At 38.5% G+C, this 63,412-nt stretch overlaps 7 protein-coding genes across 14 annotated transcripts; 2 read left to right on the forward strand and 5 right to left on the reverse strand.

Annotated features, from left to right (window-relative positions):
* Positions 1 to 20,436: 20,436 nt before the first annotated feature.
* Positions 20,437 to 23,109, reverse strand: LOC105697022 (zinc finger protein 25). 2 transcript variants are annotated; one of them, XM_012419957.2, is made up of 4 exons: positions 23,001 to 23,109; positions 22,556 to 22,819; positions 21,971 to 22,249; positions 20,437 to 21,888 (listed from the first exon to the last, which is right to left on the reverse strand). In XM_012419957.2, the coding sequence occupies exons 2-4, from the start codon at positions 22,709 to 22,711 to the stop codon at positions 20,638 to 20,640; spliced, it is 1,686 nt and encodes a 561-aa protein (XP_012275380.1). In that variant the 5' UTR covers positions 22,712 to 22,819; positions 23,001 to 23,109; the 3' UTR covers positions 20,437 to 20,637. The 2 variants fall into 2 exon arrangements, with proteins under 2 accessions (XP_012275380.1, XP_012275381.1); XM_012419958.2 differs by lacking the exon at positions 23,001 to 23,109 and adding an exon at positions 22,883 to 22,974.
* Positions 23,110 to 25,203: 2,094 nt separating this feature from the next.
* On the reverse strand, positions 25,204 to 28,167 carry LOC105697020 (plancitoxin-1). Its single transcript, XM_012419955.2, has 6 exons — positions 27,828 to 28,167; positions 27,576 to 27,753; positions 26,972 to 27,473; positions 26,799 to 26,901; positions 26,583 to 26,721; positions 25,204 to 25,762 (listed from the first exon to the last, which is right to left on the reverse strand). The coding sequence occupies exons 1-6, from the start codon at positions 27,932 to 27,934 to the stop codon at positions 25,607 to 25,609; spliced, it is 1,185 nt and encodes a 394-aa protein (XP_012275378.1). The 5' UTR covers positions 27,935 to 28,167; the 3' UTR covers positions 25,204 to 25,606.
* A 2,644-nt stretch (positions 28,168 to 30,811) lies between these two features.
* LOC105697052 (uncharacterized protein C1orf131 homolog) lies at positions 30,812 to 31,787 on the forward strand. The gene is made up of 2 exons (XM_012420022.1): positions 30,812 to 30,956; positions 31,094 to 31,787. Exon 2 carries the CDS (start codon positions 31,097 to 31,099, stop codon positions 31,649 to 31,651), a length of 555 nt encoding a protein of 184 aa, XP_012275445.1. The 5' UTR covers positions 30,812 to 30,956; positions 31,094 to 31,096; the 3' UTR covers positions 31,652 to 31,787.
* Positions 31,661 to 43,454, reverse strand: LOC105697051 (b(0,+)-type amino acid transporter 1). 2 transcript variants are annotated; one of them, XM_023431780.1, is made up of 5 exons: positions 43,057 to 43,454; positions 32,779 to 33,851; positions 32,466 to 32,679; positions 32,082 to 32,387; positions 31,661 to 32,005 (listed from the first exon to the last, which is right to left on the reverse strand). In XM_023431780.1, the coding sequence occupies exons 1-5, from the start codon at positions 43,079 to 43,081 to the stop codon at positions 31,941 to 31,943; spliced, it is 1,683 nt and encodes a 560-aa protein (XP_023287548.1). In that variant the 5' UTR covers positions 43,082 to 43,454; the 3' UTR covers positions 31,661 to 31,940. The 2 variants fall into 2 exon arrangements, with proteins under 2 accessions (XP_023287548.1, XP_012275444.1); XM_012420021.2 differs by lacking the exon at positions 43,057 to 43,454 and adding an exon at positions 34,648 to 35,906 and having other exon boundaries at positions 31,865 to 32,005.
* A 147-nt stretch (positions 43,455 to 43,601) lies between these two features.
* Positions 43,602 to 48,088, reverse strand: LOC105703388 (cytochrome b5). 5 transcript variants are annotated; one of them, XM_023431782.1, is made up of 5 exons: positions 47,909 to 48,088; positions 47,478 to 47,606; positions 47,322 to 47,395; positions 44,233 to 44,287; positions 43,602 to 43,741 (listed from the first exon to the last, which is right to left on the reverse strand). In XM_023431782.1, exons 1-5 carry the CDS (start codon positions 48,038 to 48,040, stop codon positions 43,736 to 43,738), a joined length of 396 nt encoding a protein of 131 aa, XP_023287550.1. In that variant the 5' UTR covers positions 48,041 to 48,088; the 3' UTR covers positions 43,602 to 43,735. The 5 variants fall into 5 exon arrangements, 4 of the variants coding, with proteins under 4 accessions (XP_023287550.1, XP_023287549.1, XP_012287173.1 ...); XR_001104354.2 differs by lacking the exons at positions 43,602 to 43,741; positions 44,233 to 44,287 and adding exons at positions 46,912 to 47,001; positions 47,079 to 47,189; XM_023431781.1 differs by lacking the exon at positions 43,602 to 43,741 and having other exon boundaries at positions 43,984 to 44,287.
* A 2,045-nt stretch (positions 48,089 to 50,133) lies between these two features.
* On the forward strand, positions 50,134 to 52,906 carry LOC105697059 (torsin-1A). Of its 2 annotated transcripts, none has more exons than XM_012420035.1 (3): positions 50,134 to 50,435; positions 50,798 to 51,063; positions 51,785 to 52,906. In XM_012420035.1, the coding sequence occupies exons 1-3, from the start codon at positions 50,267 to 50,269 to the stop codon at positions 52,355 to 52,357; spliced, it is 1,008 nt and encodes a 335-aa protein (XP_012275458.1). In that variant the 5' UTR covers positions 50,134 to 50,266; the 3' UTR covers positions 52,358 to 52,906. The 2 variants fall into 2 exon arrangements, with proteins under 2 accessions (XP_012275458.1, XP_012275459.1); XM_012420036.2 differs by lacking the exon at positions 50,134 to 50,435 and adding an exon at positions 50,519 to 50,581.
* Positions 52,422 to 59,707, reverse strand: LOC105697057 (protein vav). The gene is made up of 9 exons (XM_012420033.1): positions 59,429 to 59,707; positions 58,019 to 58,541; positions 57,881 to 57,949; positions 56,521 to 56,707; positions 55,270 to 55,632; positions 54,873 to 55,196; positions 54,393 to 54,797; positions 53,819 to 54,090; positions 52,422 to 53,270 (listed from the first exon to the last, which is right to left on the reverse strand). Exons 2-9 carry the CDS (start codon positions 58,426 to 58,428, stop codon positions 52,913 to 52,915), a joined length of 2,388 nt encoding a protein of 795 aa, XP_012275456.1. The 5' UTR covers positions 58,429 to 58,541; positions 59,429 to 59,707; the 3' UTR covers positions 52,422 to 52,912.
* Positions 59,708 to 63,412: the final 3,705 nt, after the last annotated feature.

The following is a 63,412-nucleotide window of genomic DNA, read 5'->3' on the forward strand; positions in this document are numbered from 1 at the left end:
TCAACGAAGACAGCTTGGCTTCCCAACAACAATAACAAAATCTGTCCCTCCTGCTAACTTCGGTGAAGCATATTACTTCCGAATCCGAAGTGCTGGTAAAAATTCAAAAGACCAAGTTACAAGGAAATTTATTCCAAAAGTACTCCCCTATCGATTTTAAAACCGACCAAGGTAAGAACGAAAGTTAATCTATTCATTTAGTAGTGAAATTACCTTTGTAACAAGCAAAGTGCGATGTAGAAGGCCTTAAACCGTTGGCCCTTTATTAGGAATATATTATATTTATAAGAAACAGTTCACCGTCAGAGGTTTGACAAAAACCATCAGGCTGGTAATTCTATTAAATTCTAGTTTGTTACCAGAATATTATTAATTCTTTCAGTCTCTCATTCTTTTAAGAATCCTGAATCAATTTTTCATTTCAACACGTTTATGCACAAAAAATGTAACGATAACGAGTCAAACAGATTTGGTGAAGATGAGCTTAAGTAAATGAAATATCGTTTGTAAATTGCCTTATTTTTATTCGATCTTATTTTTTAGATAGTAGCCAGTAAAGATCTGTTCGAGATTAGAATTTCGTTTTCTCTAGAAAATGATTTTACCTCTCAGGGTAAAGACTCGTGCCACTTATACGATCTCATCCAGTTTGGTCCTGTAATCTCATCTGTCGGACCGAACGTCAAGGAGTCTTCGGAGAATGAAACGAAGGGTGGAACGACGAATGGAACAGCAAATGAAACTACGAATAGATGGAGGAAACGGAGTACCGTGGGTCAAGAGACCGCTCGCTATCACGTCCAGAATGAGGTGTCAGGCAGTCTCGAGCTCGGTCGGCAAATGTGACTCTACTTTACGTTCCTATTTCCTTTTTTCCTTCCAGGTCCCTGACCACAACTCGCGGGAGGCGCAGGCCTTACGGCAAATTTCCACTCACGAAATCCGTAGAAAGATTACCCCAGGCTACACTTTTAAAGCCCTGAAATGACCTACATATTACACCGGCTGCTCCCCCTAACGAGCGGAGAAGCAAGAACTATTTACTTTCATTTTACTAATTACGAGTTGATGAAAGAAAATGCGAGGAGGAAACATCTGCTACGAGCGCATTGACTATCGCACGGCACGACGAGGTACCGAACTGTACGTATCTACGAGGACCTGAAACAAGTAAATTCTCCCCCGAAACATTAAGGTGAAGCGAAACACGTCGAGGAACTTGATCGACGTCGATAAAGAAGATTTTTCTAAATGCCTACGTTGTCGACGTTCGTTTTTATATTGACAGCTGTGTCGAATTATATGGGTATTGTCCCAAATGGCATACTCCACCTGTCGTTTCGTACAATAAATATCAAGAAATCGAAGTAAAACTCCAGAAATCCTCTGGATTCATGCTTTCTGAGGCCCTAATTGACTGCAGAGGGACCACCCTGCGCCATCTGAGATTTCGAGGTCAATTAAATTTTCACTCCGAGACCTCGTATTCCCATCGTTTCAGCATAGAAGCGCATACAACACTTTTTTTGCCTTTATCCCGTTCAAATGCGAGTTTATCGATTACCAGAGTGTTCTAGATTGTCGTAAAATTGTCTTGACCCTTTCGTTTCTTATATCAGAGCCTCCGATAATTGATCGAAATATGTGTGCTCGACGCCATTTCGGTTCTGGTCTGGGCTGTTAAAAAATTTTTTCCAAAAATCCAAATTTTGAATGTGTCAGGACAATTCTGAGATGATCAGGAGTGATGTGTCAAAGTTTCGGACAGTTTGGTCTAATACCCTTAAAAAAAAGTGTATTCGAATCGACTGCTTTGAAGGGAATTTCACTTCACCTTAAACGGTGCTTTTGCGATTGATCAACACACCTACCCAACTGTGCGTTGTACCGCGAATTGCGAGGTTCGCTTCAATTTAGCCAATATACATTCGAAAATCATGCTTATAAACTAGAATGTTAAACAAATTCGCATACCTCACCCCAGAAACATTAAGTGAACAGCTATTCAACGTACGGCATACATTCAGACAAACTGTACCAGATACCGCAATCTATATATTCCCCGTTTCTGTGAAATTCAATGCTTCCATGTCCTAGGAGTAAAATTGAATAACACGTTCATTCGTTACTTTTCCAGGATAATCCTGTCATATCTAATTCATCGAATTTTCTCACACCAAGAGATCGGGTCCACAAGCTGTCATCGCCAACACGATTCCAAAAAAGAACAGCACGTCGTTGTCAGCTTTCCCTGGCGAAACTCCCGAAGGCCGTGTGAAAATTACGAATACACGTGCATGGGCTAACGCGACAATAGGGTAAAGATCGTTCCTGACGCGCGAGAGCTTCCATATAGGGTCCCGCGCTTTTTATCGCGGGGAGTGTAACGCCACGTCATCTCCCCGCGATCACTAGACGCCGGGACAGGAAATATTGTTTTACCATTATCTCGGGAAATTGGCCCAGTCGCTCGGAAGACCCTGAGAAAATAATAAAATAATAACGCTCCCAGGCCATTTTAAGGGTCTGGAAAAACGGAGAAGCCTTTTGTCCCTCCTTGGAACGTCGAATTCCTCTCCGGCGAGAACAAGCTGAACGAACCGTCAGCCGTGAACGTCGCCTCGCCGGAAAAACGCGCGATGGTTTTCCATCAAATTCCTGGCTGCGTCGGAAGGCGAGGGAACTCGTAGGAGAGAAAGGAAGGGGCGCACGGTACCGCCACCGTCGTAAGAATAAATAGTGGAATACCACGGCCCTGTGCTCATACAAACATTCGATTCGGTCGCGTATGCGAGACTCGATGCCACAGAGGCCGCACCCCTACGTCCTCGTGGCCGTATTTGCCTGACTCGCTCGTTCGGAATAAAAGGATGTTGTGTTTCGTTGCCGGCTAGTGCGCGCCAGACGAGATAGCTCCAGGATAAGGGTAGTCAGTCTGGTCAAGCGAGCCGTGCGGAATGGACGGTCAATTCACCGTAATACCTCGCGATCCCTCGGTGCGTCCAAACGGACTCGCAAGGATCGCGCATCATTGTTCCCCCATCGTTTTCTATCGAATCTTCGCTCGTTTCCAAGATTGCTTGTACGAGAAGCCTTCGGAAGTACCGCGATACTCCATGATAGTGTAGTGCCCCGTCAAATTCTAATTTCTGTAAGGTGCCGAGTACGGCACTGCTTTAGCCAAACGGACGCCGTTTCCGCTCCTTATGGAAGAGTCGACCACCGGTCTACGGATTGTACACACCCCAAATAAAGTCTCCCTTCCGAACTAAAATCGTTGTTCACTGATGAAAGATACTACAATGGACGGCAGAACTCGACTCAACGACAGAGACCCTTTTTCCTTGATTACGAATTCTTCACATTTGCCTGTGAACAGGGAACAATGTTAGGTTAAATGAATTGATGTCATTTGTAATATAACTCGATCCAGGTTATTTATGTAAGAGTCATAAAATAATTGCAAACATTCTTGAAGTTAGGAAATGGTTCGTTAACCTTTTCGTTACCTTGGACGAGATATCTCGCGACCCAATACTGGCCGATTAACGCTTTTGCCGAGATATTTCGCGACCCGATACTGGCCGATTAACGCTTTTGACGAGATATCTCACGATCCAATACTGGCCGATTAACGCTTTTGACGAGATATTTCGCGACACGATACTGGCCGATCAACGCTTTTGACGAGATATCTCGCGATCCGGTAGTAACGGATTAACGCTTTTGACGATAATCTAGCTTCCTAGCACTAATTATCTACTAAGCACTAGATTATCGTCAAAAGCATTAATCCGCTACTACCGGATCGCGAGATATCTCGTCAAAAGCGTTGATCGGCCAGTATCGGGTCGCGAGATATCTCGTCAAAGGCGTTAATCGGCCAGTATTGGGTCGCGAGATATCTCGTCAAAAGCGTTAATCGGGCAGTATTGGGTCGCGAGATATCTCGTCCAAGGTAACGAAAGGGTTAAATTCCAGAGATTAAGAATGTGGTTATCGTTAAACGTTCTATACCCGCGCGTTATCCCTTTATTAGACCGATGAAACGTACGTAACCGTTTAGCTCAGAAATAGCGCTGGAATGGGAAAGTTAAATAGGTCGACAAAATTGACAACGTTATGTCTGCACGACAACGTTTAAAACGAAAAGTTTCAATGAAATGGTAATTCTAGGAAGAATGTCGGTACTTATTAAGTGGCGCAGGACTTTAAGAAATATGCATCTTGACTCATTGTTGCATAATTCATCGGTTTTATTTCAAAAATATATTATCTGACTGCGTAAATCGAAGGATTAGGATACATCGAGTTCATATTCGATGTAGGGTTTAAAAAAATTACAACGAAAAAAAACTGCGTTGGAGGAACGAAACGGCACCGGTAATAATAGATAATAAAACTAAGTGAAGCAATTTAAAAAATCACGGAACCTCGCTAGAGTTAGTACTACGAGGGTACCTACCTCGAAGCGTGCACATCGTACAGACTATTCATGAGGTCTTACGCCCTAACTGTAGGTGACGACCTAACCCAACCTAAAATTTGGGGTTTAGGTTACAGCCAGTATGCACGGACGTCACGTGTAAACATCGTAAATGCTCGTGGCACCCCGGCGCTATTAAAGCCGCAAGCACGGCGTTTAACGAGAAAGATTTATGGACGCATTCATCGGAATTGAACGGTTTCGTAATTTCTTCGAGCTTCAAGACCCTTGATGTCCGCCTCGATTATCCCCCGTCCGCGTTATGACCCTCTCCTCGATATCCGCTACGAAGGAACGCGAAATTAGAACACATAAAGAGCAAAGCAAAAGACCCCTCGTTGATTTATAATATAAATCCGTAAGACCCTGAAAGAAGTTTCTTTTTTGTTCGTTTTTGTTCAAAGCGTATCGCCGATTCCGATCTTCGGCTATTGTCAAGATGGAAACACGGAGACTACGCTAATGAAAGAAAGTAAATGCTCTTTGGCTCCGGAGAACGGAAACCGACCGGGGAAAGGGATCCCGTGGCACGATTCGGGTTATAAAATTGGGACGCCGCGAAGCGGTCGACCGCTTCGCGTCGAAACGGTGATTGCCCAGGCTTAAGCACCCAATTGGAGTCGCCATTAACCCCGCTATCTGTTTCAGCACCCTTAAACGATACCCGATTACCTGCACTCGCTCTCGGCGACGCCCGACATCGTTACCAGGGGGAAAAATATCCTCCCATGGCGGATCTCGTCTCTGCGCATAGCGGACCTTTTCGTGAGCATACGAAAGTAGCCAGAAGAAGAAGAAGGATGCTTAATATTGTTGTAGGATCAAATTTCAAGTGTCAGGATTAACATGAACGGTTGGTTTATTAATAAAAAAATTAATATAAAGAAATTGAATACATTGAAGAGTACGTCTTAAAGATCTCAAAAAAAGGGACTTGATTTCCCCTCCGACTTCGCTCGAGTTCTCCTCAGTCAGAACTAACTCCCATTCGATCGTTCTCATCCAGCCTCACTCTAATTTCTTTCTCTCTAAATTCATATTCCTCACTCTCTCATTCCCACACTCATCAGTACATTTATTTGTGCGTCAAGATTATCACTCACTGAGTCATACGGCCGCTCGCACTTCACGAACTCTCAACCACGCATAAACAGTATCGCCTATCGAGCTGTCATTTAATCTAAATACTTCTCACTTCACCCCACAATCATACAAACATTACATTTCACTCTAACTTCTATTTAGTCTAATTCTTAATCTTTATTGCCTTATTGGCGACACAACTATTCGTATAGCTAAACGCTTTTATTTTTTTTTTATTCTATTAACTTTATTGGATCGCACAGGACACTGACACTACATTGTTGGAATTCTAAATTGCTTCGAAATTGCTCGTAAATGTAATTCACTGGCGTTATTGCTCGTATTAATTGCCGATGAAGTATCGGTCTTGTGTGGTGCATTCTTACAGCAGGCGTCCAATAATTCACTAGACCAAACGTGCTGATGAAAATATTAGTGGAACTCCATTTAATTTTAGTGACGCAGCTCTACTTACCCTCCCTCCGAAATTTAAGTTCGGGGATGAGAGCTCGCTTTCGGCAGTAAATTTGAATTTGTGAATGTGTCGAAACGAAACGTATTGGATGGATTAATTGAATGGTGCACGCAGAAAAATATTTGGTTGAATCGATAAAATTATAGTTAGTTTAATACAGTATGATCATTATATGAACAACTAAATATTTGGCTGACGTGACTCAATTCTTTACTCAGTAATGTTTGGTTCATCACATCAATTATTGTGGTAGATCGCAAAGTGTAAAAGTGATTTAGTACACTCAAAACCATTTAAATCTCTCTGAATATTCTTCGAGAAAAATGTTCCTTTTACAAAAGTTATCCCCGTAAAAGAGAAACTTTGTTTCGTCAAAAATGTATTAGTATCATGGAAGTCAAGAACTTCCTCGAGGCCTCCATGTTCACGTGGTAAAATTACAAACGATTCGGGACACCCAGTGTTACGTTCGTAAGGAAAATGTTTGTAGTAAGTAGAGTATATACTTATAACTTCACGAGACCTCGTACCTTCCAGAGAATTTTTAACTCTCTCGGCATTCTCACGGTGTGCATTTGACCGCCAAATGTTGTTTTTGCCTTCGTGCGAAATAACCGAACTTCCGCGAAATTTCGGGTATACAGGATCATAAAAAATACCCTCGCACGGTACGTAATCTAACAATGGGATGGTCAGGTCGTCCTCGACCAGGCTACCCTTTCGCTTACCTTCGTTGCCAATGTCGTGAGGGGCGACATTTTTAGTAATCCCCGCCAACGAACCAATAACAAAGAAATTAAAAAATTGTTGTATCCCTTCCACGGCACACCAATACTTTTCGAGGCACTGCGAGTCTTTGCGTCGCTCCAAAAAACGACACTCTGCTTTATACAGCGACCGAAGGAAGTCCTCATTTATAACTTTGAACGAACTTAGCGCGAAGCTGCATCCCTCCGTACGCTTTATCCTAGTAGGCGTTTGTTTTAAAAACAATCAGAGGTACTAGGAGCTGTTCGCCCTCTAGCGCGCAGTGCAAAGAACACCCAGTTCGGAGAATATTTTCATGAACGATTGACCCCTCAAATATCATCTTTCATATCGCCTTAATGGGAACATAAATCGCCATCAAAATGAATTGAATGGCAAACAACGCCGCGATGTTTTCTGAAAAATGTACCTTATTAATTCAATTCTTCTTGACGCTGATTTACATCGAAACGGTAATAAAAATAAAAACGAAACCTCGAAACCCTAAAAATACAGACCATTTCTCAGTCCGCGATGTACGTTCCACTAACAAACGAAGCCAGTCGTGGATGCTGGGCAACAACGATCGAATCTGCGGCGGAAACGAGAAATGCCTCGGAATGAATTTACAGGAACTTCCTAACCCAAGGGACACCTAATGTTTACGAGGTGACTCGCAGAAGTTGGCCGTGGGAGGCAAAAAGTCCTCTCCCGGAAACGTATGTCTCGAAGGAGAATAAAAGGAGAGAACGCGCACGGCACCGACAACGGAGATGGGGAAGGTTTTCGAGGGCAACCTCGTGGAAAACGTCGAGGCAGCATCCCGAAATATCGCGATTCCGGTCACAGCTCGACTTCGTGGCCTGGCCGGGCGATGCGGTGAAAGATGAGAGTCGGAAAGGGCCGCGCGACTATGCCGCGCGGAAGGCCAAGGAAACTACTTCTCGCGACTTAACACGGCTGAAAGGTCCCTCGCTGGCACGTGTTACTTCTCCTGGGATGGCCATTTCGGTGCCGCTGGTAAACTTCCGCGCCAGGACCGCCGCACACCTCCACGTTATCCGACTTTGTACACGTCAAGGGCCCGCTCGATATTCCGTTCTCGGCTCCGAAAACGAACCCGAATCGAGACATGCCGATCGAGTTCGAGACCATCGCCCGGTGCTGCGGAAATAAACGCCACCGAGTAAACTCCTTATTGGTACCAAAGAACTAATCGTACAGGAGATATTCTGGCAGTTACAGTGGCGAAACATGTCAACCCTGTTAGTCTGATTTTTAGTGCAATCGGCTTCATAGAAAATCGAAATAGAATACGAAGTTGTAAAAACGATCTATAATGTATGCAATTCAATATTTGCGTGCGGTTATTTTTTTCTATCCGGCAATTCCTTGAAAAATATTAAATTCATATACTACTTGAAATGGTTTTCGCTTGCATAAATTATTTCATCTAAGTCCGCAATTTCATCTTCGACGCCAGGAGTGAACGTGCACATTTCCACCTTCCAGCGGTTCCTACACTTTTCGGAATGTTGCGTCTCCGGGATCCCCCTGTTATGTCGTGTTCACCACCGGAAACGGCTCGCGTCGAGGTACTAGCCATTGAAATTGGGCGGCACCGCGCGAAACCACAGAAATGCCGGTCCCGGAAATAAAAGCTGCACCGTGGGTAGGTATATGAACTACTCAGCTTGGAATTCCGTTGACGGATGAAATCCATTGCAACTCGGCGAGTAAGTATAATGGAGGTGAAGTTGGGTTTTGCAGTGCCTACTGTTACTGAATAGAAGCTTCGTTAGGCTTTGTCTGAGTCTAGTACGAGCTTCGCCCGTACCTACTTGAATTATCCTACGGTGCGGCTGTGGTGGCAGTGGCTCACTGGAGTTTCATCGTTATCACTGCCACTGATGGTAACCACAGCCACGTCGGAAGTCGTAACAATAACTAACAGCAGTAAAGCTCGGTAAAAACGGAAAGAAAAATTATTCGACAATGTATGATTATCCTGTTCGCTAGATACTCCAGGGAGTGTTCCTTACAATAAAACGGAATGTTGGTAGCGTGATAGCAGAACATTGCAAAAGGAGGCAGAAGGAGTATAACTATTGACCACTTGTTCCCGACTAAACTCTCCGATGCAGAAGTAAATATAGCGTCTGCAATTAACAGCCACCGCTTTATCTTTATAAAATGCTAACGATTCAACCAAATATGAAAATCGGCTTATACCGGCGTCTAAATCGTGAAATATGAATGCCTGAGTTAATTCGTTTCATTCTGCTCTCGGGGGATTTCGTGCACTCGTCGCCTTCCTAATTCAGACTTTCCATTTGGACCTCATTTCGACCGCGTCAACAATGAGATCTATAAAGAGCCTCGGCGTTGAAAACTACCGAAAAAGATCGCACAGTCGTTAGGCAAAATTCCACGGCAAATTCATCAGTGGTGAAAAACCGTCTCAATAAAGAGGGAATGAGAGAAGGAACCGAATAAAGCCTGCGAACCGCATAAAACCCCATTTTACGGGAAATTTCTAGGTTGGTGCCACGTCAGCTTGGAGGAAAGTTTCAGTACGCCAAACGAAGGGCGAGTCCAAAGCCAATTCGAAAGAAACGACGACACGAGAGAACAGTGAACTAACACCCTCCTGCAAGGAATACATGTGTCTGGAACCGTATTGTATCGGAAAACAAAATTTGCAGACTGCTAACTCAACTTAGATAGTGATCGCAAATGTGGTTAACCGTACACACGAACAACTCCATCGATGTTAAAGAAAGGAAAAGAAAAATCTTCTAACGCAGAAAAACAACTATAAAGCCTGCTTTTTTAAATGTTTATTTAAAGCTAACATTTTATTTGAAAGAAAGCAATTTCTTTTAAATAATAGATCCTAACGAAATTCAAGTTTTCTTGAAACTTCCATATTGGCAAATATCAAATAAGGAAATAGTTTCGATCAATCAAATGAAGAGCAATTTCGACCATATCCAAAATAATGACGGTTAAAAAAAAAGAAGGAACGAGCACACTCGACGGAAGAGTGGAATAAATAAGAGATGCCCGCAATCGGATTTGCGCCTCGCTAAAAACAGACGACTTGGAAAAGTTCGACCACTGATAGCGGCAAGTAACGTGAGCAGAAATGTAACCAAACGTAAATATAAGCGCCTTCTCTTGGCTCCCTAGATACAGCCGCATCGGTAAAATGAATACGCTAGGACTCGCAGCCATTACTATGGTACCGGCGAATCCATGGATTTTCTTTTCTCGCTTTATCACTCTGGAGCTCCACAATCTGAACGTACGTCGGCGTGGCGGATGCTGAGAGTGCAGAGCCATTGTCCTCCAGGACACGGCCTCGGGTCCTCTTCGTTAAAATCGCAGCGGACACTGGAATTAAAGATTCGATTGAGAACGACTTGACTCAAACCGCGACACATAAAACAGACGAGTGGCTTTGTAAATTTCGATCATACGCAGCAACAAAAGACAGAAAGTCGAGATGTCTTTCGTAATATCCAGAAATTACGACACAGGGGAGAGTGCGTAAGAAAAACTTAACTACTTTACATAAAATAGACTAACGCCAAAGTACGGGAACTTAAGGTGAAGTGAAACACGTCGAGGAACTTGATCGACGTCGATAAAGAAGATTTTTCTAAATGCCCACGTTGCCGACGTTCGTTTTTATATTGACATCTGTGTCGAATTATATTGGGTATTATACCAAATGGTAAACTCCCCCTGTCGTTTTCATACAATAAATATCAAGAAATCGAAGTAAAACTCCAGAAATCCTCTGGATTCATGCTTTCTGGGGCCCTAATTCACTGCAGAGGGACCACCCTGCGCCATCTGTGATTTCCAGGTCAATTAAATTTTCACTCCGAGACCTCCTATTCCAATCGTTTTAGCATAGAAGCGCATACAACACTTTTTTTGTCTTTATCCCGTTCAAATGCGAGTTTATCGATTACCAGAGTGTTCTACATTGTCGTAAAATTGTCCTGACCCTTTCGTTTCTCATATCAGAACCTTCGATAATTGTATATTGATCGAAATATGAGAGCTCGACGCCATTTTGGTTCTGGTCTGGGCTGTTAAAAAATTTGTTCCATAAATCCAAATTTTGAATGTGTCAGGACAATTCTTAGATGATCAGGAGTGACGTGTCAAAGTCTCGGACAGTTTGGTCTAATACCCTTTAAAAAAAGTGTTGTATTCGAATCGACTGATTTGAAGGAGGTTTCACTTCACCTTAAGGAAATCTCGATAGCAGCGTAACGTCAACCTTATTTACATCTAAAGATATCGATTCCGAATAATCCTAGTACGCCCTCTCATCGTTAAATGATGTTCGTCTGAATATTGCAGCTCTCTTCCGTTAAATATCACCCACCATTTGGTTATTGAATATTATTAGTTTTGTTTATAAGATTTTCGCGTTTGCTACTAAGAAACTGAGGACTAGCGTACAGTTTGAAGAACGTAGATTTTATATTTCTAATCTGCGTAACAGTTTCAGATGCATTATATCTTGAATTACATCCATTATCTTGACGTCTTATGGAGCAAATAATTTTATGAACATGCAGACGTTATGAGGTAAAATACATAGATTTTATCATTCAAGTGAACCACCCTTGCTACCATGCACAATAGATTAAATTAATACCATCCCAGATTTATACATCGAATCTACCTTGCCAAGACCACAAATATCTCTCGGAACTATAAATGTGGCCATCGATAGTAACACGAGAAAAAATGTCTCCGATAACTCTGCACAGAAAATTACAGGTAGAAATTCTATTGATGCAACGTGACCAAAAGGACTGAGATTGGAGAAAGCATAAAGTGAAGCCATCTCTTAACATTTTTTTATTTAAGGCCTGGGTTGTGAAACAAAAGAAAAGACGTTCTTAGGATTCTCCTGGAATTGTGTGAATTAGAGGAACCACCAAGAGAACAACGCTCCTCACCTGCTTACGTAGGTTAATTACATTAAAATTTGTTTCTCGGTATGTCGGGATGTCGAAGCCAGCCGTTAAGCGCCGCATTTGCGTGTGTCGAGTCGTCACCGGCACCAACTTCGAGCGAAGAGAATCGAAAACTTGGAACTCGATGACACGACCTCACTCCGCACTACTAAACCGCAACAAGTTTCGACAATAGCAAGCTAAGGCGAAGTCAATGCCAGTCAAGCCAAAGACAAACGCAACTCAACGGATTCAGTGACGCGCTCTGGTGGTCGCTGAACGTCCTACGACGTGTTATATGCACTCACTCTCGCTAGAGTCTTCTCTTCTATAAATTATGAATGTTCGTATTTAAAAAAAAAAACTAACTCTACAACTGATCCAGAATCGAATTAACAAGAATCGATCTCCAAAGGATCAACCTAAAACTAACTCAACTTCTGCTTCCATACCGCCCGCGTGAGGATCCTATGCAGAATTTAATTCGGTAAATCTAATGGTATCAACCGATTCTCCGTGAGCAAAATCAATTAAGCTCCGTATAGAATTTACGTACAAGGAACCGACTTCAGACTTCGGATGCCACTCTGATACATCCGAGTCGTTTTATTTTCTCGAATTTAAAGTCGACGGAATCAAAAATTTCAGGGAATGAAGAGAAATATCGTTTCTACGATGGGCCAAGGGAAAAGGGTCACAAAACATTGGAAAGGAAGAAATCAATTCAAAAAGTGGATCTATGGGCAAAAAAGATCAACATTGCAGGATTCGATTCAAAATTACCCTTCTCAACTACCGACCCATTTAACACTGTACCCCTTCTTTGCAGGAGCAAAGTTAAGTTAGGTAAGTGGAATCAGCTAACTTGATCAGAAGGCGGTATTAAGATTGTCGAGCGAGACGTGAAACTTTTAAGAATACGAAGCACTTGATTAAAACTCAACTAATGCGCCACGGCTCATTGGGCAAAAGCGATTCGAGAAATCAGAGAGTTTAAATGCGGCTTCTCTCGATATTTCCGGAATTCATGCCAGATAAATGTCGCCTGATCAATAAACTCGGAAAACCTCTGAACGGACAGAGATGCACGTCGCGCTAGACGCAACCACGTAAAGAGTTAATTATCCAATCACAGTTTTACGATGCTTGCACCACCGCACGCTGTACATTGGCGTCCATCGATATCTTCGAGGGAAAGACCAGATCGCAATCCCGTGAATACGATACTGAAAGATTTACGAAGCAACCTCATTCCGAGACTTGACCGCTCCACTTTCGTCTACGTGCCGCTGAGTACACCACGGGCTTTACTGTCTTATTCGTAATTGTGAGATCAACCTTCAACAAATCGGTTCATATTGTTACGTTCGCAGCTAACAATAAAGATATTCGGGGGTTCGTGACGGTCGCCGAATCGGGAAATGAAAATGCGAAGGTGTGTTCTCTTTCGAGTCAAAAATGGAAGTCCCGATGTCTTTTAGAATTCCGTAGTCCCGGAGGTCTCGCTGTTGCTATGGTCCGAAATAATCGTAGTGGGGGGGAATATTTTCTCATCGAGTGCAGTCGAAACGACAGAAACCCGAATCTGCTGATGCACGGATAGACAGGAAGTCGCATTTCCGAATCTTCGCTAAGATACATGAGACATCAGATGTAACAATATGTATAACTACGCGCCGGACGTATCCTTCCCCAATTTCGCCCACCCATTTAATCACAAAAATAATAAAATCAATGAAATGCATAAAACAAAAATAGGTACACAAGGTGTACCAGAATTAACGCCCACAGTTTCTACATCGCTGTCCTTGTTGGAAATGAAACCATAAAGTACTGTATTTTTCTTTTCTAAGAAGCATAGCCCATCTGTAATAATGAATTGAAAAATAACTAGCCAGACGCGTCGATTATCCGAAAGCGTATCTGCCACTCCGATGGAGTTTCAATCTACGATGTAGAGACAATACAACTTGGCGTGCTCTCCGATGCGCGTTTCCCTACTCGATACGCCTAGATGGCTATTCCTCAATGAGTTATTACAGGTAAACTTATACGCACGGGATAAAGAAAAAATATAATACAGATCTTTTCGACTCCATTTTCAACAAAGGTAGCAACGTGAATCGATTCTGTTACATCCTATATACATAGAGAACACTAACAAAGAATATTAGATTTTTCTGTACTTTCTGCATAATGTTAACATTTTTTCTAATGTGTAATACTTTCTAAATGCAGATCTGGCCCAATCGCTTGTTAATCTCGATGCCATCCATAGAAATTCTTAAGGACGCCGAAAGTTCTAGCGAGGAAGCACGCCCTCTATCAGCGCACAAGTGGCCAGGTTGACTCGACGGAAACTCGCGTTTCCACAACGCGCGCGCGCTCTGTGGGCACAGCCGCTAACTAGCAAGCCCGCATTGGGAAGTGGGGAGATCCGGCAGCACTCTTAATCCTCCTTCGTGACAGCCGCTTGTTTTTCCGAGTACCCACTCGCGAGGCTCACCCCTTGTTTCCACGGGCGATGCTGTTTTGTTTCCCACCAGCGTATTGCATCGGTGGCTCCCACTCGAGTGGCTCCCACCTCGCCGCGACGCGGCGGTCCCACTCCGACTTCGACTCCCACCCCGTCGGAGCCGACTCGCGTTTCGCTGCTCCACTGCGAAATGCTCCCGGCCTGCTCCTCTGACCTCTTCAAAGTTCAGACCGCGCGGTCTGTCCGCGGCCCCTCCTCGCCAGGAGCGGCTCCAAGATTTTCAGGCAGGGGCCCGAACAACTTTCCTCACGTCGCTGTTTTACATTGAATCTTTATATTGGGTTGTTCAGAAAGTAATTTCGTTGTTTCCCAACAGAGGACTTAATTTTTTTGTTCACGGCCAACTTCACACTTAAGCCGCATAATCATTATATATTTTGACAGCTGACCTAGCAAGGCTTGCTTGTGAAAAAGTTTGATTGATTCTACGCAGTAGTTTTTGGTTGGTACCCTTTCAAATATGGAAAGTAAAAAGCGGCATTTTTGGCATATTTTACTTTTTTACTATCGAAAAGGTAAAAATGCTGTTCAAGCAAGAAAAAAATTATCCGACGTGTATGGAGAAGATATATTGACGGAACGCCAGGGTCAACACTGGTTTGCAAAATTTTGATCCGGCAATTTTGAAATTGAAGATGCACCACGTTCTGGAATGCCACTTAAAGCTGATGAAAACACAATAAAGGCATTAATTGATGCAAACCGGCGAATAACAAGTCGTGAAATCGCTGAGAGATTAAATTTATCGAATTCGACCGTTCATGATCATTTGAAACGCCTAGGTTTAATCTCAAAGCTCGACATATGGATTCCTCATGTTCTTACGGAAAGAAATTTGTGTCATCGCATTGACGTCTGTGATTTGCTTCTCAAACGTCAAGAAAATGATCCATTTTTTAAGCGCATCATCACTGGGGACGAGAAATGGGTTGTCTACAACAATGTTACACGCAAGAGATCATGGAGTAAAAAAGATGAACCGGCTCAAAGAACTTCGAAAGCCGAAATTCATCAAAAAAAGGTGATGGTATCTGTTTGGTGGGATTTCAAAGGAATCGTTTTTTTTTTTAGATTCTACCGAACAACACAACGATCAATTCTGAAGTGTACTGTCACCAGCTGGACAAATTGAATGATTCACTTAAACAGAAGAGACCAGCATTGATCAATAGAAAAGGTGTACAAGTTTCTTAACTCGCCAAAAGCTTCTACAGCTTGGATGGGATATACTGCCACACCCACCATATTCTCCAGATCTGGCATCTTCTGATTTTTACTTGTTCCGGTCTCTACAAAATTTTCTAGACGGTAAAACCTTTACTTCAAATAAGGAGGTCAAAAATCACCTGGATCAGTTTTTGACAGCAAAAACCAAACATTTTATAAGCGTGGAATCATGCTACTGCCAGAAAGATGGCAAAAGGTATTGGACCAGAATGGACAATATATAATTCAATAAAATATTTATTCGCTATAAGAAAATCGTCTTTCATTTTCATAAAAAAAAACGAAATTACTTTCCGAACAACCCAATATTTAGTGCAATTATAAAGGGATTCTGCATACCGTTCTTTGAAATGTGTTATCCTTGTTTATCGTAGAAATGACAGACTCGACTCCGCACCTACTCATACGAGAGAATATACTAATGTGCAAGAGACACTCGTTAAAAATCATAGCAAAGTAAATATAAGTAAACATATAAGCTGAAATTAGCCAGTATAGTTAATGAGTACAAAGTTTCGTCTACGAAGTAAGATAAGGATACATAACATCTATGGTCGGTTTTACAGAAAGTGGCCGAGATCGGGATCCAGGAATCTCGGATTTTTACTGTTCTGACAATAAGTGAGTTACTTGCGGAAAATGTAACAATTCTGATTCTACGTGACCAACAAAATTACGTATCGATATAAATAATCCAAAACACTTTTAATTTTGCTATTAAGGTACGCAAAATGCAACGATGATTCTGCGTATTATTTGGAACGTAATGTCTTTAACATGACAAAGACTAGCGAACACGCTAGCAGATGATAATTTTAAAGTGCAACATTTCACTGAAGAGATCCACTGGAGAGACCCAATGTGGACGTACTTTTAGAATACATTCGAGCCGTACTGATACTATATTAGATCGACGCTTATTCACTCTAGGGCAAAGATAAAGTATCTTCGGTGATCAAATTGAATCTTTGGTATCGACTCATTATTTGAAAGAAGTAAAATTATAAAAAATCTGACACGGAACGGAGATTTCTGTAAATTGGATTACTAATATTTTATTCTATACAAAAATATATTTTTAATGAAGATTGAGATAATAGGATATGACATGTGTACGGTTCCGTCTGTTCCTCTAACAGATAGTACTTTTAACGTTTGTAGAACGCTGAATACGGGTCGCTATTGGCTCCAGCTTTATCGGCAAGACGGCTTCCGTGGCGCCATGGTTTGACACTTGATTATGGTTGTGTACGATATGAACAAATATCATGTCAAAGGAAAAATTTATATCTCAATTAGTTTGGGAGATATTAATTATTTTCTTTGATTTTAGATATTTCAATTTTTTTAAATATCTAGAATACTGTACGAGATACAATAAAATTACATATAACCTTTTCGATAGAAAATGTGATTCCCTAGAAGAAAGATAATATGCATTTCTATCGGATCTTGCATAGTTTTTTATATATAATGAATTTTGTTGAAAATGTCTATTGACCCAAAGTTCATGTCAATTTTTCGAAGACATATGTAAGATACGAGTAAACAACATCAAACCTTTTTTTATAGGAAATTCAATTTTCGACAAAACGGCTTCTATGTATTTATTTTGTATTTTTTATAGTTTTTGAGACATTGAGTGGAATTTCGAAGGAACGTGTGTTTTACAAATTGTACAATCTCGATGCCATCTTTGAATTGAGGTCTATGACGTTTCGGTCCCGCCGTTCGTCCTGTTCAAATCAAATTCAAATTTAATTCAAATTTGTGGGGTACGGTTGCTTTATTTCCCAAATGTCATTGATACGTTTTCTTATACCCGGTAGTAAGTACACGCCAGAAAGAGAACAAAGAGAAGAAAGCATATAAGAAACTAATTCACAATCCCTGTCCGCAGTCAACTGGAATGCATGGCTGGGGGGCGAAGCCCCCCAGCCCCCTCCTCCCCCCCGACTAACTTAAACCACACCAAATAACTATATTCGTCAGACAATAATTCCTGAAATCTAGGGGGTGCGGAAACGAACGAATCGGCCGGATCGAACTTTAACAAACAGTTCCGACGAAAACTGCAAAATTTGGTGTATTTAGATATTTTTAATTTGGGATTTTTTAATGACGAAAACGAGATCATATTTTTCTGGGGGGCCCAACCCCCATTGGGGCTCCGCCCCTGGATCCCAAACTTTGCAGGACCTACCTTATAGGACTACTATCGGTCTAACTATTAATTATTTATAAAAAATAAGATATAATCTTTCTATATTTAAATTAATATTTTCCATGCAAAAATGTATAAGAAATAATTGTCAAACTTTGGCGCGACGGGTACCGTAGTATCCTCCAAAAAAGGCATCAAGATTGTAAAATTTGCAAGGCACACGTTTCTTCGAAATTCAACTCGCAATATCTCAAAACCTACGACAAATAAAAAAATAATACATACAAGCAGTTTTATAGAAAATTAAATTCCCTACAAAAAATGTTCTATGTTGTTCACTCGTATCTTACATATTTCTTCGACAAAATTGACATGAGCTTTGTGCCAATAGACATTTTTAACTAAATCCATTACACGTAAAAAAAAACTATGCAAGATACGATAATTCCCTACAAAAAATGTATGTTGTTCACCCATATCTTACATATTTCCTCAAAATAATTGGCATGAGCTTTGTGTCAACAGACATTTTCAACTAAATCCATTATATCTAAAAAAAACTATGCAAGATCCGATCAAAATGCATATCATTTTTCTTGTAGGAAATCACATTTTCTATCGAAAATGTCACATGCAATTTTATTGTATCTCGCATAGTATTCGAGATATTTATAAAAATTGAAATATGTAAAATCAAAGACAATAATTAATATCTCCCAAACTAATTGAGATATCAACTTTTCCTTTAAGATGATGTTTGTTCACATCAAACACAATCATAATCAAGTGTCAAACCTTGGTGCCACGGAAACTGTAGTATCCTCGCTTTATCCCACAAGGGGTACGTTTGTCCTGCTCTATTCTTTGCTGGAATGCGTAACTGGGTACGTCTGAATTCATCGCCCTTGTAGAGCCGCCACTGCTCCTTGGCCTTTCCTGAAGTCTCTTCTCAACGTGCTTTGTGTACTTCGCTACCCTTCCACGCGAAACTTTCTCCTGCCTTTCCCACCCGACACTTCGGCATTAACGAGCGACAGCGATCTAGCTGCCTCCCCTCGACAGACTCCAACGAACTCCGGAGAACTCGCGACACACTTCACCAACCTTCCGCACTAGGAGGAGAGAAACTGAGAGGAACGCGCCGAGGCCGTCTTTAGGTGCGAACCCGCGAACGCGGTCCTGACCACGAGACGAAAGTTTCCTCGAGAGAGTCTCTCGCTTCTTTTTTATATCACTCCAGAAATTTTATCCTCGAACTATATCTAATACATGTCATTTCTCGAATCGCATAGGATCCTTGAGCGGGGACATACTGCCTAGGTAAACTCGGTTAAAAAACCACAACATCGTCTGCAAGTATACTGAGAAAAAAAAGTTTCTCCACTCAAAGAAATATGCACTGCGACAACAAAATACTGCGATGAAATATGTGGAAACAAAAAATGTCAAATTGAGTAAACGAAATTACTTTATTAAATCAGAAGAAAAAGTGCTACTTGTTAACAAATATTTTATTCAACGATCAAACTATTTTAATTGGGCAAATATTTTATAAAGGATGAAATTAAATAAGCACAATGTTAGCGCAAGGCTCAAGCCAATTTTGAACCAATGTTGAGCACAATTAGGCCACTATTGGCTACTGCATAAAAAATCAATTTTTGTATTATGTACATTTTTAGATTTATTATGTTCCGGTGTTACCGATACTATTTTCTTCCATATTTTTACTTTAATGTAACGAAATACTCCCCAAAAGTCGTTTCCGATAATCCCATCTCTTCTTTTTCCCCCTCTTCGGGCCGAGACATTGTCCCTCTTCTTGACGTAAACCTGGACTAACGGAAATCTGAAACAATAAACTAGAACGGTATTGTGACTTGAAAGTTAAAAACGGCAACGAGCCTTATATATAAACGAACTACTACCTGCACCACTTGCGAGAAAATCCAAAACCATAAGAACTATCAAGCGAAAAGTCGAAACAAAAATATTGACGATTGAATCAACTTTTTCTTATTTGAGGCAATCACAAAATCGATTGGCAAAAATATACATTCGAATCAAATTATTTGTTTAAATCTACTACATTTTTTTATGAACAACATAATTATTCCTCCCAATTCTATTTATTTCAAGCAACAATATTTATGTTAACAATACATTTTTTGTTCAGTCAATTAATCATTTTCTCAGTGTATAGCCAAATCATTTACACTTGTGGGGACGATATAAATGTAACATTCCTGCGGAGAAGAATTTCTGGTGATTAGTTTCTTTAAGGTATTCAAATTACCGGTCGTTTTTCTGGTTACAGCACTCAGTTTAAATCTATTGTTAATATGGTACACCCGTGATGTAATTGAATGATCAAAAAGAAAACCCGTGATTTTCACTTCCGTAGTTTTTAATTAATGTTTCTCAACATTGCAAAGTTGAGAAGAATTGTAAATAATAATAGAAAGCAGCGAATGCAGGGGGCTCTTGCACTGCATACCGTAATGTCCGCTCATTTCCTCTCGACGCGAAAGACTCGGAATATTTGGAGCATCAACAGTTATCGAATCGAGAGGTAACGCCACCCGAGAACCTTCGAGCGCATTAGTTGCTGAAGTATCGCTGATTTAATTGAAATATTACGAATTTTCTACTCCTTAGACTTTATTATTCTCAGATTCAGACTCTTAACGGAATTCTTTAACTATGGAAGGACCAAAGTAAAAACAAAGTTAATATTTCGTATGAATTTATTACAGAAATAGTTTGTCCAGCGTGTAAAACTTCTGGACTCTAATAAGTACAATGAAAATAAAACATTCTTTCAAACAACATTTGCATACAAATGTTTTGCAGAAATATAATAACCATCAATTTCTAAAGTTTCAAAAATATTCTGAAGCAATGAATTCACTAATTAAATTACAATGACCCTGTTTACTTCTGAACAGGTAAAATATCACACATTATTATTTGGTCTTTAACATGAATCTTCACATGTCTTACCAGCTTTGATTTAGTAATAAAAGCTTTATTGCACACGGTACAAACGAATGGTTTCTCTCCGGTATGCACCCTTTCGTGAACTTTTAAGTGGCCAGATTCAAAGTAAGATTTAAAACACACGTTACATTTGAACTTCTTTTCTCCGCTATGGTATTTTAAATGTCTATTCAGTTCTGGTTTTGACAAAAAGGACATTTCACATAAGTCACATGGGTGTGCTCTCTTACCGGAATGCTTTTGAATATGTCTAGCTAATTCTGAACTTGTATAATAACTCTTTTCGCAGAGTTCACAATTGTATCTGCTTCCTAATATGTGCCGCTTCATATGTATTTTAAACGATTGAATATTAAGGAATGACTTATTACATACTGTACAAACTGATGGCGAGTCCAAGTGCGAACCCTCGTGATACTTTAAATCCGACTTCTTTGCAAAGCACTTTGTACATATGACACACACATACTTAGTATCGCGTGTGTGACCTTCTTCATGATATCTCCTAGAACTCGTTTTTAAAAACATTTTTGGACAATATTTGCACTTAAATTGTTTGGATGACAAATGTTCTTTAGCATGTGTAATACATTCCTTTTTCGTTGGATATGCAACATCGCACTGAAGGCAAACAAATTGTTGTGCAGAGATTCCTTCATTGTCTTTGTCTAATGCTTGTATAACTAGATCATTATTGAGGATATTTGATTCTATTGTATTGTTTTCATATACTTCTTCCCTTAAAATGCAGCCTTCCATCTCATTTTCAATATTATCAGTCTTATTATCCATCTCCTTTTCGTTGTCAAAGTGCTCAGAAATATGATGCTTTAGATCCGCCATAGATTCTAAGGTTTCACAACACAGTTGGCAACTGATAGTATTTTCACGTATATCGCACACCTCACTTTCTACATCTCTGTGAAGATCCATGTGCTTTGACAAAACTTCGCTCTCTAAAAATAAATTGTCGCAGTATGCACAACTATAACTTTCTTTAAATTGACCTGAAAATTCATCCTTATTAAAACTTTCTTTGCTTAATAAATGATGAACCCCTAAATCGTCGACCTCGGAATCACTTTTCTCTTGTGAATTTGTCTTCAAATTATCACCATTAGCACCAAATAGATCTCTGTCCTTTGTGACTTGAACATCATCATCATCATCATTTATTTTCCATACCTAAAACAAAGTAAGTTAATACAAGGAATACATTAAAATATAAATACGAATTTTGTTTAATAAAATAATCAGACTTTCTTACTTGAATACCACTTTCCGTTGGTAAAAGAACAGCATTTACCGTAAACTCATCTACATCATCATCTAGTAAGTCGCTATCAGTTAAGAACTTGGTACATTCAATATTAGCATTTTCATTGAAAATTTCCATTTTGATCTTTGAATCGTATGCAACTTCTTGCAGACAAGAACGTAAAGTCTGGTCAGAGATCTCCACCAAAATACGAAAATCATAAAATCTATTAACCAACTGTCGACAGGACTGGCACACAGTAGGTGGCAATCCATCATCTTCTTTAATCTAAACAATTAAGAAATCTTTTTTAGACTAATGAGATATTAATAACTGCTACAAAACTGGATAAATTACTACACATACTAACAGAAATGCACAAAAGGAAAAAGATTTTGAATTATATTAATTATCTATAATCCTATGAATCGATAACCCAATTATAAAACATAAGCCTTGTTCATAAAAGATATAATACAATTGAAATTTGAATTAAAATTTATAATCAAACGTAGCCTTAGGGCGCGTTAAATTTAAAGCTGGCGGAGATACGTTTATAAGTAAGCATTTGCAGACGAACGCGACCACACCCACCTCGACCGGTGCTATACAGGTTATTTTTTCTGCAAGTATGGACTTGTCATCATCGTTGTTCTTTCCCTCAAAAAGCGAAGACATTACAGTTTCCTGCTTTAAACAAAGCCGGCAAATGTTGCCAAATTTTTGATAAGACGCATCGTGCGGCGCCATTATTTATAAAATGCCGACATCAATGGAACGTTAGGCCGAGAGCTTAAGATAACCTATTTTAATGTATGTACATTCAGCACTATCTGATGATACAAACACTTCATTAATCTGAAAGAGTCACAAACAGAAATAAATTAAATGAACCCTCCTTTATCAAAATGCATAGCACACCTTAAACTTGTTTCAAATTCGCTAGCAATGGTATATAACATTTTACTTTACAAAATTCATTTCAATCTACATCCTCTACATCAATAGATTCGCACGTGGCATCACAAGAATTTCTTACCTTTGTATATTCATACTGTTCATGGTTAACAGCAACACCATAACTCAATTGATTCTAGATATCAAAAAGAACCAATAGAAGCAAGGCAGTGCAGGAAAACTACTTAGAGCCAGGGCGTTTATGACGTTTTTTGACGAGAGCGCTCACTTCTCGCACTTTCATCTCACATGAGTTTCTTTGTCGAATTACGTATTCGCTGTATGAAAGAACAAGATCACTAGCACTTCCGATCTAGTAATACAAATAAAGGTACATACCTTGTAAATCGAATATTCTTGAGAGGCAGGAAAGGCGGGAAGATGAAAAGACGTTATAAGTAAAGTAGAGGGGACTCGAGTCTATCTACATTTTTTAAATACGTATTACATTCATATTTACATGTACTGTAATTAGAAGTTCAACGATATAATTTTCTTATCATGTCATGTAAGCATGAATTATTTAACAGTTTTCAATGTTTAATAATGTAACATAACCTTACAATAACAAAAGCTAACCTGTACATCCTAGTAAATTCTCTTTCTTCTAACGAAAATGGGTCTAAGGCATCACGTAATTCCCTTCTTCTTCTAATAAGGTTATTAATACGTCTCCGAATACGATTGTTGCCAAAAATCAAAACACCCAGGAGATTTTCCGTTTTGAATTTCGGTATCACAATCCGTGGAAGATGGCATTCACGGCGCTCATTTTTTTATCTTTTCTTGTATGCTTCACAATTTCGCCTACAAATTTGTGTCGAGCCAGTTCATATGAATGTTTCGCATTTTCACTACCAAAAACGTTCATAATACCGTGAGTACTCATGTTTCACATTTTCGTTCAATTTGCTTTACATAATAGACCCCCAGAGATTAATTGAGAGATTGCTCTTGAGCAGGATCGCGTGATTACGGTCCTGTGCTGCCATCAATGGAAAATGCGGGCGGTTCGCGCATTCGCGATGAAAATGCCACCTAGTGATTTTGGTGCGTATATAGCGTAGGTAGGTAATATATACCCTGGTAATATTGCATGATGAGGACCAGGGGAGCCTATTCCTATCTAGAGGGTCTATTACGATTGATACTCTATAAATAGTACGTTCACCAACGGACGGCGACGCTATAATCATCTCTTAATCTCTTTTATGCCCGATTTCTTCACCTCCTGCAGGAAAACAAGCACCGTCAGGGGGTCTATTACGTAAAGCAAATTGAGCGAAAATGTGAAAAATGAGTAACTGACGGTAATACAGAACGTTTTTGGTGGTGAAAATGCGAGACCATTCATGTGAACTGGCTCGGCACAAATTTTTAAACGAAATGGTGAAGCATACAATAATAAACGCCCTGGGTTAAGTAATTCCCCATTTTTCGAGATTTTTAACGTATATTCCGTAAACAAAGTAGTTTACCATAGAAAATCGCAGAAAACTAGTAAATTACGTTTCCGATATGAACAATGCCGTAGATGGACGATATATGTATCTGCTAGGTTATGGACGTCTTTTAGCGCACATATAAACACAAAAATTATTAAGAAATAATTCGTTTCCTATTTGTATTCAACATGCTTTCGAATTAACCCTGTTTAATATTAAATTCCTAGTTGGATTTATTATTTTCTATTCAAAAAGAGAAGGGCGTAATGTACTTTGCGCTCACTTAGAAAGTTAGGGACTTGTTAGGGTATTGTACGTTGTAATACACACATAGAAAATCACGTATATTACATGACGTATTATACTTACCCAACTCTTATGAGGACTTGGAACTCAAGCAGCAGGACTGCGCAGACAAAAATCCATAACATGTGGACAGGCCATTAGTTTAAATGCAAACCTAGTCTATGGCAATTTGAATCGCTATAACTTACCCTTAATTTTTAATCAATTATAAATTAATTAATATTTCTGAATTTTCACAATGCTTTGCCTGGGGCCATCCTTTTTCTTTTTCTCATGTCCTCATCCTTTCCTATATATTCTATAAACGTAACAATGTACATATTTTGGAACAAATAAAAAATAAATTGGTATTGGATAGATCTTCAAAAGTCCTGATTAATCACAGCATTACAATACACCATGTACCATAGTTGGTATCAGATTGTTTAAATAAAATAGACACCAAGTTGCCCATTCCAAAATCTATTACTTTCCTTGTTTATTCATTTTTCCTTATTTAATAATAATCAAAACAATGATTTGATTTCAACAACATAATTGTCAATACTTTTTAATCTTTCAATATTATTAACAGCTGATAAATATGATAATAAAGATCGCATCATAAAATAATAATTATATTAATATTAGTCTCTTAACAATAAAGCTATATTGCTTTTGAATGGATATGAATGTATTATTGTCACTAGTTTAAAAAATGTAATTTCAGTCAAAGAAATGCGTAACTTACAAATAATATAATTGCTCAACATGGCAAACAATCAGGAATTAGGATGAATGGATGAATAGATTTGAGCAAGTATTCCAATTCGCGCGCACATCTATACTCAAAACGAAAGTCAAAGCGTTTGGCACCCTTTGATTCCATTGCTGTCGCGCTCTCGCCAAAAAAGTATGTATGCACTGATCGGCAATCTAACTGTCTGTACAAAGTGTATCACGTAAATTTGGATTTTACCCATGATATAGTAGAACTTATGAAGCCTCGTTTTTTAGGGCAAGGTTCTATATCTTGTACAATTTTGCGATAATTTTCCCATGCATCAGGTAAATTGAAACAAACTGCTCCTCCTCCTCTATTATACTGCGTGTCCTAATAAAATGGTATATATTAACATCAGTTAGCTACGTTTTACACGTGCCGGACAAAATCGTCAGAGATTGCATATCCGATCACAAAGTATATGGAACACCATAGCAGACGACGTCGAATACATACCGATGGATTGCCAAAAAGATCTCGAGACCGTCCGATGTCGGATATACGCACATAACTATATTTATATAGGAACGCGGAAAAGCCACTAACCCCTCGACGGAACAGGGTCACAGAGGATATTGTTTTTTTTTCGCACACAGCCTTCAAAACATATTACTGATGTTCAGATGTTAACTGTATAGGTATGTATTGAAAGAAAAAAAAGGGATACAAATACCCTCCAAGACTCTCTTTCTTTCTCTTGTCGCGATTTCTAAAATATTAGAACATACGACTGTGCATGTCTAGTATGAATATATTAGGTTGTCCCATAAGTTTCTTCCCTTTTTTTCATAGGACATGAATACACGATGCGGAAGGAACTTATGGGACAACCTAATAGTTTATATATATATACGTATCAAGTGTAAGAACTCAAATAAGAATTTTTACAAGATCCATGCATCAGTCATCCAGCAGCAGTGAAGAAATCATTTGTATGATCTGAACATTGTGCCATATCCAATAATGAAATTGGGTAAAAGTCGAAGACGTGTGAATGCTCTGATATCAATCGGATATCCAATGTCGAACGGTTCTGTACAACACTTGTGAATCCAGGTTGAAATTTACATAGGAATCTAATATCCAGCATCTCATGTCAGATACCTGTGAAACAAGTCTTACTAATATAATAAAAGATAAGTACACTTACCGCTCTATTAATATCACCAATGCAAGTCCAACTATTATTCTTATTGTTATTGACAACAATGGCCCACTTCGAGTGATCATGTGTACTTTTAAAGTTAACATTAGCTTTTTCCAAGACCAAAGATTGAATGTTCATCACCCTAAAATTATTTATAATTTTATAACTAAATATTTCAATGCAAATTTATATAAATATACTAATAATATAACTTCTTACTTGGTACCATTACATTCAGAAGGCAATTTACCTCGGCCATTCAACCATGACTGAACCAACATATCTGATTTTAATGCAGGTGCCACAAAGTCATCATATAAATCTAGAAATTATTGTCCAAGTAGAAATAAATTTCTAAAAGGCACTGTTTTCTTCTTTACTCTTATAAATACCTTTTTGCCACTTATCACTTTTAGCAAATGTTAAAAAGCCAAATGCTCCCAGTGACTGAATTAAACTCTTGTGATTATATGGTGGATCTTTAATCCAAACACGATTTACTAACTCATTTAGAGAAGGATAACTTTGTTTATACGGTAATGGGAAATTTTTGTCATAAATAACAACTTGATTATATATAAGCTGTTGACCAATGTTATTAATTTGATCTTTCTCAACAGAGATACAAAGAAAACTTTGTCCATAATTCCTTCCAGAAGCAGGATAACCATACTGACTATCAGGAATATTATGCGAATTCAATTGCACATTTTTAGATTGTGTCTGATTTTCACTCGTTTTTGAAGCAGGTGGGAAATGAGGTACACTATGAACCAACCAAAAACCTTTTTCCTTAGAAACTATTATAGCACCTTTGGCATGTCCATATTTTGCACTAGGTGTCCTATTTGGTGGTTGATCGCTGTATAACATCCATAGAATGGAATTATCCATCTGGAATTATAAAATATATTAACAGACATAATACATAACATAAATGCCATAAAATAGCTTCATTTCATGGTCTGTCCTAAGAAGTATTCTCTGGATACGTACTCCTTTATACAACGGTGCTAGAGTGTATCCCGGTATAGAATCCTTTGTACTTATATTATTTGCAGACAACTGCCAACCTTTATTAACTGATTCACTTGTCATATACAAGTAAGCATGTCCTTCCTTAATTAAAGGATTGGTGCTATGTGATATTTTTGGTATTTTGTATAAAACATACCTGAAATTATAAAAAAAGTATTACAAACTAAATATCAACTTAAAAATGAAATATCTTCAAACAAGCGAAAGTACCAATCTACTGGTTGATTATCCTCATTCTTGCATTGTATATCATCATATTCTTCACCAGATATAAACACTTTTGCAATTATCAAAAATACTAAGACTGCTTTAATCATTCTGTATATTTAAAATTATTATCTTACAGTTTGTAAACTATACGAAAATAAGATCTACAAAATTATTTCAACCCTGCTCATCTCTGTTTCAACCAACAATGAAAAAAGACAGTCGCGTCAATATTGGATCACACTTCTGTGCATACATATGTGCATACATATGTACATACATATGTACATACATACTACCTCAAATGACAGCACTCACAGAACATAATATAATTGAAAACATGGATCTAAGAACTAAGAATATATGGACCGAGCCCAAGCCAGAGGGGACAGTGTCGGAGTAAATAAGGAAGGAACACGTAGGAACAATGGGAAGGTAGCCATATTGTTGTGCCAAAATCTTATCTTCCTCTGATTGGTTGCGATTTAGTTGTCACTTTCAGAGTAGCGAGTAAAAAACGGTGCGGGCTGGTGCGGGCTGTGAGCAGATAAACAACGAATGAAGGACGATATGCCACTTGTAGCATAAAGATGGTTAAAAATTGTTTTACGTACGGGAGTGGCAAAAAGAAATCAGAGTAAACAGGAAATATGAAGCATATGACCTATTAATCAAGTTGCTGAAACATTTAACAACGATACAGCTCCCCTTTCCGACGCGCCGGCTTCCCCTCTTGGTCAAAGATGGGATTTTGGGCTTCGTCCAGGGTTGGGTAAGTATAATACGTCATGGAATACACGTGATTTTGTACGCGGATATTACAACGTATAATACGTTTCTAATTTTCAACGTAAGCGCGAAGTATATTATACCCTTGTATTACTAAATAGACAACGATAAATCCAATTAGAAATTTGATATTAAACTGGATTAAGTAGAAAGAATTTTGAACACACGCGCTAAATTAATTATTCCTTCAAAATTGTTACGTGTTCACACATGTGTTAAAAGACGTTTATAACCAAAGAATTCCGAAGTTCCATAGAAGCCCAAATCCTATGTCAGCGCTTGATGCTCTAATAGTTGACTAACAAACCAGGAGTGGGGGTAAAAAAGAAATCACATGTGTAAACTAATGGTATCTTACGTACAGGAGAAAGAGAGATGCATATAGAAAGACGAGTACTGTGTGTAAGACAAAAAAAGAATGCAATGCGCTGTATATCACCGTAAGATTCAGAGAGACGGAGAAATGATTACAGCGCTCCCATCCAATGGCTAACATACTATTTGTCGAGCATAAATGTTCGAATTCTTTATAGCTTCTATGGAGACTTCTGAATTCTTTGTTATAATTTAGCGGATACATATCGTACGCCTGCGGCATCTGCCATATTGAAAATTTAAAATTCTAAACAATTTTAAACGCAAGCGCCAAATCAATTTATTATTCCATGAAAATATTTACGTGTTTACATATGTGCTAAAAGACGTTTATAGCCTAGCGGATACCGTATATCGCACATCTGCGGCATCCTTAATATTGAAAACATAATTTACTACTATTTACGTACTTTTCTACGATTTTCTACGCTAAACTACGCGGTTCACGTAATATACGTCAAAAACCTCGAAAAAAACACGAAATTACCGACCCTGGTAAGGAGATTGCTCATGGGCTGAGTCGTGCGATCGCGTTCTATCCTCAATAGAGAATGATAGAGAATGCGGGTGGCTCGCGTACTTGCCACCTGATATCCCTCAGTGGCGGCCAAACTGAGGGATCCTCTTCATCTCTGCGGTGACAAACATCCTTTAACATCTTTTAACATCTGTTACTAGTCCACCAAGCTCTGTAGCAATAAAGTACCCACGATGACTTAAAAAAAAATTGGATCCCGTTAAGTGGTCCACCTAAACCTGAAAAAGGACACAAAACGACAGGAAAAAAATCCAGGAAGTCTGAGATTAGACAGAAAATAAGTTACTAAAAGTCAAAAATAATAACAGTATGTACACTGGTCTCGTATGTACACTTGTCTCATACCCGATAATCCCAGATTTCGAGTACGATGGAGACGTAGTCAATTAATCTCGCGAAAGTCGCATCCGTAGAGGCAGAGGTGAGTAAGTATAATACCTTTTGTAATATATATACGTGGTTTTCTACGAGTATATTTCAGCATATAATACGTCCCTAGTTTTCAACGTGAGCACGAATTATATTACGCACTTCTATTTCTAAATAAAAAATAATAAATCCAGTTAGAAAATTGATATTTAACAGTGTTAAGTCGAAAAAATGTTATACACATGCGTCAAATTTCTTACTAAGTCTCCACCGTCAGTATTTATTCAATACTGACTGGTGGAGACGCACTCAAAGCTGGATTAGATCAATCCGATATTGAGTGCGTCTCCACCACCTAGTTAGTTTGATGTTAAATAAAATCAGGCGGTAGAGACGTACCCGAATTCGGATTTATCCAGTACGATATTAAATAAATACCGACAGTGGAGACTTAGTAAATTATTCCTTAAAAATGTTTACGTGTTTACATGTGCGCTAAAAGACGTTTATAACCTAGAAGATGCCGTACATATATCTATGGCATCCTTCATATTGGAAACGTAATTTACTGTTTTTCTACGATTTTCTACGGTAAACTACATGGTATACATAATATACGTTAAAAACCTCGAGAAAACGTGAAATTACCGAACCCTGGCTTCGTCCATATATTCTTACGTCTATGGTATATGGAACTTCCATTGTACTTTCTCTACAGCCAATCAAAACCTCTTATTCGCGCTTCGTCGGTCCGACGCTTGTCGCTATAGCGTTAATAAAACACCGGCCTAACAAGGAGCGTGTCCATGATAAATGTGGAACAATTTCCGTATTTGACCGCTAGGTGGCATCGACTTGGATAGTTGTGAACCATGGGACATGAATACAGTCTGCCATTCACTGTGATTCACTGTGCACCACGTTAAGTGCGAAACGCAAGCAAAAGTGTCCTGTCAAATAATTAAAAAATATGAGAGAAAAGCTGTTGTATTTTGTTTGAGATACATTTCAAATATTTTCCTTTTAATTAGAAGATTAGATGTGAAGTTGCAGTACCTACGGTATCAATATTTTTGAAAATGTTAAAAAGTCAATTGTAGCGACACATACGATTTTTACTGTATTTAACCTCAATATCTGAAAATTAATCAAATAATTAATTTTAATAATAATACTAAATTTACTTGACACTTTACAGAAAATGGAAGATTTTATAGAAACCCGAGGTGCAAGTGTAAAGAAGGCAGCATCTTCAGATTTTATGAGAATAACTTTTGAAAGTCGACCAACAAAATCTCAGAATTGTTCAATTAATGAGAATTCAAAGACAAAAGAATGTGATCGTTATTTAAAAGTCGACAAAGAGTCTAGTATCGATCTTAAGAAAAAGCAAGATTTGGAAATGAAAAGAGCCAGATATGATGTTATTAAGTTTGGCATGTCTGGTTTTGCGAAGGCAAAGGCACAGGAGGCAAAGATCGCTCTTGCAGTAAGTTTAGGGGCCAAACCACCTAAAAATAGGCAAACAAATTATAAAATTTTAAAGGCTGAAAGATATAAAGCAAAATTGAAAGCACAAAAGGCGCAAGCAGTTTCTGGTTTAAAAAATAGCTTAGTCAAACCAAAATCTAGGCAAAGAAGTAGGAAAGAAGGTGGTATTTTAGGACTTTATGGAAAAGTGCAAAAAAACAGTGCAACTCCAAGTAAAAGAAACAACACTAATAAAAAAGGGAAAGCAAATAACAGTAAAAATTAAGAATCGATATACTCATTAATGACTTTTATTATTTTACTCGTTACAATGTCAATCTATTGCTAACGGTAACATTCTATGTACTCCATGTTATATACTGTACAAAGAATAACAAGTAATAAAATAATATTTTTATTTATTTCTGGATCCACATGGGCCAGCCTTGAGCATCGATACTATACCGTGTCTCGTTCAGGTCAGGGTGTATACAAAATAAGTAAAGATATAAGATTCCCAATGCTTCAATGGAATGATTCGGCACCTGATATACTACAGCCAATAAACCGATACATTAATCAAAGGCTGCTGCAGTTGGTGCCACATCTAACAGCATTTGGAGAAAGGCATTCACTCCCTCTGAAACGTAAGAAGCATTTTATTTATTATCCTTGTCCTCTAACTTTTCGCCTCCTTATTTGATTTTGAAGCTTACCCATGAATTTGGGAACGTATCGGTATTTTACAAATGGGAGGTAGAATAGCATTCCCGCAGCTATGAATCCAGCAGCGTACAGGTATTCAAATTGTGGATTGTCCACGATCGGAGCCACAATTAAGTATGCAGAAATGCCAAGTACAAATACGGGTATCAGAAGCGGGCATTTATAAGGCCGAGGATGATTAGGCCTTGTCCTCCTCATGACTAGCAAGGCGAGCATCGCTCCGCCGTAAAATATCCACGCGGTAAAGGAGAAGAAGTCGATGAGGGAGTCTATGTTGCCGGACAAGACCATGGCACCTAGAGGATTCATAAGCAGTAATCAATGTAAGAGGATCCGTCGTCGGCAAAGATCACGGTATTCATCGCGATCCGTACCTGCTACCAGAGAATGAAATATAAGTCCCGGAGCTGGAGTGAAACGGCGTACGTGGACATAGCTCAAACAATCGAGCAGATGTCCTTCCCGAGAGGCGGCGAAGCACAACCGACCTGCGGCGAATAGGGTTCCATTGGCGGAACCGAAAGTGCTCACCGCCACCGAGAGCGGCATAAGCCACGCCATCACGCCAAGGATCCGATTTCCGAACGTCTAAAAGTCAACAAGAATCCACGTGTAACAGTTTACGCGATCGGGAAAACGTTTCGACTCTTACGACAAATACTAAAGGAACGATTACGGGTTTCTTACCACGGCAACGGCCTCGCTTTCGATCATTTCCGTCGGCGACATGACTGCCAAATAAGAAACATTAATCAAGGCGTAACAGAGCGTGACGAGGGGAATGCCAATCATGATAGACCTTGGCAAGTTTCGGGAAGGATCCTTAATCTCCTCGGTCACGTAATTAAGATTATTCCATCCGTCGTAGGCCCAAAGGCCGGTATAAAACGCGGTGGCCAGTCTGCCGACGTTGAAGCTTTCGCCGTCGATAACTTGGAACGCGCCCTGGAGGTGCTGAGTGTTCCCTTGGGCAAGTTTGTAGGAGCCGCCGGCAACGACGACCAATATGGCGATCAGTTTGGCCGCGGTGAAAGCGTTTTGCACCCCGGTGGCCAGGTTGACGCTGTAACAATTGACCAGGAGTATCGATACGATCGCCAGGAGGGCCGCCAGCTTGACCACCTCCTGGGGCGGATCGCATTCGGCCGCGAACGCCTCGACGGCGTACTGGGCGAACGAGAGGCATATTATCGCCATCTGCGAGGGCTTCAGCACCAGGGTGGAGACCCAGGAGAAGAGGAACGCCGGTGGCGCGCCGAACGCGTCCATGAAGTAGGCGTATTCCGCTCCACTGCTCGTGTTCATCGTGCCGAGTTCCGCGTAGGCCAGAGCTCCGCAGAGGCTCAGCAGGCCACAGGCCGTCCACACCAGGAAGCTGACCCCGACGCTGCCGGTCCGCACCAGGAGGCCTGACGGCGAGACGAAGATTCCCGATCCAATCATCGTGCCGACAATTAGAGCCACCCCACTGACGAGTCCCACCCGTCTCTTGAGGTGAACAGGGTTGTCCTCCTCTGGGTCCGTCCCCTCCAACCCTCCGCCCCCTCCACCCCCGTCTTCGTCATCCCCCACACCGAGCCCCATTTGCCGCTGCCCCTGGGCTCGCAGCTTCGGTCGGCTCTCCCAGCCGTTCCTCCCGACTCCTGGGTCCGTCGCCGCTTCTCCTGCTCCGACGATCCAGGGCCCGCCGCCGTTCCCTCGCTGCTGCTGAGTTTGCTGCTGCCCGATGCTGCCCGCTTGCGGATCCTGTCCCGCGACTCCTGAAACCGATCGCAACCTAAGTTATCTCATCGCAGACGTTCGGTCATCTCGAGGTCGAGGGACGTATCGTCTCGTTTTTACAAATCTTAAATCGTTCCACTTGGTACATCTTTTTCTTTTCCACGTCAAGTCATTTTAACCTATTGTTTCGCTTATTATTTTAGAAAGAGATATTTTCTGTAAGATCGTTGCGATAGGTTTTACGAGAATCGATCGATCGGAGGTGGGCTTAACGTCCCCCTAGTTACTCGGTGTCAGGCGAGCGTACACGTGCGAGCCGCATTGTAATGAATGATTTAAATTAAGTCATACTCGCGGACGCGCGAGACGAGGGTGAATGGTCTCGTTTGGATTGGTTGATTGCGACTGAGCGTTGGTGCCTATGGACCTTAGGAAGGAAGTATCTCATCGTTACCCTCGGACGTCCTGGGACTTTAAAGGGTCTGAACGGTGCATCGAAGTTTTACGTCTATTTAATAGAAATCCCTTTCAGAAATGTTGCTTGAGGAAAAAACGTACATTCCAGACCGTCGTTGAATTTTCTGTTCAGACGTCAAGCAACAAATTGGAAACCGATGCAAGGAAAACATGCATTTGGGTCCCAAGACTCACGGTACGCGCAAGAAACTGATCTAAAGCAAACCAGCTTCGTTTCGCTTCCAAACTCTTGTACATCTTAACATTACGAGTAAATTACTGGTAACGCAACGAGTTTCAAGTGGGACTTCTTGAATTGGATACAAGAGCACAGAAGTTCGATTCGTACGATGCGGTTCCACCGTGGAGTCTACTTACATTGGCCTCATCGAATGACTTTAGAGCTGCGATATGACTAATTATCAACTAATCGCGAGTTTCTTATTGATGCTCATATCTCCACGACTGATCGAGCAGAGAACGCGCATTGACGAAGTTTTTCGGCTGCAATCTTTTTGCTGTCCGTTCCGCAACGAAACCTTTTCTGCCGACGAGATGCCACACAGCAATACGCGTTATTATATCAAGTCGTTGGGGTGACCGGAATAACCGATGGCTACGAGCCAAAGAATTCCTCGTGACCGGAGCTCGTTTCCCCTCTAAGTCGTAAGCAATAAATTCGACCATTTTTACGAAACCTTCGGAGGCCTACGCGCAACACGATCGAATTCTGAGAAAAATTCCATAGATAATACATTTACATTATCTCGCAATTCATTGTCTTCGTTTATTTTCCCTAAAATTGTAGAAACGTGCGGCGGGTGCGTATCGAGTTTAATAGACGTGGAAACCAGTAGGTGCCTGTTAGGGATGTTCGATTCCGATTGGATTCTTTTGGTGAAAAAATCGATTTTTAGAATCGATTCTTTACTATTCGATTTTCTTGAGAATCGATTCTTTACCCTCCGAATCGAGAAGCCGATTCGTTTTGACTGAAACGGTAGAGGGGAGAAATTCACTTCGCTCATTGGTTGCTGTTTGTCGCCACAAGATTGGCTACTAAAACTCAGCGTCGTGACGTACTTCCGTGGTAACTGACTACCTGACTTTCAACAGCCAATCAGAACCTCTCATTTACTCCGTCGACCATCTCGACCGGAAATATCGGCCAAAGGGAAAGCTAGAGAAGATGTATAATTGCTATATAAACGGCTAATAATTGTTTAGTCTTTTTATACAACATTCATTTCATTTTCATGGATGGCTTTTGACACGTAAAAATGTATTAATTAAATTTGTGTTAATTATATATAAAAATTTCCGATTTTTTGAATCTATTCTTGCAGAATCGGTTCTTTGGATTCCGATTTTTAAGAGAATCGATTTTTCATGATCCTATTCAGAATCGATTCTTCTAAGAGAATCGGACATCCCTAGTGCCTGTTAAAACTCCATGTATCGACGAATTTAAATGCTTTATGTATTTGGCATGGACGTCGACCGGAGTAACCACGTGTGGCATATCACTGTATATATGACTGCGATAAAGTCGCCTCGTGCGAACACGTGACACGGCCCGCGTAAAACGCACGGACTAACCGAACGTCGCGTAAGAACCCGAGAAGTGGCACCCTCAAGGTGACCTTCGCCCATTCGTACTATCGATCTCACCGACGCGCAGCTCATGCGGTCCACGATTGTACGCGTTCCCGCCTTTTAACGGCTCTTCCTCGCGATTGGTCAAATCTTGTCATTGCTTCAAAAGACGTCGTCGACGCAGACGGAACTTTCAATTCGAGTATCCACTCGTTTAATTCGAAAACGATATTCGAATTGTCCGATTTGTTTTCGGCATTGTATCCAGGAGTTCATAAACGACGTCCCAACATAGCGCCATCATTAAGGTGATATGTAAGTGTCATATATATATATATATACCAAAAAGTCAAAACGTTTATAAAACTTTTCTCCAAACTGGATGCACCGAATCATTTGAAACTTCAGTACGTGATTATGGAGACCCCAAGGAAGAACGCGATGCTCGTGAAATTTCATTCTTTGAGAAAAATTTTGTATTTATCTCAGACAAGAACCAAAAAAAGAACATTTTTTTCCAAAAATTAAATTTCACGAGCATCGCGTACTTCCGTAGGGCCTCCATAATCACGTATTAAAGTTTCAAATAAATTCAGTGCACCCAGTTTGGAGAAAAGTTTTACAAACATTTTCATTCTTCTCCTTAAGGTGATATGAAAGGATCATTCTATATATATAAAACATCAAAATATTTATAAAACTTTTCTCCAAACTGGGTGCATCATTTGAAACTTCAGCACGTGATTATGGAGGCCCTAAGGAAAAACGCGATGCTTGTAAGATTTCATTAAAAAAAATGTGATCTTGGTCTAGTCCGCGCTAAATGAAAAAAAATGTTGTTGAAAAATGAAATTTCATAGGCATCACATAAATCACATTAGCATCACCCTTAGGGTCTTCATAATCACATGCTGAAGTTTTAAATGACTTGGTGCACGCAGTTTGGAGAAAAGTTTTATACATATTTTGACGTTTTGATATATAGAATGACCCTTTCATATCACCTTAAGGGGATGTGATTGTAGCATCTGAGGGATCAGTTGTTCATGAAACTTGTCTCCGAACTGGACATACCGAATCGTTTCAAACATTACAACGTGAATATGGAGGCTATTAGGAAGGTCCTAACACCCATGAAATTTCATTTTTCAGCAAGATCTTTAAAATGTCTATAAACAAGTTTATATAAATAAGAATGGGTGTTAGGACCGTCCTTACAGCCTTCACCTTCACATTGTAAAGTTTAAAACAATTCGGTACACCCAGAGAAAAACTGCATAAGCGAGACCTCTTTGACGCCACTTTCACATCACCTTAAACCTGCGATGACGAGTAATGAATGTTACACGTTTCAAAATGCGAATATGTATAGGGCAAGTGAACTTCAGTTGATTTAAGGAATTGAAAGAAAGGTACGGTGAAAATCACAGGCTATTGTATTTTTCCAAAGGTCTTGCTTATGTATTATTTTTATCTTAAACGGAAGTTGACAAGTTTCCGTTGATTCTACGACTATGACTTTTATTCTGTATTTAATGTTGATGCCTCTAGTTTGAAAATCAACGAAATACTTGAATAACGAATGAACACTTTTTGTATGCGTAATACATAACAGAGTTTCGCTTATAAGAATATGTAGATAACAAGGAACTTTAGTTGGGATTCTTTCCTATACAGGAAAGAGATGTAATGAAAAAAGCACGGATAATGTAGTTGGCCTGCGTGAATCTTTGCGTTCTAATTGTAAGTGTACTCCCCTAGTGAGCCCGAAGGCCAATTGACGTCTATTACTATATCAACAGGGTCATTTTCCTTATCATCGAAATGAGTTTTCGAAATTAAGTTTTAAGTAGCGCTTTCCAAATAGCGATGTTTCGTTTCTTTCCGCATTTTATTATCCTCGTTTCCGTTGTTTTACTAAGGATTTTGAGAGGTCCCCATGAAACAAAAAAACCAACCTCCGTTTTTAACGGTTTTTAAATGTCAATTTTCAAACTTACTAGATGACATTTACATTAATTTAAATTATATGTAAAGAAGACTACACTTGTAAAATCTCTGTATACCGTACATTTTTTTTTATTTGAATTACTACGTAGCTGAATTAAAACAACAAATTACACGGTTTGCAAGGTGTCAAAACCATTTGAATTCACTCCTATTTTGGTAAAACTTTTATTTCGAGATTTAAAATATGCCTTTTTTGTTCGTTTCCCAACTTTGAGTCTTTTTTTTTTTAAATAATTTGTTCATAGCATTTGAACACGTATGATCCTTTTTACGCTTCGCTATTTATTCGCTCTTCAATTTAAATAGTATTTTGAATAACTTTTTGTTTTTGAAATTTGTAGACGATAAACAGAAGTCCCTTTAGGGACTAGCGCCTATTTCGCCTTCGTAGTGGTAATGTTTAACAATATTTTTCTCTTACGAAAGGAAATAATAATGTCATGTAATATCGAAGAATCGAAGTTTTAGATACGTTCATACTAAAGTTTGGACAATTTCTTGTGTGGTATTCAGACTTGTCATGTACTAGTTTGAGTTGTTCATTTAATATGAATAAATTTTCCCGTTTCTTACATTCTGAGTTCCTCATTTCTTCCATTTTGTCGGAATATTTCTAGAATGTTGAGTTACGATGTGGTCGTGGCTCTACTGTGTCTATCAACACAAGACACATGAAAGTATGGTACTTACTAGGAAGAATGCATAAATTGTAAAATTTATTAGCTTCTTCATACTTTGCAAGTCTTGAGTGAATGAATATACAAGGGTTATAAAATTAAACTTTGCTACACCATCAAATATGGTGTCATAAAAAGAAGTGACCTTGTAAGATGTCTATATTAGAAAAAACAATTCATACAAAATATTGATTAGCCAGTAATATAGCTAATGATATGCAAGCAGTACTTAATCATAGTACATATTTATTAGCGGTTGTAACTGCTTCCTTATTGTTAAGTGAGTGAGCAGTAGGGAATTTTTAATTATCGCCTTTAAAGGTACCTATTTAAACTAGCATTCATTTTACTACGACTTGGAATTTTAAGGAAATTGCTTGTTAATTATTTACACGAGGATTACAATTCATTTTTAATCAATTTTACTTCTGCTCAGAATGTTTTCTTCTTTTGGATTTCTTTTAACTTTGTAAACACTGGGATGTATAATATATTTAGGTATGATAAAATGTAATATTTTTATTTGAATTGAAATTGTACGAAACGTTAAAAAAGCCTGTCATTAATTGCAAACCTTCGGTGAATGAAACCTTTGAGCAAATAACGTCGTATGTCGAAGCGTTAATCACATTTTTATTATTTTGCTTGTATGCATATATTTCTTATGTAAGATAATCATAACTTTGCTCGTATTAGGTACTTAATAACGGATTCAGAACTATTCTAACAACATTTTTTCTAAATGCTCCTATTCTTCGAGCTGAATGGTCTGCTATTTTTTTTCTCTTGTGCAAGTTTTATAATTAACACGGAACATGGCGCTTTTATTACCAGTCTGTGTAATTTCTCAGGCTTCCTGGATTTTCTCACTTCCGTTATTCGATCGAGTTATTTTTAGAGCTCCACCGTGAATATCGGATCCACTTCTTTTTAGGTCACTAGAAAAATTATTTAAAGGTCAATGCGTATGCCCGACAACAATAGTCAGTAGTGATTTTATTAACATTCTCATATTTATTTACTGTTTTAGGTTAAAATCCTAATTTCAAAGTAACTCGAGGATAACCTTAATTCCTTGAATCCCACTCGTTATTTTCACATTATATAAATAAATCTTTCAAACAGTGATAAGCAAAATCTTGCATTTGCTCATCACTGCTTTCAAATAATCTTTCAAACGCGGATGTCAAAATAATTTACACTTGTAACACCCAGATAACGACGTTTTACATCATTGTCCTCTAGTAAATGTACTACGTTTTCTGTGAGGATTTTTAGAACGCAAAAATGAAGGGTCAAGTACGTTTCATCAAACGACCATCGTTAAGGTGGCCCCAAATTAACTAAAAGTATATTTTGCGAAAAGTGGTTTCATTGCTTTAAATAAAAAAAAGAAAAAAAAAAGAAAAACTATACACAGAAGTGCCAACAATCGACAAGAAACTGGAGATATGTGCTTGACTGCATATGATGAAACTGAGCTCGCCTATTGTGGATGGGGAATACATTGCAAGAAAGTGGTACATGTGCCCAGGCATCTTTCAAACCTTCCGGTGCATACTCTGTGGTAATGTATGCAAAATACACACAAAAGCATTATGTTTTAACGGTAATTCTCTACGGATATGGCAGGCAATTGAATCCGCACGAGTATTTGGAATCGATGCTCGTGACTGCGTCGGATCGCTGAAATTGGCGGTGACCGCACGCAGAGTTACGAAAACTGCAAACACGTAACAGGTGATATCGTGATTTAAAGTCACGTAAGTTACGTGGCTCTTATTTCCCTGGAGTTTGACTCGACAAAGCAAGAACTTCCTAGGTAAACGATCTTTGGAATTTCATTGGGCCACTCTTGGACTTTGGCGTGACACAGTGCGTCAACATTTCGTTATGGAGAGCGGGAAGAATCCTCGTGTACTCGCGACGTCGTCAAGGTCAATCATCGAATTAGGTTATGAATTCCCAGAAGTAATTAGAGCGGGATACCGTTTATTGCCCGTCGACAGCGTAGACGCACACGCAGGTCCGGGTGGCGCCATTGTGTCACGTTAACTCGTTGCGAGATGCCGTAATGGTACAATTGCGTTCAATCGCGCTCCGAGGTGTTAGAGAATTGGAAACCGACGCTAATTGTCAAGGACAATAGCGCAGTCAGTCAACGGCAAAAACGCTTTGAAGGCACGATCGACGCGCACTTGCCCGAACGAAATCCTTCTCGAATAGCTTTAGCATTCGGGCGACGAAGGAGCACTGCTTGGGCCAGTGCACTGACTAAAAATAAGCTATGTATTTATAAGTTGTTTATATTGTATTTTATTGAACAACTTGACGGGAGGCATTCGTGTGATCTATGATTTCATGCCAGGGGTGAGCGATCAACTTGTCCGGGATCATCAGACAATGTTGAAACAGGACCTCTTAGTAAACAATAAATGACAAAATTATTACGTATACCAAAATAAAGCATTTTTTAAATCTATCAAGATGCAGAAATAGAGTGAAAAATAAAGTTTTAAAGAGATGCCCTGTTATATGCAGCTGGATTTAACAGAAACTGACGATTCTCATTTTCTTAACAGTCTGTCACATGTAGCTGAGTGGGGCCTTCGATCAATGTATTGGTATATGTATAATTAAATTGTAGTAACGTATGTACAAGTGGCGCCTATACGTATACTTTAAAATGCACACGTCCTTGGATTAACTGGCCTAAATTCGTTAGCAAGCCCTGGGAAGAGAGTTTAAAGTTTCTTGACGATTCCGAGTGCATCTCCAAAATAATTAATATTTTTCCAGCATAAATGCGCGATGTCTGTGTAACCGAAATCTGTGTACTTTTAACATCTTACTTTAGATATTTGACAGAAGTGTCATCTATTCTTGTCGATAGTTAATGATACAAAGAGATGTATGAAAGGTTATTTTAGAAATTGGCTTGTGATCTCTCCTGCCAAGTCCATTTCTAGCGTAGTTTGTACAAAATAATGTAATGAAAATAGTCACGCATCACATTGTTGGAGAAACCAGGTTGTCAATACGTGTAATGTGGTATTCTTCACTTACTTATACATATGTCAGTTTTACATGATATCGGATAAGAAACTACCCGACCAGACTTAGTCATTCTCGATCGGAGGTGCCAAGTTGAACCTATCTATTTCTGACCCGCCGAGTTCATTTTTATGCCCGGTTGTTATTACATTGTCCCGTTTATATAGGTTCGCTTCGGTACACCCTCGGTGCATTTCTGCACCCCCGGGTGCAAATCCATAATTGTTTCTCAATTAAATTACTATACCCGGTTATGATAATGTTCTGAAATTTGTTACAAGCAGCAATCGAAATTGCATTTACGATGCACCTGCATACGATTAAAAAACACTGTTAGGCTCGTACTTTCTCATTTCTTGTCGTTTTTAAGTAATTAAGTAGAAGTAAACAGGATCAGGAAGTGATTTAAACTTTAAATAGGTTAAACCTAACGATCCTAAATTCGCACATCTCTCGGTACCTTTTTTGACATTACGCTTTTGCATGTACCAACCCCATTGCGCAATCAGTAAAAAAAGAAACAATAAAATTCTACGAAAGATACGCGTTCCGATGTAAACGGATCGGCGCCCGAAGCACCTCTATTTTACTCGAGTTCATCCTGTTTAAAGACATCTCGTGTGTCACTGCTCCTCGATCTCCGAAACGCCGAGTTCCATTTCAACCCTGCCTTGGATGACGCAACAATACGCGCCACTGCACAGTGGCGTAGAAACGAGGGTCTTACGAGGCAACAGCCTCTACCAAATAAGGATATTTTTAACAAATGCGTCCAATTTTTCAGACACCGAATTTCACCTACTTCCTTACTAAGACCAGGTGAAATTTTGGTTAATACCGATCAGTACCATTTTCATCATTGACTAAATTTTCACAGGTGGTTCCACTTCAACCTTCCTTTTCCCTCCTCATTCTGCGCGTTAATTTAATGTTCAGTAACAAACAACTGTATACCAATTTAATATGTTAACACTCTACCGAAGATCGAATACCAGTTATTTCCTCAAACTAACTTTGGATACCACGCAAGTTACACTAAGCCAAGCTGTATTGAATCTTGATTAAGGATCGTATATGAATGGGTTTTTAAGCGCGACTCGTAATAAAGCCATAAGTATCGCTCTAAATTAAACTTTTCGTAAACATGCCTTAAACACGTAGTAGATCGTGTAAACGAGAAGTAGTCAGAATGGGAAAGGGGGGATTTTAGAGGCCATTGAAAATGCTGACTAGCTTCGCAAAATTGGAACCTCCCGGAATTAGAGGATGTGCCACCCCGCGACCGATTACCTCGACTCTGAGTAAGTAAAATGCACATTTCTTTTAATGAATACATTAAATGAGTAGGATAGATCGTAGTCATAATTTAGAATCTAACCGGGTAGATAAATATCGATCATTATAGAAACCCATCCATATACGTCAATCGACATCTTCCCCTGCTATTTACCTCGTTTGTTGGGCACGACATACATGACGCTGGGAAGGACCGACTAGAAGGGCGGATCGTGAAACCGCCTCTCATGACACCTCGACGACTTTTCAGAGCTACGACTTCCCTGGCCGTCCGTCTACTTAACTTGCCCTTGTGTCTCGAGTGGATTTCGGCACCTGTCCTGGTAAGAAGACGGCTCGACCGACTTGACCGCTCTTCTGCTTCCCCTAACTATACTTATCCACTGTCTGGACCTTTCTCTCCCTCTTTATCACCGTGTCGGTCTTCCTTAGCTCGAAAATTCCCGGGCAGAAGGCATGTGTACTATTTCATCAGCTCTTGGGCGGCATCCACCGGTCCACTCGAGTGCGTTCCTCGATGTCCGCTCCCCGAACGCTCGCGCTAAACTGCGCTGAACTGGGCGTGCATGAACGCCGCCCGGCGTCGGCGCTCAATGCCGCTCGATATTTCCGACGCTGTCATTGGACCTCGCCTAGAGAAGTTCGTCGGCTGCGAACTCGGGGTCCGCCGTCGACGCGTCCATTGAAACTATACCCCCTGTTGGCCGCGTCGCCGTTTCCTCAAGGCTCGAGCAGGCCCAGACGAATCCTTGACTGCGTGAACCTCGTCACCCGGCCAAGCACTGACGAGTTTCCGCGGGCCTCTGCGAGCCCGCAAAGCCGTATCTGTTGCTTTAACGCTAAAGATACCGACAATTGATACATTATTTCACAATTTTTACAATTGATACATACCTATTTTTACCGGAACCGGTCGAATTACCGGTTTTTAAAAATAAGTTATATTTCTGTCGATTGAATGTAGCTAACAATTAATTTACTAAAGGCAATAATAAACGAAATGATTCTTAAGTAGTCATTAAAACAACTTATTTTCTTTACTTTCAATGTTTGTATTATTTCCATTTAAACTTTTTGAACTTAACTACTACTTAAACTTGATGAAATATGTGCACGTGATTAATGTCGCGGGTATTGTGACAATGTTCAATCAATATACACTGACAAAATAGAAATGCCCACATTTGTCATATATGCGTTGGCATTTACGTGTATAATGAAGTGATATTAAGGAATATCTAAATTTGTTTAAAAATTAAAAATTTTAAGTGGATTATTCAACCGATCATTTGACCGATATGGTAGTTTTAGTATTAATTGACCTACGTACCCTTCCTTTTCGTACGTCTCTAGTTGGATACCCGCAAAACTCCGCTCCGGAATGACTAGAAATTGAAGTAAGGGAAATATGATGATCATAAATCTGCTTTTCTTTGACAATGATATTTTCAATGAAATAACGTGTAAATTATTGCAGGGTTTATAAAAAATGTGTTGAGGAATTCATAATGAAATGTGCAAACCGATCTGAGCATTTTCGTCGTTTGAAGCTCGATTCAAGACTGCGCGGAATTTATCGTGCTGATAAAATTTCTCAAGATCAAAGAAATCTTGGAGATTTTGCACGTTCCCAAATGTGCGCGATAATGCACGTTTAATTTTAATCATCGTAATCGCACCTACGTGCATCGGTTATATCTGATTGTCTCTAATTAAAGGATTATCATAGAACTTCGAGCTCAAATTTATCTTCGATAGGATCGGTCTTTATTATTGAATTCTAAATATTTCTCTTCGACGTTATCAATTATTTGACGATTTTTAAATTGTCTCGCTCCCGATATGGGATCTTCAGTGGAACTACATGTAGACGTTGGAGGATTAAGAAAATGGATGTTGAGTATTTAATTTGAGAATTTAATTTCACGCACTCGTTATCCAAAGATGTGTTGAGTGCATGGACCTTTTATCATCTGGTGAATTCACATTTCGGAGATTTTAAAAATGATACAAAGTACTCTCAACTTGAATCGACATCTTCGTATCTACACGGACCGATTCAATCATATCGATTTCCCTTTTATTAACACTTTATCTACCAGCGAATGTGGAAGAAAATGGCGATCACGGGTATCGTAAACCCGATTAATTGGCTTTCGGTAGATAAAGTGTTAAATAACTGAAAAAGCCGAGCATCTCAAATACAAGTTAGTTTGATAAAAATTGTATGCCACAACATCATGGTTAATGGTCGAGAAAACATTTGCCACAATACCATCGTAGTTAATGGCCTAGGAAAGATATTTTGCAATATTAAAAATTGAAAAAAATGAAATTGCACACAAATTCTTATAGGATTGTTTTATTCTGTATTGAATAAAACATTGTTATTCCTTCCTACAGTTCTATGGAAATAGAGAGTTAATTAACGGAATAAAATGAAAATGAATTAAAGTCTTATTACATGTACTATTCTTGGTATACAAGCAGTTGCTTTCAATGCCGTTAGGTTACAAATGTTTTCTTTGACACTTATTAGTTTGTGTGGAGATTTAGCTTCTCGACTAATGTCCAATGATTGTTTATTATCGATGTTTATAATACCGGGGTTAACATTTAATAATATCAGATTAGACAATGAGACCATAAGCACCAAGCGCTCAATTACTTCAATTGGGGCGATGCCCAACTATTCATTGGCGACTCGTTGACCTTATATGTAATCGTCAAATTCTGGTTGTCACGATGAACGGAATCATAAAATATACATCTGCTTATAGTGACGCGCATAATTATCGTTATAAATGTCTAAACAAGTATATGAATATATAAAGTTATCTAATAAAAATTTGTAGATGCAATAGAAAAATCCAAAACCACACAAATAAATAAATCATAATTTAAATCGTTAGTTTAGTATAAAGCACACGTGCAAATATTCATTAGTAGTATTACACATGATCAATTTTGTGCAAAGATATTGTTATATGTTAGCTACATGTAAGAAGGTTGAAAATGAATGAAAAATATTTCAAACGAAGAATTGAATTCTAAAATTAATAGTTAGTAATTGTGGAAAGCTATGTATATCAGAAATAAACTTGCGTTGTGAAAAAAAATGTTATAATTCTTAAACAGAGTATCTTTTTTATTGTTATAAGAATTATTGTTAACACACACTCTGTTCGTCTATATTCTCTATTGCATTTGGTTTTAGAAGAAATCTAGTTTAATGAATCTTAGTAAAGAACACTCTATCATTCACTTTAAATCTCAGTTTAAAGTGTTGAAAAGAAGACAATATTTAAAAAAATAAATATACACACACATATAAGATTTCAAACTAAATAAGTATATTAAATTCATGTATATTTATATATTTCCCATGCGTGATTACAAGCGTAACTTTCTGTCCACAAAATATTATGACGTTTTCATTAAGATTTCTGTTCTCTTTTTGGTTATATTACATCATTTATTTCAGAATAAAGTCATGTTAGAAGTAATTGGTAAAGCAGGTATGGTAGGATAAAGGTGTGGAACCCAGGGTTAAGTTATATTAATTTATTCCTGAATGCATCGATATTATNGCATCACGTAATTCCCTACGTCTTCTTGGAAGATAGCGTTCACGGTGCTTATTTTTCTATCTTTTCCTGTATGCTTCACCATTTTGCTTAAAAATTTTGTGTCGAGCCAGTTCATATGAATAGTCTCGCATTTTCTTCACCAAAAACGTTCCGTAATACCGTGAGTACTCATTTTTCACATTTTCGCTCAATTTGCTTTATGTAATAGACCCTAATGTAGTACCAATAATAATTATATTAACTATAATAATAAATCTAACTTCTCTTTTGTAAATACTAGGCCACCTGACTACTTATGTATATCCCAATTAAAAATAATTATGTATATATAGAATATACAATAGTAAAATCCGTCAAATGCATAACAATTAATCTTTAAAAAATCGATTATTATATGCAAGTTATACTGAATAAATAATTTAATTCAGTGCGAGCTGATGAAGTAACGGTAGACGAGAGTAGCAAGAACACCAAGTGCGACAGGAATCAGCCATGATCTCCAAGAATCACTGGAATTGGCAATTGTTACATCACCATGCAGCAGCTACCATTAACAGGTTATAAGTTTAAAACTAATCTACATTACCATGCATTCAAATGTGTTTAAGGATGTATGATACGTAGCAAATATTTATGCTACGCAAGCTAAAACAGTCTAACTTTTTCTGGCACTCGGAAGTAGCTATGGGACAATTTTCTTACAGAAAAAAGTAAAATTACGTTATAAATATGTTACAAGAATACAATATTTTGTTAAATTCACCTTATGTTAAATATAATAATAAACCAGCATGAAAATTCAGAATGTATTAAATATAAATATAAATACCTGGAATTATCTTTTCCATTTGATTTATTTGACCAGTCCTCGCTTTTCTTGTCATCAGATTTTGTTCTATCTTCCTAAAAATTTAGAATTGCATGTGTGTAAAATTGTTAAACACCTTCAAATATATAAAGTGTTCAATGCGATATAGATATTTACTTTTACAAGTTCTCCTATTTGATATGGTTCCATCATTTGCCTGGCATCACTAGAATGACCAACATCTTCAAAAGCTTCGGTTGCATCTCTCCCAGATTGTTCCTGAATGACTTCTTCTCCTCCAGGGTGCTTAAGTTTTAGAAAAAAAAAATTGATTAAATTACGCAATGGGTTATCAGTTATGAAAACAGGGTTATAATTTCATCAAAGTTGCCATTACTTTGGTACTAAGATTAATATTTTTCATCCGATTTTTTAATGGGAAACATAATTTATTACCCATTGTATAAAATGACAATTATTTAATTTTAAGAATATTCGATTTTATGAGCATAAGTAAAGCAATTTTCTATTAAGTTATGAATAACATATGGTTAAGAAAATATTTACACTTCATTTGTGTCCGTAAATCATTCAAAGATGTACCCTACCTCATTAAGAAATTTTGTGACGTCGTAAACTTTATTATGAATTATAATCCACGTTTCCTTAGTGTCCTTGTGCTTGGCTACCTCCAACCGAGTGTACGTGTTAGTGGTAGGAGCAGTACTCGCAGTTGCCATTTTTACACTATAGATGATGAATCTTCCTATATAATATATTTAAGTAAACTTTATNTAAAAAAATGTATTAAAATACTTTGACAACAATCAGTTTTGTTAACTTTAACCTGCTTATTTGGCAATTCAACTTTTTTCATGTGTAGAATACTAAAAAAATAAAGATTAACGTAATGAATAAATGTAATTTTGAAATGTCTCAATCTTGCATGACAAATAACAAAATGTAAAGTTTAAGTTAAAAATAATGACTTACGTTCTAAATCCTGTAGCACAAAAACATCGTCGCAACATTCATTCCAACATTTGAAATATTTATAACTTGCAGCGACAGCAGCACCTAGACTCACTACTTCCCAGACACAGTTCACATACTGACTGAATAACATAACTAAAAGTAACAATAAATTTGCTCGCATATTCATACTGCCTAATGTTTTTTTATAATATTACACGGATACAGGCTAAAAGGAGACTTAAAAAATAAGAATAACCTAATGCAGAAAATTCAGACGTCTCCATAGAAGCCCCATAAGATACGGAAGTTTGATACTCGATAAATAGTACGTTCACCAACGGACGGCGGCGCTGTAATCAGCTCTTAATCTCTCTTATGCCCGATTTCTTCACCTCCTGCAGGAAAACAAGCACCGTCAGGGGGGTCTATTACATAAAGCAAATTGAGCGAAAATGTGAAAAATGAGTACTCACGGTATTACGGAACGTTTTTGGTGAAGAAAATGCGAGACTATTCATATGAACTGGCTCGACACAAAATTTTTAAGCAAAATGGTGAAGCATACAGGAAAAGATAGAAAAATAAGCACCGTGAACGCTATCTTCCAAGAAGACGTAGGGAATTACGTGATGCCTCAGACCCATTTTCATTAAAAGAAAGAAAGTTTACTAGTATGTACATACAGGTTAGTTTTTGTTATTGCGAGGATATATTACATTATTAAACATTGAAAACTGTTAAATAATTAATGCTTCCATGACATGATAAAAAAATTATATTGTTAAACATCTAATTATACTACATGTATGTAAATATGAATGTAGTACATATTTAAAAAATATAGATAGACTCGAGTCCTCTTCTTTACTTTTAACAACTTTCCTTCTTCCCGCCTTTCCTGTCTATAACCCACTACCTCTCAACAATTTTCGATTTACAAGGTATGTACCTTTATTTAGCAATATTACTAGACCGGAAGTGCTAGTAATCTTGTTCTTTCACATAGCGAATACGTAATTTGGCGAATAAACCCACGTGAGATGACAGTGCGAGAAGTGAGCGCTCTCGTCAAAAATCGTAATAAACGCCCAGAGCGTTGATTCGCCCTGGCTCAGCACTCACTTTTCGCATTGTCATCTCACGTGGGTTTATTCGCCGAATTACGTATTCGCTACGTGAAAGAACGAGATTATTAGCACTTCCGGTCTAGTAATATTGCTAAATAAAGTTACATACCTTGTAATTTGAAAATTGTTGAGGTAATGGGTTACAGACAGGAAAGGCGGGAAGATGGAAAGCCGTTAAAGATAAAGAAGAAGACTCGAGTCTATCTATATTTTTGAAATGTGTATTACATTTATATTTACATGTACTTTAGAAGTACATTATAAGTTCAACAATATAACTTTCTTATCATGTCATGGAAGCATGAATTATTTAACCATTTTCAATGTTTAATAATGTAATGTAACCTCGCAATAACAAAAACTAACCTGTATGTACATACTAGTAAACTTTCTTTCTTTTAATGAAAATGGGTCTGAGGCATCACGTAATTCCCTACGTCTTCTTGGAAGATAGCGTTCACGGTGCTTATTTTTCTATCTTTTCCTGTATGCTTCACAATTTTGCTTAAAAATTTGTGTCGAGCCAGTTCATATGAATGGTCTTGCATTTTCACCACCAAAAACGTTCCGTAATACCGTGAGCTACTCATTTTTCACATTTTCGCTCAATTTGCTTTATGTAATAGACCCCCCTGACGGTGCTTGTTTTCCTGCAGGAGGTGAAGAAATCGGGCATAAGAGAGATTAAGAGCTGATTACAGCGCCGCCGTCCGTTGGTGAACGTACTATTTATCGAGTATCAAACTTCCGTATCTTATGGGGCTTCTATGGAGACGTCTGAATTTTCTGCATTAGGTTATTCTTATTTTTTAAGTCTCCTTTTAGCCTGTATCCGTGTAATATTATAAAAAAACATTAGGCAGTATGAATATGCGAGCAAATTTATTGTTACTTTTAGTTATGTTATTCAGTCAGTATGTGAACTGTGTCTGGGAAGTAGTGAGTCTAGGTGCTGCTGTCGCTGCAAGTTATAAATATTTCAAATGTTGGAATGAATGTTGCGACGATGTTTTTGTGCTACAGGATTTAGAACGTAAGTCATTATTTTTAACTTAAACTTTACATTTTGTTATTTGTCATGCAAGATTGAGACATTTCAAAATTACATTTATTCATTACGTTAATCTTTATTTTTTTAGTATTCTACACATGAAAAAAGTTGAATTGCCAAATAAGCAGGTTAAAGTTAACAAAACTGATTGTTGTCAAAGTATTTTAATACATTTTTTTATTACTAGAGAATGTTATGAATGTTTTAGATAAAATTATTGACATTATATGCTAATCACAACAGCTATGTACTTACATTTTTCTTTATAATTTTTAAACATCATTTAATATAATTTTATTCCCATAAAATCATGTTAGTCTAATATAAATGATTTTTCATTTTAGATCTCAACAAAATGTTTAATTCACAGTTATTTGGACAACACATTGCACATGAAATTATAATGAGTGCATTACGTGGTCACTTATGGAATAACAATCCTCGAAAAGCACTTGTCTTAAGTCTACATGGCGTGCCAGGAAGTGGCAAAAATTATGTGACACATATGATTGCTATGGCTTTTTATAAAAACCATCATAAGAGTAAATATTTTCATTTTTTCAATGGTAGAAGTGATTTCCCTCAACATCAAAATATCAATGAGTATAAGGTTAGTAGTATAATTTGAATGAAAAGCGAAATATAAAATTAAATTGTAAAAAAATTATGAATGTAGCCTGCTGCACATGGTATTTGTTTTTTTTTCTGGCATGTTTGTGGTATTGTGGTACTGGCAGTCGTGCTGGTTGCCCTGCATGGTCTCAAGCAGATTGCGATGCACTTAGCTTCGGACAAAACAAGCTACTTAGGTGAATGACAGGCTTGTTCCCAAAACATAAAGACAAAATGTGAATGAAGTGAGAGGTCGAAGATTCTGATTGGTTCCTCATTTCAACCAGCACAATACAAAGTAAAAAAAAAATAGTACACGTTCAATCACCAAAAAACCTGCAGGGCTCCTAGCACCACTGCTTGTAGTGACATCATTTTCAAGCATGGTACCCAGCACAACTGTCATCGCTGCTCCAATTGAATGACCTAGCAAGAAAGCAAACACTATGTGCAGCAGGCTTTTCTTTAGAAAGCAAGTTGTTACAGATATAATAACCAGAGAATATATCCAGACTAATTAGGAAAACCCAAGTACATAGACATTAGATCAACCTCTGTACCTTATGAAGTAAAATGTATATATTCAATTAATTTAAATGTTTAACCGACTTCTTTACTATTATGTTTATTAATTTTGGAATCATAATTTAGTACCTAATGTTGCACATAAGTTGTCCCTGTTATGTATTCAAAATATACAAAATTATCATATTTAACAGGTGAAGATTCAGGATACAATTACAAATGCTTTGAGGGAATGTGAAAAATCTATTTTTGTATTTGATGAAGTGGATAAAATGCCAGAGGGTTTGTTAAACGTACTTGTACCATTCTTAGAATATCATTCACATGTCATGGGTGGAAAAGTATCGACAAATCATGCTATCTTCATATTTTTGTCTAATACTGGTAGTAGGCAAATTGTTATGCGTCTTCTTGAGCTTTGGGAACAAGGTAAAAAGCGTATTGAGACAACGCTTCTAGATTTCGAACGCGTAATAGCTATGGGCGCTTTTAATGAAAAAGGTGGCTTTCATAAGAGCGATACTATAGAAGCTAGTCTCATAGATCACTATGTGCCATTTTTACCAATGGAAGAGCAGCACGTAATGATGTGTGTGAAAGCAGCATTTACAGAAAGAAATCTGCAACCAACAAAAGAAATGATGGAAGAGAGTATGACACTTGTTACCTACGGTCCTCCTCCTCATTTTCTTTACTCCAATACTGGTTGCAAGAGATTAGACCAAAAAGTTGCAGCAATTGCATATCGGTCAGATTTGAAAAGCTAGTCGCGTGTCTGTCGGAGACTTATGTGAAAAGGTACAATGGCATAAATAACGTTCCATGGTCATGTAACGATTTGACAAACTTCTAATTTTATTAAGAAGTTTTGTTGGCACGATTGTCAAAGAACACCTATGGAATGAAAAATATTGTGAACTTTTGTATGATAATGTTAATTGTGTCATATGCTGAAGCATTAGTGTATCTTTATACATACACAATAAATATATACTTATGTACATTTCTATAAACGGCGCGATTTAACTATCGCATTAATATAACATATATGTATATATATAATATGTAATTTTATATTATAACAGTATTCGTTCAGTAAAACGCGGGTAACAGCATCCCCGTACAGTAACATCTATAGAAAGCTTTATAAAATATATATTTGAATTGATTTTTTATCGTAACGAAATGGTGGGACCATGTGTATAATATATGAGATATATTCACATAAGTCAAAACAAATCACATGGAAGGACGATCTCAAGGAATGGAATGCCCTAGAGTAAAATTAAAATGCTGATAGAGTCCAATTAATTAAATACTGTCTATTCTTCTTCGACATATTCTTTAGGGAAAAATCCAACTTGATCGCCGATCTTTCCTTTCCACCATCCTTTTGCATCACCTTCCTTACTCAGAACAACAACTCTGCAACCACGGCGTAAACTTAGTTGGTTGCGTTCACTCCCTCGGAAATCAAATAATGCTTTTGCCAACACTCGTCTGAACGGCCACAATAGACGTTGATCTAATTTTTCAAAATTTTCTGATAACGACGCTCTTTCATAATACTCTACGAGTTCGATGACACTTTTGAAAAAACGAGACTCGCTAAGGTAGTATAGATCTGCTCCCTCACTGTGTCGTTTAAATACTCTAATATGCTTGACTGCCCCTACAGCCCTGTAAATAAAATATAATGTTATAAGATATTTAAATAAGAAAAATACGATCTTATTTTATACCGATTATGTAAGAATGTTTTACAATAATAGGTTTTTAAGTAGTGATTACAAATTTCGCTAGCTTTAACTGAATTTTGAATGATAACATTTAATAAATTTTATATTTATCCTATTTTTATGAGATGTATGACTAATGAGCAGAATGTATTTTTTAATATTATCTACGTTTTCATTATTATATATTAAATATATTATTTCACGTTGTTGTCGAGAAATAGATTACTCTAAATAAATGTTTTAATCATACTCCAGAGATCAATAACGTATGTATCGTTAATATGGAACACTTGTATTTTAAATACTATTAAAACAGAGTGGTGTTTTTACTAAACTCCTGTAACAGATATTTGACACATTTCCTCAGAAATTCTTGAGATGAAAGAATTCGAACAAATTTTTGTTTTCTATTCCAGTGATGGGGTCAGAGCATTTTTGGAAAATCTTTGTAGTGAGATAAGCGTGCTAAAAGTAGTACATTATGCTTACTTGATGCTAAGAGCATAGTTAGTTTCGTGTTTAAGTCGAGGTTGACCCGCTGGTCGAACGCGTAACATGTACGTGCCGTCTTCACGCGGTTCCAGTTTATGAGCCGCTGCGTCTCTGCCCATTTCTCCGACGAACCACAATTTGGTTGCCAAGGCACGTTCATAAGGCGATGGTGGCGGTGGGGGAGGCGGTGGTGGAATAGGCGTACAACGCCCTGAGTATGATATGCATTGTTTATGCACCGCTAGCCGACATACATCACACCTGTATCCCTGCAATTCAGACAATGCAACATGCAACAAGATTCATCAATCATAACGCAAGGAGAGACGGGAATATTAATAACTGACTGAAGTTTGGATTCGTTCTCGAACGCACATAACACTTGCCTTTGAAACAAATTTAATACACTATTCTGAGTTTCGCTTACGTACGTTTTTCAAATATCTAAATATCAACGATGCGGTACTTTGAACTAATACAAATGCGTGCGATAGGAAAAGTAAATAACGAAACCTCCGAAAGCCATTCCAGACTTCAGGAATATTCTTGATGACGTCAAAGAATACATTACTTGAAAGATCCGTCCTTTAAGAAACTTGCCACATCGCTGGCAACTACGTGCGGTATCGAACGTCGTCAATCTGAATTTGTGATTTGTGTTACGGCACGCCGCAGGATTAACGTTATCCATCGCATCCTGCAATGCTTTGATCCACGTTTGTTTTTGCTCTTCGGTTCGAGCGTATAAAGTGTACGCGGTGTACGCTTGCTTGTGCACCAGTAGCCATTGATAAGACCATCGGGAATCTCTTCCAAGGGTCCGTCTTCCTGTATGATCTTCCAGCCGGTAATCATCCAATCGAAGAGTCTCTCTATAGCAATATTGATCCCCCTTTCCGGCTTTACATACCAACACAGCTTGCTCAAAGACAAATGCGTACCGTGCTTTCACCCGTTGATCGCCATGAGCCTTGACCTAGAGTACAAGAAAATTGAAAGATACAAATACATCAATGTAACAAAAATGTCCTCTTAATCCAGCTCTACAAACTTTGAGCTCCCCGTCCATCAGCAGCCGCCCGAAGTCCTTCAGTCGCGGCTCACATTCCCTCACGTTCCAATCAACTATCGAGGCCTGTATATCTCTGATTATATCCAACGTATCGGAATCACGTTTAACTTCGTTTATATATTGTGCTACGTCAACCATCACTTCTCTAGCTCTGCCCAATTGTCGGCGATCATCGACCCAGTCTCGTGGAGTCTCCTCCACCAGTTTGTCCAATAATAAGTGGTATTTGAGCACCCTCTGCATCGGTACGGACAGTATGTCTCGCAACTTGAACTTGCCGTTGTTTGCTTCTTGTTGGCACCTCTAAAGCAGGGAACCGATTCAATGGTGATTAGCATAGCTCGAGGTCTGACCTAACTGAGATTAGCGAACTTACGATAACTTCCTGGTTAATCGCCTCGTTACGTGCGCATAAGTCTTGCAACGTACTCTGGGCAGCAGTCAAATTTGCGCAGTAGTCTCCGTAAATGAGGAATTTTTCTCGCCAGTCGAGAAACACCTGTGCCAAGGCAGCTCCATTGCGGGCTTTCCGAAGTTGACTGTGAAACCCGACATGGATCTCCGAGAGTTCTTTGATTCCGAAGAAGATCTTTGCGGAATCCTCGGGTCGAAGTAACGCCGAAAGCGGTCTCGCGAAATGCTTCAGCATGCTGTTCAGTACTTCAGAATAATTCCTTTCTGTCTCCACTAGTTCCTGGACAACGTAATCCCTCTTCTCTCCTCCGGATATTACACCACCCTACAGAGACTTCCATTAGTAAGAAAGTACTCGTAAGCAATGCGAGTGAGGTAAACGAAATCTTATTATTGATACTTAACTGACGAAAGCAAATTGCCTGGGAATTAATCCCGGGTCGAACGAAGAGTGCAAGCTAAACTTTTGCATGGTGGAGAACAAACGAGTAGAAGTTGAAATTTACTATTAAGAGTGTTAACTAAATGTAATAGTATTGAGTTAGCCCACAAGTTCGTGCCGTTTAAATATTCAAAATGTCATAATATTTTTCTTAACGAGGGATCGAAAAACTACCGATCATTGGGAAGTTGTGCACAACGAAATTTCGTTAAATTTCACTTACAATACATTCATAGAGATACAAAAAAGAAACGGCACAAACTTATGGGATAGTCCATTAGGTCGATAAATATTCATCATGCAAATCGGATGACAGCTCCGTTTTCAGATTTCGTTGACTTTTCAGTGTAAGCAAACACCACTCAACGGTACTTGTTATAAAGACTTTAGCATTTTCTGTAAATGGTATAAATTTTTCTTTTCGATTATTGACAAGCGGTACTCTTCAACTGTTGATCTGATGAAGACGTTTGATACAAATTTATTATTTGTCCCTGAAGTGTTATTCATACTATCCTAACAGAAGTCGATTTAATGTTGAGTTGTTCGAAGCAATGTTTAAAATGTACCTTCTATTTTAATCGTAAAGTCTAGATATTTTTCATATTTATGTTGATTAACATCAGTACTTGATCCAACCCCGTATGGGGTCATGCGTCATTGAACGCATTCAACAGTTCTGGAAACGGGTCCGCACGTCTTCGGTTTTAGTTCAGATCCGATAGCTAACTTATACAAAAAAGGAAAGAAAATCATAGAAATAATAATGACCTGAGCAGCAGACGGGGGTAATGGCAGATGCAAACTACAAAGATCCTGGTAAATTTCTTCGCTTCGAGCATGATTGCAGTATGCTCCGTAACCATCCTCCGCGACTGGATCTTCGTTGTCCCCCCCATTGCCTGGCTCATCGCCCTCCCGTCGCTTAAATCTTCGACGACGTCCTTCGTCTTCGCGTCTTTCGAATAAAAACATAAACAGCCATGCACTATCAGCCATATGGTACAAACGTGTTTGTAAACTTAACCGGTAATCTATTATTATCAATTATTTAACTCCACTACGAAAAACGATAAGAATAAACGTTATGCAAAGCCACTGAACTGCGCACAAATCTTAAAGCTTCAATTGTCGCAATTTTCGAGTAACTACCCGGTAGAGAACAATTTTAATACCTCTTTAAGCTGTACAATTGAAATTTCTGTGAACGTTGAACGTGTTAAACAAATTATTTTTGACACTTATAATGGCATTTATAAGAAATAAATATTGGCAATTGAAGATTTTTTTGTTAATTACACGACCAATCATTATAAGCGATAAACAACTTCCGCTAGAAGGGCAGAACCATAAACTTAGTGTATTACATATTGGTACCGCAACAAAGTTTGCAATAGTTATTGTTTCATTTAACTTTGGTACTCTTGGGAAATAATCCGTAGGCAATATATTTACTCTTTTTTTAGAGACCTCTAAACGTCGAGACCTCTTAATGTCGTAACCGGAGTAAAGGATATTACTGTGCGTTGCAGATTTGTGCATAGTGCAGTGTACGCAACTAAATGCACGTTTAGGAACATTGCTACTTGAGAAAGAGCGCAAGTGCCAATGAGACGTTATTTCCGGACCATCCTGATTGAATTATGTTAAACGAAGGTTTTACGTAAACTGTCACTGCCGCTCACGGGGAATCATGTTCTCAGTGAGGCTTGCTACTTTTTCCGCAGGTCCTCTGACGCTTTAACTACCAAGACGCAATACGACATGTACCTCTTCCACGGAAGGCCAATCGTATTGAGGTGTAGTCGAAAAGTAGATCAATTCCTGATAAACTTGATACTCACCTAGGTCCACACCCCTAGGTTTTATGGTAAACGCCACCACTGCTTCCGTGGGGCTAAATTTTAACAGTCTATTAACAGATATTATTGGAAATTTATTCATACCCAAAAAAGTCTCATGGAAATGAACGACCTACATTTATCCATGGTTATTTATTCTACGAGTAGATAACCTCTGGCATGACAGAATTTAATGTTCAATAGTTGTACAAGGGGGGCGTAAATGTACTTGTACAAATTCAACTTCTTAAAAAGTTAGTAGTTTAATGGTAAAAATGAAAGAAACTCACCCTGCACCTGCGCTCTGTAAATTCTTATAAATATCTTCCTGAGATCTGTCGCGTCCCACGGAGAAGCCACTGTAATTAAATATCACTAGTGATCGAGCTGTCGTGAGGAAAAAAGTAAAGGACATTAAATGTACTTACGGAATGCCTTTGCGTCTCAGGTAAGGACAACTTGACAAAGCGGAAAGAGTACACAGTACTCGATGAAAGTTTGATAGGTCGAATAACATGGTAGGCTCAAATAAATCTGTGTCTGGTAGGCCAAACATGGAGGAGCAAGCAGACAAGAAAATTTTTATATTACGTAAACACAAAAATTGTGCCATTTGAGGTGTTTGATTTACATCCTTCATGTCTATACATCCAGGCTCTATGATGTTCAGCAGATTGCACAGTAACACTCCATCACGCAATGTATAAGCCAAGTCAAAAGCAGTCGCCGAAGTCCAATTAGCACGATGGTCTGCACGTAGTGCTCCACATCGTGTCAACCAATTTGCGCATTTGTGCCATCCATGTCCTACATCCGTTCCTCCATCTCTTCCACTCATTTCTCTTCTTTATTTTTCAATCGAAAAATTAAAGAGTAGACATAAAATCAGCCAATGCATGTACCATGAGTTTAATTGGATTTACTATCTTCTCCTTATGATAGTCATGAAATCTAAATAGAAGGTTCTTTAATTACTTGTTAGATATAAGTATCTTGAGATACTTCATTTTAAATAAAGTTATCAATTATGTGCACGTAAGTATAACATATTCAATGAAATTTTAAACAACTCTGATTTAAAAATTTACTTTTTAGAATTATAAAATTTAGTAACCTTTGGGAATATATTTAAATGCCAATTTTGATCTACATCATTACCACTGAAATTAATGAATAATGCTGAAATAATAATTACAGATCATAAATTATTATGATGAATGTTTTTTCCAACCCAATAATACTAAAACATTTTAATAATTAATCAAAATCTTTAATTATATAGTATAATACCTAAATATTAAGAAATAATTTAAATGTTCCCTATGATCCCTTGTATTTGTAATCTATTAAAAAGTCAGAATTTCTCTTTAATCATAAATAATAATTCACTACTTCTTATACAATAGGCTCCAAGTAATTTTATCAATACATACTAGCTAATTGTAAAAAATTAATCATCCCTAGCTATACTCAAAAATAAAAATGATAAAACATAATGGCTAAGTATTTCCTTTTGTTTCACAACTGATCTAATTATTTTCATGAAAACCTTGATAATAAACTATCACCTAAGTTGAACGAAAATTGTTTTACTTTCAATAACAGAAATTGACGTCTAGCTTAGTGTCCACGACTGGTGAATCATCAGCAATAAAGGATGCACGATCCGTGCTTAGAATATAGATTCGCAGATAACGGGGAAAAACAAAATCGGTAAAATCGTGACACACGTCAGATCCGTAACATGTTAAACCCTCAAAGGGAGGCTCGCGCAAGTGGTTAGATTGGATCTAGTACATATCAACACTAGCATGAGATCTTAAAATATCAAAACCTACCTCCGCACGGCGGAGGTCTCGCTCCGTTCCGACACCTCTGTATACTTCTGGAAAAGGTTACGTTATATCGTAATTCGATGAGCACAATCTCATCGTAACGTGATACGTCTGCTACTAACACTACTTAGCATAGAATATGCTGCCACGTAATTAGCCCTCTCAACGGTGCCATAACCGAAATCTTCTCTTGTTTAATCAACCATTCTACCGTTTTATCGAGATATTCTGACATCTGGCTTGGTTGCGGCCTCCATTTTGAATTATTGTTGATCTTCCGATTCAGTCGCTTAGGTTGGTCCAGACCAAGGACTCGATACTATAGAGGATTGCTCGACAGAGGTAAGTTGGGAGATTGCTCACGGGCAGGGTCACGCGATCGCTGTCAGTGCTGCCCTCGGTGGAGAATACGGGCGGCTCACGCACTTACCTCCAATAGCGGCCCAACTCAGAGATAAAGAGCAGAGATAAATTGGATCCACTGTATTATATAGTAAACTGGAAAACTCGCCACGTTTAAGAAACACAGCGAGTGTGTTCCAGAGAGAGATAGATTTGACCACTCCTGTAGCCTTGTCGGACAGGGTTCAGAAAGCATTGGTGCGACGAAGATAAGCGATGGCCGGCACTCCATCATTATTCCAACCTCCGAGAAATAATAATTGCTCTTCATTAAGCATGCATCCGTATCCCACAACCGCTCCTACAACGCCTCAACTTGAAGAGAACAACCCGTCCTATCAGGGAAAGGACAATAACAGGTGCGAAAAAAATTCTGCGGGGCAGGACAGTCCGAAAACCCGCTGATAATGATATGATTTACTGCAAAAATCACTTCAAGCCCCTATATCTCCTCAAAAAAATATCTCAGCTGCTCGTACGACGCCCTAGTTTGAACGGAAGAACCTTTCCTATCGGGTAGAGGGTCATGGCAGGTGCAAAAAGAACCCAACGGGGCAGAGAACGTCCGAAAACCTGCTACAAATGATGTGATTTATATACATCAAAAATTGCTTCAAACCCCTGTATCTCCCTAGAAAGAAAAAAAATCGTAGCCGCTCGTCCGACGCCTCAATTTAAACGAAAAAACCTTTCCTGTCGAGAATGCAGGCGGCTCGTGCACTTGTTAGATTTTTGCCGGGAAGTCGGAGCCCTCCCTGCGGGCGGGCCTCCTCGCGCTGTTAGGACGAACTGAGGCCCTGCCTCCGTGGGTCCGGCATCCGGCGGCCTCTGCAGGTCCGACTCCTGCATGGTCCAGGTAGCCTGAGGGAAGAAGCAGGTGCAACCCTCCATGGTGTTAGATGGCCCTTGACGCAGTTCCCCAGGTCCTCCTCGTAGGTGCCCTACAGGCGCTTCTCCGGTCGCTGTCTTGATGGCCCTGGTGCCTTGTTTTGGGTCATCCCACGCACGCACGCACCGAGTCGGGCCGTAGCACTTAAAATCTTCCCAATTTGGCGAGACCTTGAACGCCTAAATATTCACACTAGGTGAAGGAAATTAAAATTGGGCTGGAAAAGGTCCTAATATGGCTTACTGCCAATGAGACGGTGCGAAAGATGACATTGTTTTATTTCAGTTCCTTTCGAATACGCTATTGAAGAGAGATGGATTAATTGGATACGAGGTACCCAATTAAATAATTAAAATGCCTGTTTTCGGCCAAAGGGAATAAAAGGGAACTTCGAGGACGATTAATTGCATATAATTTATAATTCGTGATTCATCTTACCATTAATTAAACAAAACATTGCAAAGGAAAGAAAAAGTTCTCAGCTGAGATCCCTAACACGCTCCTTCGAGTTCGCGTCCCTTTAATAAAGCAAAACAATATATATAAATGCAAACGGCGTGATTGAAATAAAAGTAATATTTTGGCCAACGGCCGTCACCATCCCCGCCCCATCAGCCACTGCCGCCCAGAACAACGGTTCTCAGTGGCCGTTGCTGCGGCGGTAAAATGGTCCCGTTTTGTGACGGCATTTCCCCCAACAAAATGCCACGTCACAACATATACGTAACCGCGAAGCCATGTGTAAGCATGAAACGCCACCGAATTCTTAACGCCAAGTTTGGGATATACCCAACCCACGAGGTCTATTACGTAAAGCAAATTGAGCGAAAATGTGAAAAATGAGTAGCTCACGGTATTACGGAACGTTTTTGGAGGTGAAAATGCGAGACCATTCATATGAATTGGAATGACACAAATTTTTAAGCGAAATGATGAAGCATACAAGAAAAGTTAGAAAAATAAGCACCTTGAACGCCATCTTCCACGGATTGACACCGAAATTCAAAACGGACAACCTTCTGGTGTTTTAATCTTTGGCAATAATCGTATTCGGGGACGTAATAATAACAACTTTATTAGAAGAAGAAGGGAATTACGTGATGCCTCAGACCAGTTTTCACTAGAAGAAAGACAATTTACTAGGATGTACAGGTTAGTTTTTGTTATTGCGAGGTTATATTACATTATAAAACATCGAAAACTGTTAATTAATTCATGCTTACATGACACGATGAGAAATTATATTGTTGAACTTCTTATTATAGTATATGTAAATATGAATGTAATACATATTAGAAACAATATAGACAGACTCGAGTCATCTTCTTTACTTTTAACGGCTTTCCATCTTCCCGCCTTTTCTGTCTATAACCCACTATTTCTCAACAATTTTCGATTTACAAGGTATATACCTTTATTTAAAATATTACTACACCGGAAGTGCTAGTGATCTCGTTCTTTCATATAGCGAATACGTAATTCGGCGAATAAACCCACGTGAGATGAAAGTGCGAGAAGTGAATGCTGTCGTCAAAAATACGTAATAAACGCCCTGGCTCAAACAGTTTGACTATAAATAATGGACGTGAAAATATATGGACGGAGCCCGAAGTCCCATATTTGACTAGGGGGAAAGCCTGCGCGTCGGAAAGGATAGGGTAGAATAGCCATATTGTTGTCTTCTGATTAGTAGGTCATCTGCTCCATATTTCCCATTTGCTCTATCTTATTTATTTTTGCCACTCCTGTACATAAAACATAATGTTTAACCATCTTTATGCTACAAGTATCATAGCGTCTTTCATTTATTGTTCATCGTTTTTTACTAGTTACTCTTAATGTAACAACTGAACCTCAACCAATCAGAGGAAACTAAAATTTTGGCACAACAATATGGCTGCCTTCCATTGTTCCTACGGGTTCCCCCTTACTTGCTCCGACACTCGCCCCGTAACAAATTTCTATTCATAACCCTAGATTGCTAACAGAGGGAGTTGACATGTGTTCACTGAACTCAGTCGATGGTTTCCCCCTGTCCTCTCTGCCCTCTCCGGCCGAGCAGCGTACTAGCAGCGGGAGCAGCGCGGAATTTGAATCGCCTGAGAGGCAGAATGGATTTCCTAAAGAAAATAAATATTTATAAACAAAAACAATTAATGAAAATTATTTAAGTAATATTGTGAAGCGTCCCTGACCCACCTAACGTAGTTTTTGTTAAAAGATAATTTACAGAATTTTATAAAGAATATAATAAAACATGTTCTATTAAATGTTAACAAGTTTCTCAGCGATTCAATTGTTCCATTCACTGAACCAAAGTTAGAATATTACCTTAGCTTAAAAGAAATAGTTTCTAAATATATATACAGTGAAATACCGTAGGAAAATTTACGATGCATCAACTATCGGACATAGGAACGAAATCGTGATTTCATGTCTCTTACATATTTACGTTCTACACAATTCTTCGTATTCCTCGAATAAATGGACACCTGTAAATCATTAAATCAGCATATAAATGAGCACCCTTAAACATAAGAAAGGCTTTTCTTATCCGAGTTTATTATAAACGCAAATCGGAGTTTCTCTTATGAATTGATATCATTCGAAATAGGTATCCAAAACGTAAAACCCCATTTCCATTTCGTATTTGAAATAAGAACAATAAACTATTATGGATTTCCAATTTTAAATAG

This window comes from Orussus abietinus, unplaced genomic scaffold (assembly GCF_000612105.2).
Source record: "Orussus abietinus isolate OABI.00-Male unplaced genomic scaffold, Oabi_2.0 scaffold162, whole genome shotgun sequence".
NCBI classification, from domain to species: domain Eukaryota; kingdom Metazoa; phylum Arthropoda; class Insecta; order Hymenoptera; family Orussidae; genus Orussus; species Orussus abietinus.

What these genes read in the sequence shown, in the direction of transcription:
- LOC105703388 (XM_023431781.1), bottom strand. Translation starts at nt 48,040, where the DNA reads ATGGCAACTGCGAGTACTGCTCCTACCACTAACACGTACACTCGGTTG. An exon ending in AAATAGGAGAACTTGTAAAA is followed by an intron (nt 47,396 to 47,477) that starts GTAAATATCTAT and finishes CTAAATTTTTAG; the next exon opens with GAAGATAGAACAAAATCTGA. An exon ending in AATGGAAAAGATAATTCCAG is followed by an intron (nt 44,288 to 47,321) that starts GTATTTATATTT and finishes TTCAATTTCTAG; the next exon opens with TCATTCCGGAGCGGAGTTTT.
- LOC105697022 (XM_012419957.2), bottom strand. Translation starts at nt 22,711, where the DNA reads ATGGCGCCGCACGATGCGTCTTATCAAAAATTTGGCAACATTTGCCGG. An exon ending in CCTGTATAGCACCGGTCGAG is followed by an intron (nt 22,250 to 22,555) that starts GTGGGTGTGGTC and finishes TTAATTGTTTAG; the next exon opens with ATTAAAGAAGATGATGGATT. An exon ending in CAACGGAAAGTGGTATTCAA is followed by an intron (nt 21,889 to 21,970) that starts GTAAGAAAGTCT and finishes ACTTTGTTTTAG; the next exon opens with GTATGGAAAATAAATGATGA.
- LOC105697059 (XM_012420035.1), top strand. Translation starts at nt 50,267, where the DNA reads ATGAATATGCGAGCAAATTTATTGTTACTTTTAGTTATGTTATTCAGT. An exon ending in TGTGCTACAGGATTTAGAAC is followed by an intron (nt 50,436 to 50,797) that starts GTAAGTCATTAT and finishes TTTTCATTTTAG; the next exon opens with ATCTCAACAAAATGTTTAAT. An exon ending in AAAATATCAATGAGTATAAG is followed by an intron (nt 51,064 to 51,784) that starts GTTAGTAGTATA and finishes CATATTTAACAG; the next exon opens with GTGAAGATTCAGGATACAAT.
- LOC105697052 (XM_012420022.1), top strand. Translation starts at nt 31,097, where the DNA reads ATGGAAGATTTTATAGAAACCCGAGGTGCAAGTGTAAAGAAGGCAGCA.
- LOC105697057 (XM_012420033.1), bottom strand. Translation starts at nt 58,428, where the DNA reads ATGAGTGGAAGAGATGGAGGAACGGATGTAGGACATGGATGGCACAAA. An exon ending in TTACAGAGCGCAGGTGCAGG is followed by an intron (nt 56,708 to 57,880) that starts GTGAGTTTCTTT and finishes TTTATTCGAAAG; the next exon opens with ACGCGAAGACGAAGGACGTC. An exon ending in TTAAAGGACGGATCTTTCAA is followed by an intron (nt 54,091 to 54,392) that starts GTAATGTATTCT and finishes TCTGAATTGCAG; the next exon opens with GGATACAGGTGTGATGTATG.
- LOC105697051 (XM_023431780.1), bottom strand. Translation starts at nt 43,081, where the DNA reads ATGTATGTCGTGCCCAACAAACGAG. An exon ending in TGTCGTGCCCAACAAACGAG is followed by an intron (nt 33,852 to 43,056) that starts GTAAATAGCAGG and finishes GATCGGTTTCAG; the next exon opens with GAGTCGCGGGACAGGATCCG. An exon ending in ATTTCATTCTCTGGTAGCAG is followed by an intron (nt 32,388 to 32,465) that starts GTACGGATCGCG and finishes TGAATCCTCTAG; the next exon opens with GTGCCATGGTCTTGTCCGGC.
- LOC105697020 (XM_012419955.2), bottom strand. Translation starts at nt 27,934, where the DNA reads ATGATTAAAGCAGTCTTAGTATTTTTGATAATTGCAAAAGTGTTTATA. An exon ending in TAGCACCGTTGTATAAAGGA is followed by an intron (nt 27,474 to 27,575) that starts GTACGTATCCAG and finishes TTATAATTCCAG; the next exon opens with ATGGATAATTCCATTCTATG. An exon ending in AAGTGATAAGTGGCAAAAAG is followed by an intron (nt 26,902 to 26,971) that starts GTATTTATAAGA and finishes AATAATTTCTAG; the next exon opens with ATTTATATGATGACTTTGTG.